Consider the following 72,089-nt stretch of genomic DNA (forward strand, 5'->3'; position numbering starts at 1 on the left):
CCTCATAAAGCACCTTCACTCCTATTTGCTATCTTAAAATTTACATAATTTTACGATGTTCTCTTCCTTATAAATAAGATTTTTAAAACATGTTAAACAGTTGTTAGCTCCTGGGGGGTAAAAAAAAATCTCCCAAATGTGACGATTCATTTGGGAGAGATGAACACCAGACCAACAACCCAGATCCTACTGTGTTGTTTATAGGTATCAGGTTAAACACATGGAAAAATTTGATCGATGTTTATGTTTGAACTTAAAGGTTAGAGCAAATGAAATTTTAAGAAATTTTTTACTATGAGGAGGAGTTAAATTTTTTCAGTGAAAAAGTCTAGTAGTTTTATATTGTTTACTATGTCCATTTATAAGAAAAACTATCAGAAAATCTAAAACCTTGCTTTATAGTTTGGTTTTCAGATATTTTTATCTTTTTATCTCATTAAAAATATTAACAATGCACTGCAGAAAGTCTGGAAAACATGAAGATAGTTAGACTATTAAAATCACAAGTAATCCAACTCTTTGGTTAAGATTATCACTAACATTGTGATTTATGATCTACAAGGATGTCTTGTATACATACATAAATTTTATATTTTTTGACTTGCTCTTAATATTACTGATGTTTATAACTTTTTTTGTAGAAATAAATCTGTGAAGGGTAATTTTTAATGGCTGCATAGAAATTATCAGAGAGATAATTTCATAGGTAATATCATTCTTTATAAATGTGCACTTTCCTTAATAATTATTACAAATAATACTTTGCTGAACATTCATGTCTGTCTATGCAGATATCTGTTTACGAAGGGGGTCCATCTATTTTGTCATTATTTGACATCACGAATGAGCTTCTCAGGTGGTGCTAGCCTTAAAGAATCCTACTGTCAACAAGAGACTTGGGCTGGATCCCTGGTCCGGAAGATCCCCTGGAGGAGGGCATGGCAACCGCCTCCAGTATTCTTGCCCAGAGAATCTCGTGGACAGAGGAGCCTGGTGAGCTACAGTCCATAGACTTGCAAAGAGTCGGTTATGACTGAAGAAATTTAGCACGTTCGCACACTATATGACAAATAGAATTGTTTCAGCCAAGTTATTAGTATGTTCGGCTTTAAATATTCTGGGCAATTAAAAAACAAAGTTATTCATACTTTAAAGCCTTTTGGTCCATAAGGTCCAATTGTCCTCCAGAATTGTTGAAATGCTTCTTGTACTCACCAGCAGAGTAACAGGAGGCAAAGCACTGAAAAATAATTTCTCTTGGCTAACAGTATTTATTAAGCACCCATTAGGAGAAGTCTAATCCCACTTGAAACATTTTTCAAAATTATTTTCTGAAGAATATTTCTTATTACTCTTACTAGGTAAAACTATTCATCATTCAAAATGGATAATGCCAAGGATTGATTTAAAATTTTCTCTTTCAAAAGTAGGGAAATAATTCTTATGCTAAATTTTAACCTATTTCTATTTCAAGTTATATTTGACCTGGGAAATAATTAAACATAATTAGATGTTATGCTTAGCAATTATAAGAGGAAGAAGAGGAGGAGGAGGAGGAGGAACAACAAAAATCTTTTTGAATTCCCATCTCTGAGAAGCAAGGTGGTTTCCTTGTCATACGTCCCTCAACTGCTTCCATTTCTGCAAAAAAGATACACATTTATGGAAATAGAAATTGCTTCTTCAGGAAAAATTGCAATTAAAAGTCTAGCAAGTTAAGTAAACACAATGCAGACTTAAGGATTATCAAGGATCATCTTGATAAGCAGCAGCTGATAGCAGTGACTAAGATATCAGTGCTGCTCTGCTTCAAAAACACTGTGAACCCACATATGCTGTTGCCTACAAGTTGTCATGTGACATAATAACAAACATCGTGAAAAAATACTGCCATGAGGCTAAGATTGGGAGACTTGACTCTTATAGTCATGCCCATTGTGTTTATATTTCCGTTTTAGGATGTTCCTCTTTGTGCTTGTGTGTGAGGGCGTATATAATTGAGGAGGACAACAACCCACTCCAGTATTCCCGCCTGGAGAATCCCATGGATGGAGGAGCCTGCTAGGCTACAATCGACTGGGTCGCAAAGAGTTAGACATGACTGAGCGACCTCACTTCACTTTGCTTCTATTAATAACGATGCCACAGATATTGTACATGGACCCTCTGGGTTTGAGGGTTTCACCACCAAAAGATTCTACCTCCAATCAAGTGAGTTTTCATGACACCTCTTAACGACCCTTAACCACAAAAGCAACCAAAAATTGTAACTGTTTGCATGTTAAATAGTGCTGGGAACATTTTTAAGTAATAGAACTCCTTGAGAGAAGTGGGTTATTGACAACATTTCTATTAGCATTTGGAAAATACCCAAATTACTAAACCAGACAGTAGTCATAGATGAGCAGATATGGACAGCAGAACATCACTTTTCATTTTCCTCAACATCACTGTTGATTGTCGTCTGTATGACTGTTTCCACCCCATCAGAGGTGGGGGTGGGGTACACGATAAGGTTGTGTTCATGACGTTTTAATTAAAGTATCAGACACTGGAAATGGAAATGGCAACCCTGTCCAGTACTCTTGCCTGGATAATCCTATGGACAGAGGAGCCGGGCAGACTGCAGTCCATGGAATCACAGAGTTGGATGTGACTGTGCGACTTTAAATTTTACTTTCAGACACTGAGGCTTTCTAATCACCTTTTTCTTCTTTTTTTTGGTCTCCTGAAACATGTAAGTAGAAGCTTCTTTTTTGGAATTTCCAGATATGGCTAGCTCTAAAAAAGAAAAGGGAGTCAAATAATCCACCTAAAAGATAAAAATCAAAAAAATATCCATTGCTGAACTTGAAAAAATGAATTTGCTGACATGTGACAAAAACAAAGAAGCGGAAAACCCTATGACCCTGGCAACAACTGCTTAAATTCTTTCACCCATGTTTCTCCAAGATTCACAGATTTTTAGACACTAAAGAAGATACATGTTGAGTGAACAGTATCAGATGTCCTTCAACACTCTCTGCGGTGCCCTGGGGTTCCATCTGTATTTCTCTGCACTCAGAGGCCAGCTGAGAGAGCTAACTGCTCATTGAATTTGTAGTTAAGGTGGTGGGAAAATAATCAGGATCCGCATAGCCTGTCTTCTGGGGCAACACTTGTTAACCAAACGTATTGCCCTTAAGAATGTAATAGTGGATCCAAATAGCATGAAAAGAAACAAATGAATGGGGTAATTCATTTCAACATTTTCTCTATAGCTTTTCTTAGAATTGCCTTAATATACATCCCAGTTCAGTTTCACTGAACTAACACGAAGTACTCTGGGTACCCTGGTTTTCCAATGCTTCTGTCCAAAAATACCAAAATCGCAATGATAAAGTGCAAAATAAATACAATAGACACAGTGAAAAATGACTGAGACTCAGATCCCAAGTCATAATTTACTCAAAGGGACCTGCTGATGTCATAAGCGGGCAAAGTAAAGCCTGAGTTATATTTAGCAGGATTTTTAGAGTCAACTATCACAATTTATCCAACCTGCAGGTATCAATTGTCTTTTCTGCATCTATCCATCTTGAAAATTGGTAACTAAGGAGAAAAAAATTGCTAGGTAACAACAACAACACACTACAAAACAGACTATTCTTTTGAAGGTTCTTATCCTTTGTGAGTGATAAGCAAAAAGTGCTGTATTATGTTCTTCTAAACTAAAATCAAGGCTGTATAAGAACAATTTAAAAAGGATCGAGGAAAGTACTTAAGATAAACATACGCTGGTTTTGTAATCACTTCACATACCATGTGTGTTTTTTATCAGATAGTTTTCTTGACGTGATAAGAAGTTTTATCTTTCATTGTTATTTCTCTAAACTGAAGAAATGTTATTAAATATTGGAGGATATTTTTTCTCCCTAGGCTCTTGTATTATGAAGTGTACAACATAGAAGAATCATCAATTAAGTGGGCTTCATGTTTCAGACCAGAATGTAGACCCTTGCTAGGAATTCCACCAGTGAGAAAGTTCCTCTGCTCTGCACCTCTGCCCCCTCCTAGTTTCAACCTACCCCTAGCCATCACCTCATTACCATGTTTGCTTATTTTGTTGTTGTTTAATCTTTTGGCCATGCCAAGAGGCATGCAAGATCTTAGTTCCTCCATTAGGAATCAAACTCACAGACCCTTCTGTGGAAGCACAGAGGCTTAACCACTGGACCACCACCAAAGACCCTCATTTGATTTTCTAGATTTATTGTCTTGGGGCTTCCCTGATGCGTTTGGATTTTAAGAAGCTGTCTCTGTGCCTTTGTCTCTCCTGCTCCATGCCCCCACCCCACCTCCACCTGCCACCCCCTCCATCCCTCCACCCCCACCAGACACACAATTCCATCTCACCAACAGAGCAGAATTGATCATTGCAATCTAAGTTGTTCTAAGGGAAGCGAGATCTCTGGGATATTTCCCCTTAGAAGATCATGAGTAACCTTTCTCATACCCATTAGTACTGACAGTGGCATTAACAACAAAATCCCTCTTGCCAAGAATGTAAATTCTAGCTCATTCCCTTATTTTGTTTCCTAATCCATAAGCCATCCAATACAAGGTTTTCCAAATACATAAAACCTCAAATACTTTTTCTTGTTGCCGAATAAATGTGGGGGTCTTTCTACTCCAGTATTTTCACAAAAAGGATGTCCTGTGGCAATTATGCTTCATCCATTGCCTTGTTTTCTTTCTGTTGATTCTTCATACATTCTAGAAATAATTCAACAAACGATAGCATTTCCCTTAGCATAAGTCACAGACTCTCAGTGTTAGAGTCTTCCTGGGTTTTTTTCTTACTTTTTTCTATTTTTATTCATTTACTTGGCTGTTCTGGGTCTTAGTTGAGGTACATGGGATCTTTGATCTTCACTGCAGCATGCAGAATCTTGTAGTTGTGGCATGCGGGATCTAATTCCCTGACCAGGAATTGAACCCAGGCCCCTGCATTGGGAATGCAAAGGCTTAGTAACTGGACTACCAGGGAAGTCTCTGAGTTCCTGATAAAAATGAAAGTTTCTCTACACACATCCAGACTACTGAGTTATGGTCACTAGTGAGTGTCTTAGAAGCAACATTTTAAATAAACACCCAAATTTCATCCTTTTGAATGATATATTTGAGACAAAATAATGAGCATATCAAGATCCATGGTTTACTGTTGCTAACACAGTAGATCTTAAAAGTCCTTACCACAAGAAAAAAAAATTTGCAACCATAGATGGTGATAGATGTCAACTGAATTTACTGGGGTAATAATTTCACAAATATACACATAGCAGATCATTATGTGTACACCTAATACACTAATACAACATTATATGTTAATTATATATATTTTTTAAGTGCCTGTTTCCACAGTAATTTCTGATGGACATGACCAACAGCTGTTTCAAAGGACAAACGGTTTAGATCAAAGACCAGAAATCAAAAGGCTATTACAGGCCAATCAATGAAGAAAGCAAATGTTTGGTGTGTCAGCAGAACTATCCTTCCAGGAGGGGAATTTTTTTTTAGAATTGAAGATGTCCTAGATGACTTTTTCTTTAAACCCAGTTGAAATCATAGTTTAAAAAGAAAAGACGTCCTTGGCTTTATTGACTTTTTTTGCAGTCATTCCTGATTCAGTGTAACGAACTAGCATGCTTTTCTCTTGTGGTCATTATTTGTATACAGTTGTGTGTTTGTGGTGGGTGGCAAAGGAAAGAATCTATTAAAGACTTGCATTAGCAGATTAATAACTTTCCATAATGAATGTCAATAAAGTGACATTATCCCCATCATTGTATGTTCCTCTATAGATACCTTGTTGTTGTTGCTGAGCTGTGTCCGACTCTTCTGCGACCCCATGGACTGTAGCCCACCAGGCTCCTCTGTCCAGGCGATTTCCCAGGCAAGAATACTGGAGTGGGTTGCCATTTCCTTCCCGGGGAATCTTCCCCACCCAGGAGTGGATCCATGTCTCTGTGTCTCCTGCATGCCAGGCAGATTCTTTACTGCTGAGCCACCAGGGAAGCCTGTGAAGTTTATGGTATTTAAATATATCATTATTTAGAAAATATAGTATTTTGAATAAAAAATAAATCAAATAAAAGTAAAACATGAAAACTACATTATATTGTAGGCTAGATAATTTGTATAATAATACATCAACAATTTAAGACTATGTGATTTTGCCATGTGTTTACTAAGGCATGATTTATAAAATGAATTTGTCAGTGGAACTAATAAGCCATTGCTTCTTAGTTAGAGTCCTGTATTCAAAACAATTTAATTTGTAATTTAAGTCAATTCCCTTCCTAATTAAAAAAAATCACTGTACATATAAAATGTATGATCTATTATCCAAAAATTTAAACTCACCAGGCAGTTATTAATGCTGAAAATTATCCCCTACTCTTTGAAAAAGTTAACTTAAAATTTCAACTCCAGTTGAGTATTATAACATTCAAGTTTAGGATCATTTGACTTATCTTAGTGACTATTTCCTTCCAAATTAGGATAGGAGTATAGCGAGCGGAAGCTGAACAATGAAGATTGTGGTAAATATTATCCAGTATTATTCTATTGTGGTAAATAGAATCCCATTAAAAAAGGGGAGTCAAGTTTGAGGGTCCATAGTCAGGAAAAATATTCAAGACTTGATGTAGTCTGCTCATATAAACTGCTTCTTCACTGAATCGACTCAGTTCATTCTATTCATTAGACCAGGTAGATTTATCACTGTAGTGATAAATAATGCTATATCCATTGTTAGTTGTAATGATGCCAACAAACTTTACTGTGCTGTCAGTGGCTTAGCACTAGCATAATTCAACTTTAGGATTTATATATATATATCTGTATACAGATGTAACTTTTGCCTCTTTCATGTTTTAAGGCTTCAGTGTATATTAATAATATACTGCCTGTGTCATTCCACAGACAACTCTAACTCAGCACCACAAACTATTTGTCGCTTTCGAAACAGTTCAGTTCATTTCAGTCTCTCAGTCGTGTCCTACTCTTTGTGACCCCATGGACCTCCCTGTCCATCACCAACTCCCAGATTTTACCCAAACTCATGTCCATTGAGTTGGTGATGCCATCCAACCATCTCATCCTCTGTCGTCCCCTTCTCCTCCTGCCTTCAATCTTTCCCAGCATCAGGGTCTTTTCAAATGAGTCAGTTCTTTGAATCAGGTGGCCAAAGTATTGAAGTTTCAGCTTCAACATCAGTCCTACCAATGAACACTCAGGACTGATTTCCCCTAGGATTGACTGGTTGGATCTCCTTGCAGTCCAAGGGACTCTCAAGAGTCTTCTCCAACATCACAGTTCAAAAGCATCAATTCTTCAGCACTCAGCTTTCTTTATGGTCCAACTCTTACATACATACATGACTACTGGAAAAACCATAGCCTTGACCAGATGGACCTTTGTTGACAAAGTAATGTCTCTGCTTTTTAATATGCTGTCCAGGTTGGTCATAGCTTTCCTTCCAAGGAGCAAGCATCTTTTAATTTCATGGCTGCAGTCACCATCTATTTACCATGAAGTGATGGGACTGGATGCCATGATCTTGGTTTTCTGAATGCTGAGCTTTAAGCCAACATTTTCACTCTCCTCTTTCACTTTCATCAAGAGGCTTTTTAGTTCTTCTTCACTTTCTGCCATAAGGGTGGTGTCATCTGCATATCTGAGGTTATTGATATTTTCCCTGGCAGTCTTGATTTCAGCTTGTACTTCCTCCAGCCCAACATTCCACATGATGTACTCTGCATATAAGTTAAATAAGCAGGGTGACAATATACAGCCTTGACGTACTCCTTTTCCTATTTGGAACCAGTCTGTTGGTCCATGTCCAATTCTTACTGTTGCTTCCTCACCTGCATATAGGTTTCTCAAGTGGCAGGTCAGGTGGTCTGGTATTCCCATCTCTTTCAGAATTTTCCACAGTTTATTGTGATCCACACAGTCAAAGGCTTTGGCATAGTCAATAAAGCAGAAATAGATGTTTTTCTGGAACTCTCTTGCTTTTTCAATGGTCCAGCGGATGTTGGCATTTTGATGTCTGGTTCCTCTCCCTTTTCTAAAACCAGCTTGAACATCTGGAAGTTCACGGTTCACGTATTACTGAAGCCTGGCTTGGAGAATTTTGAGCATTTAGTAGCATGTGAGATGAGTGCAATTATGTGGTAGTTTGGGCATTCTTCGGCAGTGCCTTTCTTTGGGATTGGAATGAAAACTGATCTTTTCCAGTCCTGTGGCCACTGAGTTTTCCAAATTTGCTGGCATATTGAGTGCAGCACTTTCACAGCATCATCTTTCAGGATTTGAAGTAGCTCAACTGAAACAAAGGGATAGCAAAGATGCTGGATCAGTGGCAATTCTGGACTAATTTTGTGTGTCAACTGATGAACTCTCAGGATTTGTTTCCTAAACTGACATGAGACCATACATGAAGCTTTTGAGTCTTGGCCATCTCTTATGTAAATTGAAACATGACATATGACTTATGATCTCAAGAGGATGTTTCAGCTTCATGGGAATATTTTGAAATGATAAAGACCCCCATGTTGACTTCAAGATTCTGCTGTTGTCATCTTAAATTTCCAGTTTTTGAGCTCTGCATTTCAGTTTTTTTTTTTTTTTTTTTGCATTTCAGTTTTTACCGGGCCCTGTAAATTATGTAGCCAGTCTGGATAAGACGTCATAAAAAGTGAACAAAACAATATCACATTCAACCATAGTGGAACCCTCAAATAGAATTTCTTGTATTGTCCTCATAAAAGCACTTAGGAAAACACTTAAACACAAGAAATAGGCAAATTATTCATCATTAAACCATATTTCAAGATCTAGCTAAAGAAAATCACCTGCATTTTAAAGTAGTTTATGATTCTTCCACTGAAGGTTGTTAGCAGTAAGCACTTTAGTTTTGAAAAACAGAATCATAATAGCAGGTTTTAGCAGAAAATGTTTTTTGTTTTCCTTTTTTTTCAACCCGTTTTCCATGTGACAATTAAGCCCTAATCTGCTAAGGCTTCTGTAGTATGTAATGGATGAAATTCCTTCCTAAGAGTGTAGAATGGTACTGTAATGACCCTCTTTGGGAGAGCTGAGAAGATAATCACTCAAATCATTTTTGCATATGATAGCTCAGTTGAGGCACCAGGTCAAGATAGTGGGTGACGTCTCTCGAGCCAGAAGTAGCCTCTTAAATAGAAGACAAGATGCGTCTGCATTGCCCCGTTGCTACTTCAGGCATAGCAGCTCCATCACGGAAGCTAAGCGCCTGGCAGCTGAGCGCGCGTGCACCGCAGCTGCTCCCCCATCACCTCGGATGGACCGAGGATCCACCCTGATGGCTGCTTTTCGGCATTCCGCTCTATAAAGACCCCGAGTCCTGTGCGGGTCTCTCTGACTGGTACGGGCTAGGTACCAGGCACAATTCTGCTTTGAGGGAAGAGAGGAGAGGGAGTTTATGACTTCTTCGTTAAGAAGGCAGGAGTCATAAAACAGGACACAGTGACCTGACATAATCATGAAAAATCTCCAGGAAAGAGGAAATCACTTTTTAATCTAGGGGATCTTCCCTGGGCATAGGTGCATCTCAGGGATGACTTGGCAATACCTGAAGACATTGTGATTGCCATCAGCAGGCGAATGGGGCGAGAGAGGGGATGTGGTACCATCGACTAGAGCATGGTGCACAGAGATGCTGCTAAGCGCCTTATGATGCCTAACTAAGCGTCCACAATGAATATCCAGCCCCAAACATCCACAGTGTGCTTCTTGAGAAATCCTGTCTGAGCCTGTCTTTCTCCATAATGACCAGGGGTCTCTCACGTCGTAATGAGATGAAGCCCAAGATTCTGTATCATTTGAAGTGCTTTGGGTGCTACTGAAGTATCTGGGTTTTATTATCTTTAAGCTCTTGGCAGTAGGGCACATCTATAGCTTTCAATCTTTTCAAAACATTTCTATTTATTTATTTATATTGATGATTGGCTGGGCCGGGTCTTCCTGGCTGCACGGGCCTTTCTCTAGTTGTGGCGAGCGGTGGCTTCTCTCTTGCTGCGGAGCGCAGGCTCTTGGCGCAAGGGCTTCAGTAGTTGTGGCACACGGGGCTTAGTGGCTCCTCCGCATGTGGGATCTTCCTGCATCAGGGGTCTCCTGCATTGGCAGGTGAATTCTCTGCCCCTGAGCTCCCAGGGAAGCCCCTAGTTTTCAATCTAAATAAAAGTTTTAAGACTTATCTCTGTTAAACTGCAAATTCTGAAGCTGATTAACATTTGCTGCTGGTTCATTGTTAAAATATCTGGTTCTTTTCACTAAAAGATATTTGTTATTCTGAGGTTGTATTATTTTATTCATAATCTATCTGGTCTATTAGTGGTACTTCCTCTGCAATAGGTTGTCTGGTTTTGTTGTCGTTGCATATACTCTATAGCTATCTTAATTTTTATCACTTGTATTTTTTTGAGTATCTATGGCCATTTCTGGTTTGGGACATCTATAGAGGTGATCAAAGCCCTAAGTACAAATTCTGGCCAGATTGGAGGTGAGAGAGTTTCTGCAGTGAGTTGGCTGTTCACATCGCGTGGCCAAAGTATTGGAGTTTGGGCTCGTAAGGACTCCTTCGTAGAGTTTCGTGATAGATTTTGAGACACACCTATGTCCTTTCTCATGCCTGTAACCATTCTCAAGAGAACTCAAGCCCCTACTCTGGGTTGGTCATGTCCTCCAGAATTGGAGTCTTTACTCACCCCTCCAATCACCTGCTTTCCTACGACCTTGGTCTCCCTTTGTGGCCTTGCCTGTTATTTCAAGAAAACTCTTTCAAATAAGTGTATTTAAGTGTTTTTCTTTGTAAATGCTGTTTTTCTCTGGGGAGGTGATAATTACATGTGATAATTGCGTTCGAAATTCTATGAGACAATTATCCCAAGGCACTCATTGTTTTATATTAAATGACAAAAACTTCATACAAAAAGATTTTTTGATAATGTGCCTTGGAAAACACTGCAGTTGGTATGAACTTCTCAGAGTACCAGGGTGGTTCACTTTTACATGCCCAGCATCTAAACCAGGTTCTAGGATGTGATATAAGATATATGTCACAATCATGTCCATTTTATCAAAAATCTGGAAAATGAAGGGGAATCGTTCTTGGTACAGGATAGAATTGGATTGAAGTCCCAGATGAAGAACTGAACCAGATGTTTGTTCTTGCTAAACTTATTAAATTGCTATAAGATAAAAGGGTAATATTGACTGTAAACATAGAATGCATTAATATACATAAAGTTCTTAGCAAATACAGTGCTTGGTGTTTAATAAATTCTCATCATCTGGTAGTTGTTACTTCTGTAATAATGAGTATTAATTTTATTTAGATGTATATCACATCTATATAAATGTATATCACATTTACAAATCTGATTGTCCATACCCTGCATGAACCCCTGGGCTGGCTTATATGATTCTAGGATCATCTAATCAATCCTGAATGCTACTGCCAACTCCTTCTTTCTTAAAACAACTTTGATCACTTCGGGTTCCTATTCAAAGGCTTTGATGGTGTCATTCCCCATTAAAACTGAACAGCGTTCCTCCGCTCAGCTTCCCTGACTCACCATGACTTGGCTTCATCCTACACATCAGCACGAGTCAAGATCCTTTGGTTACAAAATACAGAAAACACTTGAGAAATTCCAACTAAGGGTGGGAGGAGTAACTATTTTCATAATGCAATAGCCCTTGGGATGAACACAAGATCTAAACCACTGTGCTCAATAAGGACATTGCTGGAATGCAGCTGAGAACAAACCTCCTCTTGTGTTCCAGAGGGAACATGTCCTCTACACCCTGTGCTTGAGAAATCCTTTTGCTCAAGAAGGGCATTGTTCAGCCACCTGCTTCAAGTCAGCTTCCAACAACTAGCTAGTAGCCCCTGCGTCATTTCAGATAGGTCAGGTGGATTTGGACTCGGCCTAGACTTCTGATCCAGTTGGCTGGGGGATGTGGAAGAGTTGGGGAGGTGACAGGTGGAGGACACTGTGCTTCTCAGACAATGATTGCTAATAGAACTTCTACAGGTGTTGGTAAGTTCCCGGAATACGCTGCATTATTCAGCAGAACCTTCCACCATAATCAAGAACCAAACATGCTCCAACCTTCCTCATTGTGTTTGTCCCTGATACTCAAGCTTTAGCAAGCAAGTTACACCTTCCTCTTTGTTTCTGCAAGTTTGTAAGGGTCTTATGAAGAGGCAAATGGAGCACAGATGTATACGGAGTAAGTCGGAAGGTGAGCGAGTGAATAATACCACCAGAATCATGCCACTTTCCATTCACTTTTGTAAAACTTTTTATTTTATGTTGGAGTATAGTTGATGTGAATAGTTGACCCATTGGAAAATATTCTGATGCTGAGAAAGACTGAAGGCAAAAGAAGAAGTGGGTGGCAAAGGATGAGATGTTTAAACAGGGTCACCGACTCAGTGGACATGAATTTGAGCAAACTCCGGGAGAGAATGGAGGACAGAGGAGCCAGGGGTGCTGCCGTCCATGGGGTCGCAGAGAATCAGACGTGACTGAGCGACTGAATAAAAACAGAGTAGTTGATTACTGATATTGTGATGGTGAGGTGGACAGCAGCAGGACTCAGCCATACATATACGTGTACTTACTCTTTTTCAGGTTCTTTATTTTCATTTCTGTGCTTCCACGGATTTTTCTCTGTCTGCTTTACAAAATTTGGCACAAAACGATGTGCTTTATGAAAATGAGGTTCTTTAAGCTGCTCTGCCCTGGACTCCCTGCTGTTTGATGTGTGTTAATTTGCTCTTCTCTGGGCATTACATACCTGAGGGCAGAGATCATGCTTAAACTTCTATTATCTATCATAGAAGATTGTAGTTTATATATAATACACACTTGCTGAACAAATTCAAGCCAAACTAATTTAGAAAAACTTTGTTTTTTCATTTTACACAGAAATAGTGATACAAAAATCATTGGTGAAATCATATTTAAAAAAAAATATTCTCAGTGCTCATAATACAAAAACATTACTCACTGCTCACAAAATAACAACTCAAAAGTATTGTTAGTTTTTTTTTTTTTTTTTTTCTTTTTCTTTTAAAATTTTCTTGGAATTCCCTTGCCATCCAAGGGTTAGGGCTCCACGCTTCCTAATGCAGGGGGCATGAGTTCCATCCCTGGTCAGGGAACTAAGATCCCACAAGCCGTGTCTTGTGGTCAAAAAGAAAAAAAAAAATCTTAATAAAGTGAAACAAGAGAATGGTAATATACAGGGTTAATACAATTACCCTGATGATAACTTCAGTGTTAGTCAAGGCACAAAATGTGAAATTAGGAAGTGACTGAGCTCCTTTTGCTATATCAGCATTAGAACATTTGATAATATGTGTCGTAGTCTTAAATGGCAGCTGTCAATGAAGAAAGAACTCAAGTTACTCTTGTTTACAAATATCTTAACTGTGATTGAAGACAGGGTTTTGAGGTAAGCATTTATCCATCTATAACAGCAGCAGCTCTGTTCTGTGATTTTGTTTTTAGCCACACAGCTAGCTTCCTGATCAGGGGTCAAATCCAAGTCCTTGGCTAAAAGCATGGAATCCCAATCACTGGACCGCCAGGGAGGTCTTCAACACTAGCTTTACTTGTTAACAATTTACTATTTGTTAGGCATCACATTAATTGATCTATTAATAGACCAGCCATAACTATGGAAAGCTTTGAAGGGAAGTGGAAGTGTTAGTTGGCCAGTCATGTCCAACATTTTGCAACCCCATGGACTAGCCTGCTAGACTCCTCTGTCCATGGAATTCTCCAGGAGAGCTTCCCAAACCAGGGATTGAATCCAGGACTCCTGCATTGCAGGCAGATTCTCTACCATCTGAACCACCAGGAAAGCCCCTACTATAAAACTTTACTAATGTTTTACTCCCTGAAACTGAGGCTGAAGTAGTTTGGGTAATTTTCCAAAGGACACAGGCAATCAGTGTGAATTTGCAACTTAATGGTGTTCTAACTCCATGATCTGTGTTAGCTTCAAGCAAAGCAGATGACTGAGGATTCATGATGAAACCAGATAGGTTTTTTTGGTAAAACATAGCTGATTTTGAGTACATTTATCTTTCAGAGCATGAAAGTGAAAATAAAATTATTATGTTGAACCCTTACTAATTTTGAATACAATTTATGGAGAAGATAATAAAGCAAGAATCATTATTTCTTTGACAAATATCAAATGTGGGAAGAAGCTATTTTAAAATTAAGTTCTCCCCTCCTTCTTCTTTTATTGTTCAAAATTTTTATTGAACTTAATGGTTCATAAGACCAGAGATTCTGGATCTTTAGGCGCTTATTATATAATTTTCCTGTAGTTTCTGAGGAATTTTTCATGCAAAAATATGTTTTGAATTTTAACTTTAAATAATTGCAGTGTGCCACATCAAAAATGAGTCATAGCCCATGCTGAGCTCTGTGAAGCAAAGACTCGCCTGCATTGGAGGAAAGCTATATGGTTTTATGATATTATGCTGTCTTCCTTCCCTTTTAATAACTTATGAAGTTAAAAAGTCTACTTTGGCAGGCTGAAAATATTCTTTAATTCATCCCATTTACCTCTGGCCAGTAAGGTATTTCCAGTTTGATTTTTTTTTTGCTTAATCTAAATTTTTTCTCTCTCTACTTGAAGTGGAAAAGAGAAAGTAAGGTCTATGGCTTCAGGGAGGACACGAAACTAAGAGAATAAAGAGGAAAATAGGAGGATATAGCTATCCCCCTATTCTCCTAAGCTTCTCAACTTTGTGGGATTACAAACTTTGTTGAGCATGTCTATGTAGATATTACTAAATACCTAAAAGAAACTTAAATCAACAAGGAAAGAAAAGTCAAAGGTACAGATGCATGGGGGAACATGTAAATTAGATAGTACTTCTCAAATATTAACGTGCAAAAAACCCATCACTCATTACAAGTGTATTTAAAAATCACCGATTTTTCTCTAAGACTCAATGTTTTAAAATCCAGGTACCTTGCTACACTTCTATCATGTTCAACTATCTACTAAGTTTCTATAATCTCAAATGCATCCATGAGCTAGGCAGGTGACATGGAAGTGTGAGGCTGATGTAGGAAGGGAAATCCTACACAGTTTGTATTGTCTAATAGATGGAAGTCTCAGAGAACTGTGGACGTAGCATGCCCTTGCTTTGTCTTTGAGTCTGGGCACGGGCCTTATTTTGATTCTAAGAAAATAGGGCAATGACGGGGAGAGAGGTCTCCCATGGTTATAATACTTGTATGACAGAGATGAGGGCATTCTGCAGCTCTAACGAAGGTCCTTACTCAGTGGTTAATTGAAGGGAGATTATCCTAGGTGTCTCTGACTTAATCAGGTGAGTCCTTCAAAAGTGGGCAAGGGGTCAGAGGCCAAAGAAATGAGACCCACTCTCCTTTCAGCCTCAAAAAAAATCACACTGCATGGTCTAGAGAAAGTCACAGGGCAGACCACGGTGGAGTCTCCAGAAGCTGAGGATCATAGTCCCACAGCCACAAGAAACTCAATTTTGCCAACAGTGAGAAAGAGGACCCCAAGCCTCAGAGGAGACTGCAGCCACAAATGACACCTTGATTGCAGCCTCCTGAAACCAGAGGCTGTAAGCCAACTGAACCACACCCAGACACTGACATGCAGAAATGAGATAATAAATGTTTGCTGTTATAACCACTCAGTTTGTGGTCACTTGTTATTCAGCAGTAGAAAATGAACACAAAAATCATAATATCTGTTTAAGTCGCGTTTTTAAAGCCAAATACGAACCACAGGAACTGTCAAGAAAATGCACACGTATGCATTTTCTGTACCTGTAGATACGGCCTGAGTCTGCACTCTGCAACACTCCTCAAGACCTTGGACTTTGCTATCCATAGGCACGGATTGTTCATAGGTGGGTCAGGGAGAAACCATGGTTTATGTCTTGTAAAACTGTAGCTTTCTCATCTGCCAAATGGAGACCAATCTATTCTGCAGGCTTGTGACGAGTTAAGTGTGTGGGGCAGAGCCCCACGAGCTGAGGATGAGAAGGCTCATCCTAGATCCTGCACCACCGCTGGCCAACAGAGGAGACAGACTGGGGATCGAAGTGGTCCTGGTAACGCCTTCAACTCCCCTTTCCCTCCTCCTCCATCAGCTGCTTCACCAGCATCTGCTGGTGTAAATATATCATGGAAGTGAAGTGAAGTGAAAATGGCTCAGTCATGTCTGACTCTTTGCCAATGGACTATACAATCCATGGAATTCTTCAGGCCGGAATATTGGAGTGGGTAGCCTCTCCTTTCTCCAAGGGATCATCCCAACCCAGGGACTGAACCCAGATCTCCTGCCTTACAGGCGGATTCTTTACCAGCTGAGCCACCAGAGACGCCCAAGAATATTGAAGTGGGTAGCCTATCCCTTCTCCAGCGGATCTTCCTGACCCAGGAAATTGAACCAGGGTCTCCTGCATTGCAGGAGGATTCTTTATGAACTGAGCTATCAGGGAAGCCCCAATATATCATGTATTCAGGGATACATCACCTCAGTGCATCATTTGATGTTCACCCTCCCAGCTTAGACTGCAAGAGGTCAGGGTCGTCTCTTGCACCTTTGGTTCTAATCACCGAAGAATTGTGGTCCAAGGGGAAGTCTTCTCCAAGCACTTTATCCCTCTCCTCTCCTCTGCATCTTCCCACCCCAACTCACTTTCTCTTCATTCTATTTACTCTCTTTTTTCTCGCCTTCTTCTACATATATACATATATACATATAATTTTTAGAGCTGTGTGCTTTCTTTGGCCATGTGGCATGTGGGATCTTAGCTCCCTGACCAGAGATGAAACACACACCCCCTGCATTGGAAGCACAGTCTTAAGGACTGTCAGGGAAGTCCTTAGAACAGGGTGCTTGCCCTTATATTGTAATCAATAAAGGTGGTTTTCCTTTAATTCATTGCTCATGGGGAGTAGTGAGAATTAAACTAAATAATATACATGATGGCTAATTATTACATAGAAAACTCAAATTTTCTTTTCTTCTTTTAACTTTCTATCTAAATGATATATGTTAACTGGTGAAATTAAGAGATAGTCATTAAGGTTTTGTTTTGACAAGGTGCTATAAAGGATCCCTTTTTGGATAGAGACACTTGCTTGGCCTTGTCTGCCATCAAGATCAAAGTTCACTTTTGAACTTTGAAAGTACATTTTTTTTTCCCCAGACTGCATATATTTATGTAGCTGAAAAGTCTAAAACTCGGTTGAAATTAAGAAATGGTTTGTGACTATACAATTATTCTTGTCTTCTTAGAACTATCCTTCATATACATGACTAGATTAACATAAGCCTGGAAAGGCAAGTCATTAGAATCCTACATTATACATTTCTTAGGGTTATAAGAGTTATGGGACTTCTCTGGTGGCTCAGTGGTAAAGAATCCACCTGCATTGCAGGAGACACAGGAAACTCAAGTTCGATTTCTGGATTGGGCAGATCCGCTGGAGAAGGAAGTGGAAACCCATCCCCGTATTCTTGCTTAGGAAATCCCATGGACAGCCTGGTGAGCTGCAGTCCATGGGGTTCTAAAGAGTAGGGTGTGACCGAGGCAACTGAACACATAAGGGTAGTGTCATTATCATAACTTTCCCAAATTATTTCCAAGAGATCTTCAGCCTTTCCATTGCCATCAACATGGACCAGTAGCTTTTTCGTTGCTTTGTTAATATACAAAGTTAGGTATCCATTCTGTAACAAACCTTGCCTGAGCAGCTGTATGTGTCAGACGCTATTCCAGGCGCTAGAGGCGTGGCGCAGGATAAGCTAGTGCCTGGGTCCTTGTGAATAAGCCAAGCCTGTGGAGAGGACTTTCACTATAGGAAATGATTTAAACAACAAGACCCAAGGTATAAATGGCGGCATCTTTATTACCAGGTGGAGAAGCCAGCATGCTAAAGAAAAAGATGGATCAGTATTTTGCATGTGTACTACTTAAGTTTTAAATACGCTGTGCTTCCCTTAGTCGCTCAGGCATGTATAACTCTTTGCGGCCCCATGGTCTGTAGCCTACCAGGTTCCTCTATCCATGGGGATTCTCTAGGCAAGAATATTGGAGTGGATTGCTATGCCCTCCTCCAGGGTATCTTCCCAACCCAGGGATCAAACCCAGGTCTCCCGCATTGCAGACAGATTCTTAACCATCTGAGCCACCAGGGAAGTTTTAAATATTTAGCAATAAACATTGCTAAACATTTTGCACAACTTTGAGACACACATACAATTATATTGTTACTAATAAGTAAAAAGTTCCTATTTAAATTCACCAACTATCTTAGGCAAAGCATCTCTCCCCCCCAGAATAAATTATTTCAAAATGATAGCATGCGATTTTCTGTGTGCCTTAATGGATTTTCTCCAAAAAACTGTCAAGCTAAAGCAACTGTCAGTAGGGTCTTGTGGTTTTCAGGAGAGATCAAAGGAGGCTTTCGTAATGCATAAAACATGTATGTTTATAATATATCATAAACATCCAAATGGTTGTGACTACAACACATTCAGTTCCTTAATAAGGCTATATAGTAGACTTTAAGTTAAACCATTTGCTTTAGTTTTCACTTTTGATTTGAAACATTCTCACTCGGGTTTTGCCAAGCTGAACATTGTTTTTAATCTAACCGGATCCCTTGATTTGTTTCATCCTAATGCCCTTTTCATACCATATTTTGACCTACAGCAAGCCCTCCCTGAATGCCTGAGTACTAAAGAGATTGAAAGATTCTCAATCAATTGACAGGATGCCATCAGCTTCATGGTAATTTTCAATTCTTATGCATGAATCTCATGGCAGACCATAAATATATTTATTAGAAAGATGCAATATACCTTTTTCTTTTTTTTCCCAAAGTAAAATGCATGAATAAATGTAAAGCATATGAGGTCTTGCAGTCAGGAAATTAATGTTCTTTTGTTCTATCAAAACCACACACACAATCCTGACAGAAATTTCTTATGAATTACTAATGGGGGTTTAATCCTGACAAGGCTTTATTTGTTCAAGAGTCGGATCCCAGGTCTGGTTGCTCAAAAAGCCAATTATCAGAAAATACCCTCTGTGGCTGCTGTCATTAGGAGACAGATACTGATGACGGTTTAACTTGGTTTCAGAGGAGCTCTCTGGCCGCAGCTGTTTGCCAGGCAGGCTGAGGACCCTGGAGACGCCCGCTTGCTTACTGACCCTGTGGTAATTGAGGCTATGAAAAGGCTGTTGTTCTCAGACCTCCTGAATGAACGCGTCTCCCAGAGGGACCCGGTAGGACCTTTTGAGAAGGGCAGACCCCCTACACTACTGAACTGCTCAGAACCTCAGCCCTGGGCTGGGCGAGGTCAGGTCAAGAAACAAATGTTAAAGATAGGACCTAGGGAATGCCAGAGAGTAACACATCGGCCCGGAGTCTTGGGCTCTTTGCAGTGTTTTCCGTGCCCTCTCTCACGTACTCTGCACCAAAAATAAGCACCGGGACCGAAATCTGTTAGCGCTTTAACCTGGAAGTCACGTGGAAACCTTCCCTTGCTGACTTTCGGCCACCCCGACGTGAAAAGCAAAGGTGGTGTTTACTGGTTTGGATTCCCCCTGTGCAACAAACTGAACCATCTGCTAGAAGTGTCGGTATTCTAAAAGCTGAGTCAGGCACAAGATCCACATGCCAAGCCATTCCTTTCTCACTAGCAGTGGTCATTACTCTCAGACAAGAATTAACATGGAAGTGGTCAAGGAAAATAAGGATAATTAACCCAATCAAATAAATTGAACCACTTTTGGAAAAGCATCTCCCATCAATTAGTTGTGCTATTACCTGTGATTGAAGCAATAAAACATTTTTTTGAAATTAGTAACAACAATTACAGGAAGGGAGAACTCTTGATAGTGCAGTGGGTCTTAAAGGTCAAGATTCAATAAATATCAATATGTTTGGTGTTTGCTGTTGCTGTTTCAGTTGCTAAGTTGTGTCTGACTCTTTTGCAACCCCGTGGGCTGTAGCCCACCAGGCTCCTCTGTCCCTGGAATTTCCCAGGCAAGAATCCTGAAGTGTGTAGAGAACTTCCTTCTCCAGGAGATCTTACAGGATCAGGGATGGAACCTGAGTCTTCTGCATTGGCAGGCAGATCTTTACCACTGAGCCACCAGCGAGGCCCACGTTTGGCCTTAAGTATGATACAAATGGGGGCGTCCATGATGACTCAGCAGTAAAGAATCCTTCTGCAATGCTAGAGACATGGGTTCGATCCCCGGATGGGGAAGATCCTCTTAGAGAAAGAAGTGGCAACCCACTCCAGTATTCTTGCCTAGAAAACCTCATGGACAGAGGAGCCTGGCAGGCTACAGTCCATGGGGTTGTAAAATAGTCTGCCATGACTTACCGACTAAACCACCATCACCACCACCTGTATATAAATGATGCATATCTAGAGTATGGATAATATTTTTTATTTATTTTTATGCAAGTTAAGAGTAAAAACTTTGTAATCATTATCTGGCAGGTAATTGCTTTATTTTTTAAATTAAAATGTAATTATGTGTCTGTACAGGAAAAAGAGAGAAATAATACTTTTAATAATTCATTGAACATATATGGTGCTTCTATCTTGTCCTAGACAGACTGGTAAGGGCGAAAGATACAGTGACTAGGGAAGACCAGAAAAAGTCAGTGTCATTATGGTACAGTACAAACACTATGAATTTTCTAATTGAACTTAAATATAATGAAATATTAAAAATTAGTTTGTAGTCTTTCATGAGCAAAGTTGATACCAACAATGAATCATTTTTATATAATAAGATGAGTAGCAGACTGTTTTCCAATTCCCTCTTGAAAGAGTTTTTAATCTCTCTGAAAAATTCCCCAACCTATCTGTGGGATTTTTTTTTTAAAAGTAGAAGTCCTAGTCATTACACAAATTTCTAGATTCTCAATGTCTCTTGACACTTCTGAGGTTAAGGAACACATACATTAACTCAGTCACTTTGATCATTTTTATATGTGGCTCACTCAAAAAACTGAATACAATCTAAGAAGGCAAAAATACCATCCCAGACTGTCAGTTCTAACATTTTGAAAATAAGTAAATGTTTATGTGTGTGAGTAGGTGGAGAGGGTAGGTGATGGGTAGGTAGGTAGATAACACTTAATTTCTTGTAATATTGCTTAGAAAAATGTAAGATAGTATAAATCACTATCTTATGTTGTGACTTTTAAATAATATCATGTTCAATATATTTGGACATTTAAAATGTTTTAAGAAAACTAAATATTGTATAGAAACTGTGAAGGGATTACAAACAGTTAATCTAAATTATCATTATTTTTACTGTCTCTCATTCTTGTTTTGTGAAGGTAATTTTAGCCGGCAAATAGATGGGGAAACAGTGGAAACAGTGGCTGACTTTATTTTTCTGGGCTCCAAAATCACTGCAGATGATGACTGCAGGCATGAAATTAAAAGACGCTTACTCCTTGGCAGGAAAGTTATGACCAACCTGGACAGCATATTAAAAAACAGAGACATTACTCTGCCAACAAAGGTCCGTCTAGTCAAGGCTATGGTTTTTCCAGTGGTCATGTATGGATGTGAGAGTTGGACTATAAAGAAAGCTGAGTGCTGAAGAATTGATGCTTTTGAACTGTGGTGTTGGAGAAGACTGTTGAGAGTCCCTTGGACTGCAAGGAGATCCAACAAGTCCATCCTCAAGGAGATCAGTTCTGGGTGTTCATTGGAAGGACTGATGTTGAAGCTGAAACTCCAGTACTTTGGCCACCTGATGCGAAGAGCTGACTCATCTGAAAAGACCTTGATGCTAGGGAAGATTGAAGGCAAGAGGAGAAGGGGATGACAGAGGATGAGATGGTTGGATGGCATCACCGACTCATTGGACATGGGTTTGGGTGGACTCCAAGAGTTGGCGATGGACAGGGAGGCCTGGCGTGCTGCAATTCATGGGATCACAAAGAGTCGGACACGACTGAGCGGCTGAACTGACTGAGCTGAGTTAAGGGATGACTCATTTGCTATTATTTATTATGAAATATTTTCCTATATTTTCATTTGATCATGATTAATATTAAAATTATTAAAATGAAGTACCAACTGAATGATTGTCAATTTAAATGTCAGATCTATAGGAGACTGGAAGACATTTTACTTTTTAAGGAAAAGCGGAAAGTATAATCTTAGGAAGAAGATATTCAAGGGAAACTGTGTTTAAGTTCTCTCTACCAGGTTAATCATCTGAACTTATTAAGATTGCTTATGTAACTCTCTCTTACCTCTGTAAGAAATGGTAACCTTGGATACCATCTTACTTAAAAAGAAAACAAGTAGTTTTAGTATCACAAGTCTTATACAGAGGTCCTTGGAGACTAAATCTTAAATCCGTAGGAATAATGTATTTCACACAATGTCACCCATGGATTACAGATTGAGATGGAGGTGTTAAAACTGACAACTTGATGCTCTTTGCTCCTTTTCTTCAAGACTGCTTTGGCAATTTGGGGTATTTTATAGTTCCATATTCATTGGAAGGACTGATGCCAAAGCTGAAACTCCAATACTTTGACCACCTGATTCGAAGAACCGACTCATTGGAAAAGACCCTGATGCTGGGAAAGATTGAAGGCGGGAGGAGAAGGGGACGGATGGCATCACCGACTCAATGGACATGAGTTTGAGTCAGCTCTGGGAGTTGATGATGGACAGGGAAGCCTGGCGTGCTGCAGCCCATGGGGTCGCAGAGAGTCGGACACAACTGAGCGACTGAACTGAACTGATGGTTCCGTATGAATTGGGGATGACTTGTTCCAGTTTTGTGAGAAATATCATGGATATTTTGTTAGGGATTGTTTTAAATCTGTAGATTGCTCTGTGTAGGATGGCCATTTTAATAATATTAATTCTTTCAATGCAAGAGCACAAGATATATTTCTGTTTCTTGGCATAAGCTTCAATTTCCTTCGTCAATTTTTTATAGTTTACAGAGAATAGGTTTTTCACCTCCTTAAGTCTATTCCTAGATCTTTTATTCTTTTTGGTACAATTTCAAATGCAACTGTTTCCTTGCTTGCTCTTTCTGATAGTTCGTTAAAGTGCATTGAAAAGCAACAGATTTCCATATATTAATCTTGTGCAAATTTACTGAATTCACATATTGGTTTTAATAGCTTTCTGGTGAAGAATTCTGGGTTTTCTACGCTTAGTATCATGTCATCTGCAAAATAATGACAATTTTGCTTCCCCCCATACAATTTGGATGCCTTTTATTTCTTTTCCCTTTTTGATTGCTGTGGCTAAGACTTCTAATATTATGTCAAATAGAAGTGTTAAATGTGAGGCTTCTTGTCTTGTTTCTGATTTTAGAGCCAAGGCTTTCAGCTTTTCACCATTAAGCATGATGTTAGCTGTGGGTTTGTCATAAATGGTCTTTATTATGTTGAAATCTTTTACTTCTATACCAACTTTGATGAAGATTTTTAGCATGAATGGATGTTAAATTTTGTCAAATGAGATAATCATGTGATTTCTATGTCTTGTTACTTGTAGGGTGTATCACACTGATTAATTTGCAGAAACTGAATCATCTTTACATCCCTGGAATAAATTAAAATCCCACTTGATCTTGATGTACAATCCTTTTTATATATTATTGGATTTGGGTTGCTAATGTTTTGTTGAGGATATTTGCATCTATATTTATTAGAAACATTGGCCAAAACATTTTTTAAGTGTCTCTGTCTGGTTTTGGTATGGCTATGGTGACCTCACAGAGTGAATTTAGGGTACTTGCATCCTCTTCCATAATTATAGAGTAGTTTGAGAATGGTAGGTGACAGCTCTACTTGCCATGTTTGACAGAATTCCCCTGTGAAATCCTCTCGTCCTCCACTTTCACTTGCTGGGAAGTTTATTTTTTTTATTCTGCTTTTACAAATTCAATTTCACTGCTAGTGATCATTTTCTGTCCAGACAGCTCCTTTCTGATTCAGTCTCGGGAGGTTACATGTTTCTTAAAATCTGTCCATTTCTTCTAGGTTGTCCAATTTGCTGACTGTTGGACTGCAACTGTATATAGGCTGTGTATACGCTGTCCATGTAACTCTTCATAGAATTCTCTTACGATCTTATTGCATCTGTTATATCGGTTGTTATTTCTCCCCTTTCATTTCTTATTTTACTTGTGCCCCGTCTTTTTTCCTCTTTCTTGATGAACCTGGCTAAAGTTTTATCAGCTCTGTTTATCTTTTTCTTTGTCGAATTCCTTTCATAGCTGTTTCACCTCTTCCAAGCGAGCGGGCTCCCTACTTCTAGCACCGGTACCGGCAGCGCAGACGGGAGCCGCTCCGGGGCAGGAAGGCCGGTGCAGGCCCCGGGTGGGCCTGGGCTCAGACTGCAGAGGTGCACGCTGCTGCTGCTCCGCCCGGGCCGCCGCAGTGACTCAGACGCCGCCCTGGGGCCCAGCCGCCACCGTCGCCCTCCGCCCCGGCGGCCTCCTCCCGTGTGTACCCGCATCCGGAGGCAAGGCGAAGGGCGCACTTGGCTCAGGCTGGGCTGTCTGCCTGGGCGACTGTGCGGAGGGGCCGAGTGTCTGGCGCAGCTCGAACCTACACTCTCTGCCCTGCTTCTGCACAAGCAAGCCTGGGCACACTCATCAGGGGAGTCTAAACTCCTCACCGTCCTCCTGTTGACCCCACCTATCCTCTGACCAGCCAAGAGGGTTTGTTTGGGGCGTCAAGGCCGAGGTACCCAGGACAAGTCTGAAACTGCTCACTTCTTCTGGGGGGAGGGGGGTCTCCGTTTGTGCGTCGTCCTCCTTTTCTAGGTGTCTTTCCACCGCACAAGTACGGACTTGATCTCTTTTCTTCCCTTCCCCTCTGATTCCATGGGGGTTTCTCTTAGAGGTTTGGTGGTACAAGTCTTTCTGCCAATCTGCAGTGAGTTTTCAGTGGGGTTTAAGATTCGGACATGAGTTAGTGTCAACAGCATCAATTGGGGAAAAATGCTTTTATCCCTCACTCAGTAATATCAAACACTGTTCAGTTGTCTTTATAAAATACAGCTTAAATGAAATACTTTAGGTAAAATTACAGAGTGCTACCTATTAACTAAGCACTTTGTATATACTCTAAATAAAGGGAACAGAAGACAATATGGATAAATAATCACTTATTTTTATAATATTTCTTCCTTTTGTTTCTTTTTTTCTATTTCAAAGGCTTCATAAAGACTTGTTTTTAACAAAAGGAAAAACAAATATATATATATATATATATATATATATATATATATATATATATATATATATATGTTTATCTATGTACATCACTCCAGTACTCTTGCCTGGAGAATCCCCATGGGCAGAGAAGCCTGAAAGGCTACAGTCCAGGGGTCACAAAGAGTTGGACAAGACTAAGTGACTAAGCACCCGTGTAATATAATATACAAGCATATAATGTTTATTAAAATATCAAAGAGCGAGAGAGAGAGAAAAAGGAAGTGAAGGGAGAATGAGAGATGCAGAATCACTGGCAGCTTTTAGATCATCTTCAGAAATAACTGCAAACATATTATCTTCATCTTCGTTAAACAGAGAAAACAAAAAAACCCACAAATCTCTGTTTTTCTTCTCCTGCTTGATATCAGTTTATCTTTAAAAGGCATTGCAGGAAATTATGAATGAAAAGATAAAACAGTGGCTTTCAACTGTTTCAGTAAAACATGCATACTGCCAACATTTTTGTCACCAATAATTCTCCCATAAACATGGGGCTCTCCTCTCATTATGCAGACTGTCATGCTTTATTGAACCACATAATTTCAACTAATTAAAATAAGCAGTATGTATTTTCCTCCCCCAGATCCTTTTTTCTGTAGCTGGACAAATGCCAGCAATTATATTTAGAGTACCCTAAGTGGACTCCACATTAAATATTCATTTTGATGCTCCTTTGAACAATCAAATATAACTCCTGCTGCTCTTTCTAATATTAATATTCATTTTATTTATAACATCTAAAAAACTGGATACTTTAAAAAAACCAAAATGAGTTAGCTTCATGGAGGTGTTTGCTAGGCCAGCAAAGTGGCTGTAAGTTAGTGGAGGTCAGTCAGGTTTGTGGAATGACTCTCAGCGAAGACCTCGTAAGTCATTAGATTCTAAATGGTTTAATTTATTTAAACTAATACAACTTTTATTTAGGCAGCCTGTCAGATATGTGAACATTTTTCCTCTCTTTTTTTTTCTTCTCTACAAATAAAAAGGCTGGGTCTTTAACCTTACCAGTTTCTGTTCTAGAATCACATAGCAACTACCTGAGATAGTTTTGAAAGAGATCCTCTAATCTAATTCAACAGAAGTGGTGGTAAACACATAGCTGAAATTAAACTCAACTACATCAAGTCTAACTTAAGATACATGCTAAGAAATTGCAACCAAATGCAGGGAGCTGCTTTCTGTGCTTGATACCAAGGCGATTTGATGTGTTCCTTAAGTAGAAAAAGGCAGAGATATGTAGCCTAACACCCACTAAGCATTCTGTCACCTTGTCTGTGACCTGAAGTGCATCTGGTTTTGCATAAGGTCTTAGCAGTTTCCAGATTCACAGGTACACTGGTGATGGGGAATCACCTGTTATATGAGAGTTTTTGCAGCCATAGGTTAATTTCATTTTAAAATGAGCTATTGGTGTGAAGTCAACTTTTAATTTACCATATCAACACCTTTTTATTCCACTTGCTCACTTCTATTCACAGTTCTTACCTTGCAACTGAATTTCATTTTCAGACAGATTTAAAATCACACTGAATCCCATTTGCACAGATGGATGGGCAGACCGAGGAAGGAGGCCCCTTATGAATGCCAGAAGGCTGAACGGAGACACAGCCATCACCCTTGGCGAGAGAGTCGGGCAAAGGTGGCCCACAGACCCAGCTTCCTTACCTGGGGCCAGGACACTCCCCTCCCCTTTGGAGTGCTGGGTTAGGGGGACTGTTCCTTTTGATTCTTCCCTATGAGCTTAACGCTGATTGGCAATTTTACCTGAAACATAACTTCTGCAGGGTTCCCTGGTGGCTCAGATGGTAAAAAATAAAAAATAAAAAAAGTCTACCTACAATGTAAGAGACCTGGGTTTGATCAATGGGTCAGGAAAATCCCCTGGGGAAGGAAATGGCAACCCACTCCAGGATTCTTGCCTGGAAAGTCCCATGACCAGGGGAGCCTGGTGGGCTACAGTCCATGGAGTCACAGAGTCAAACCCAACTGAGCAACTAACCCATTTAATTTCTGCAGTGAGACCTACTCAAACCTTTCTCTGAGCTTTAAAATGTTTTCTATAAACCTCTTCAAATCAACATGTTGTAACAATCTGACCCTTTTATTTGCTTTTCTTTCCTGTGAATTCTTTCCTACTAAATGCTGCTGAGGACGCAGATAACATTTCCCAAAGCTCTACTGTGCATGGTAGGTCTACTTTCTTTAAGTCTGTATATATTTTATGTGGACCATTTTTTAAAAGTTTTATTGGAGTTGTTACACTGTTGTTTCTGTTTTATGTTTTGATTTTCTGGCCTCTAGGCATGTGGGATGTTAGCTCCCTGACCAGGGATTGAACCCACAGCCCCTGCGTTGGAAGACAAAGTCTTAACCACTGGTTCACCAAGAAAGTCTCTGTATATATTTTAATTACAACAAAATAGAAGAACGTTTGGCATGGCAGAAGCAACTGTGAAAAGCCTTGAAGGAACCCAGTATACAAAGACAATGTCAGTTTTTATAACAGAAATAAATCCACACTCACCCTCCAATTTTTTTTTTTTTTTTTTTGCGTAGGATAACATGCCTACTGTTTTCACACTCTAATGCAAAGCTGTCTTTAATGGCACTTTTGAATCATCCCCAAAGTATTAGCTATTCAGACACTTTCTGTTGTGTCTGCTTCTGAAACTGCCAATGGCAGGATGCTGAGATTGTTTCCTGCTTCATCTGTTCCATAAAACAGCAAGAAACATGTTTCCTCACTGACAAAAATCACTTGAATTTATGACAGGTCGTTTGCACTACAACTTATATCTTTTTAACAATGATAAAGCTCATTTGTTCAAGGCTAGGTAATGTTTTTTAAACGTGTATTTGTAATTTTATTTGATTTTCCATCTTAAACCTGATTTAATGTAGTTTTAGTTACTTTTATAATTGTTTCATGCTTCTGAGCAGAGCCGGCCTTCCCTAGTGGCTGAGTGGTAAAGAACCCGCCTGCAATCCAGGAGCCCAGGTTTGATCCCTGGGTCCTGGGTTGGGAAGATCCCCTGGAGGGGAGCATGGTCAGCCCAGTCCAGTGTTCTTGCCTGGAGAATCCCAAAGACAGAGGAGCCTGGAGGGCCACAGTCTATAGTACAGCACGGAGTCAGACACGACCGAATCAAATTAGCACTCATGCGCCCAAGTATACACCTGTCTCCTGGAGTTTGCTCAGACTCATGTCCATTGAGTCGATGAAGTTATCCGTATATATATATATGTTTATTACTTCCTTCATCAAAGAAAAGGCATGCTCTTTAAAGTCCCTGTTTTATTTTGTGTTGCATTCCAGTAATTATAAATCTTGTGTAAATTATTAATCAAGATCTGACATGAAATAAAGCTACATTTTGTTGGGCCAAAAGGAAACTAGTCTTTTGAGAACACATGGTGGGGAATAGAGGTTATGCTACTACAGCTGTGAACAGCATATGTTCTATTTGGGGTGTGCATTTCTGGAGAAAAAATGCATTATCTGTCTATGTTAACTCTAGCAGGTTCTGTTTTTCCCTTATCTCCACAAAAGCCTCAATCTAGATTTTGCTCTCTAGCATTTGTCTAAGATCCCAGACAGAAGTTGCCCGTAGTGTGAGAGTACAGAGAATTACAGCTTATGAATAAGTACCCTGGGTTTGCTTTTGGCGGTAGCGATAGCTTTGTCACAGTAAACACGGCTAAAGGGAACATAGCGACTAGTCGTATACTGACTTTATGCAATCGAACATTTCTCAAAGCAATTTGAGGACTGAGTGAGGAAAAGCAAAATGTTACTTTCCCCACCGATTATATGACTAAAAACTGAAGAACAAGCACATTAATATTCTGTGTTAAATTGTGTAAAATTACCACTTTTGTATGTTAAAAACAGCAAAGTATTGGCATTTTCACGTGGCTCAGCTTAAAGTAAACATGATTAATGTGTAGTTTCCCTGAAGGAATTGTTTTGCATCTCCTGCCTTGGCAGGTGGGTTCTTTACCACTACGGCCACCCTAGATCCCACTGTCGTGAGGAGAGCCTCCTTATTAAACTAGATCTCAAATTCACACACATTTACCTTTTACCCTCCTGTTCCAACACCGCATCAGAGCTCTGTTGAGACAATGTTTTTCCTTCAGGAATCAGTAAGTTCACCTCTGTCTTATGAGTGTGTTGCTTAGTCATTTCAGAAAACTGTCATTTGCCCAGCGTGTACCTGTTGTTCTAATTCTAGCAGAATGGTTGAATTTCAGAAGCAAGCAAGACTTGGTCTAAATAAAGAAAGTAGAGTTTGAAATTAGCAAGTTTCTGCTGAAAGGAAAAATTAAAAACAGAACAGATAAACTGTTCAAGACCACTGAATGAGTAAGAGATTTCAAGAGAAAAGAAATTTCTCCAATCCTTATATTCACTGGATAGGAATAAAAGAAAAAAAAAAATTCTAGTATTAAGTTCAACAGGAGAATTTTGCCCACCATTTTCATGAGAGCCTTTACATTAGACCTACTATGTGCTAGCGGTTTTAATGATTTTCAGGCATTAACCCATGAATCTTCACAGCAACCCTGCAGGAGGCTCTGTGATTATTTCCTCTTTGCGCCTGCATGCATGCATGCTCAGACGCTTCAGTCATGTCAGACTCTTTGTGACCCCACGGACTGTGGCCTGCCAGACTTCTCTGTCCATGGGCTCTCCAGGCAAGAGTACCGGAGTGGGTTGCCACGCCGTCCTCTAGGGGATCTTCCTAACCCAGGGATCGAACTCGAGTCTCCTGCATTGCCTGCATCACAGGAAGATTCCTAACCACTGAAATACCAGGGAAGCCCTATTGCCACTTTACATCACAAAGGATGTAAAGCCTGCCCAAGATTTCTTGGCTACTATGGGGTGGTTGTTGTTGCTGTTATTTAGTCTCTAAGTTGTGTATGATTCTTTGGCAATCACAGGGACTGTGGTCCACCAGGCTCCTCTGTCCATGGGATTTCCCAGGCAAGAATGCTGGAGTGGGTTGCCATTTCTTGGAGCAGGATTTATTAATAATTAGACATTCTGTATCTCAAGTGCGGTTGATCCTATGGTTTCCCTGACAATACCATGAATATCCACTGATGGTTGGCTTCGGTCGTAAAGAACTATTTGTGCTCCTCTGGGGTGCATCAATCACCTCAAGCCCCTACTTCTTCGACATACCTTTTCTACATTTACCCATTTGGAACTTAATTACCATCTTTCAAGCCTGAATCAAGCATTACCTCTTTTAGAAGACTCTTCTGGCTCATGGCATAGAAATACAGAATTGGACAGTCTCCTCCTTGGGCTACCAGTGTGCCTTACAAGGATTCAATTTAGTGATATTTTAAAAAAATTTCTTCCCATACAATAATAAACTTCTTGTATTTTCTATCTCAGGTACATGCATAAATGAAAGTTGAATAGAAATGACCATCAGTTTCTCTAGGTGATTCTTTATTCAGGAAATTTGAGAACTTAAGAGAAAAATGCATCCAGGTACACTGCAGTGTGATAAAGCCATGGACATTTCCTTCCCTGAAGATGATGCTACCGCACTGGCCCCTCCCAAAAGTCTCTGAGTGAGTGCTCCTGCTTCTTCCATCCCTCCTCGCTCTTTTCTTCCAGGCTTCTGTCCTTGCTCTTGCAATTTAATTCTGAAACATGTTTCCCAACATATGTTCTATTTGTTTTATCTGTCTCAGTCCAGATTCTGAACTTTTTGCTAAAGAATCTGGCCTGATGATTCTGATTGTTCCTTTTATCAGCCAGGTTGGGCCAATGGTCTTCCTGTCAATGGACTTTGATCTCAATTAATTTTGTCAAAGTGCCATAGCAGAAAGAGCCTGGGAATCAACCATTGACAGAAATTAGCAATGCAAATATAAAGGTCATATCAGATGTTCCTTTGAGCAGAATAAACAAAACAATGAACTCATTAGAAAGGCCTTGTGAAAAATTCAAGTTTTGAGAACTTTGACATGGAAAGGTTTAAATATGTGGTAGAACTAATTCCTTTATTCTGCTGGAAGACATGTTAAAGAAAATATTCCAATATTCAAAGGCATTCTAAATGACTATTGTGATCAATTTAGCATTCTTTCCAGCATCTCTATCCAGCTCGTATATCCTACAGACATGGAATAATTTTGCATGACACAGGAAAATTCCTATATGCCATAATCTTAATCCAAAAATTTCTGGCCAACAGATGTTGGGAAAATGATTCGGTATAGGGGCATTTAGTTTTATGTTCTATTCTATCCTGCCTCTGAGAGAAGTTGTTAACATTTTTCAGTGTCAATTTCCTAATCACTAACTATATATATATATATATATATATATATATATATATATATATGTATGTATGTATATATATGTAAGTGAAAGTGTTAGTCGCTCAGTCGTGTCCAACTCTCTGTGACCTCATGGACTGCAGCCCACCAGGCTCCTCTGTCCATGGAATTCTCCAGGTAAGAATACTGAAGTTGGTGGCCATTCTCTTCTTGAGGAGATCTTCCCAACCTAGGGGCTGAACCCAGGCCTCCTGTGTTATAGGCAGATTCTTTACCATCATATATATATGCATTTATCTTATATATATGTGTGTGTATTCATGGGGGAGTATGTCTCATTCCCAGTATATGCTACTTTTTAAAATATTTACAATGACAAGGAGATAAATTACTTTCTCATTGTAAACATTAAAAAAATTGCAAATGCTTGCAATAAGATAACTCTCAAAGACTCCCATGTATTATCACATGACATAACTTAAAGAAACATGGAAACGCTTGCTTATAGAACACCATGACGTGAGTCAGAATTTATCTCCTTGTTTAGATTGTTCTATGCAAATGAACTCTTGAATCTAAATTCATTGTGCACTCTTTCAGATTGTAAACAACCTTATCTTCTCTACCTGGCGTGTATCAGCAAAACTGATGCTTCTTCATCAAAATTTTTATCCAGAGGGAATTCCCTGGTGGTCAAGTGGTTACTATTCCACCTTCCAATGCAGGGGGTATGGGTTCTATCCCTGGTTGGGCAACTTAAATCCCACATGCCTCAGGGCCAGAAGCCAAAACTTAAATCAGAAGCAATACTGTAACAAATTCGATAAAGACTTTAAAAATGATCCACATCAAAAAAATTTTTTTTTTCCAAAATTAATTGTCAAGAAAGTGACAAGAAAGAAAAGTAAGTTTCCTTGGTGACTCAGACAGTAAAGAATCCACCTGCGGATTCAGGAGACATGGGTTTCATCCCTGGTTCAGGAAGATCCCCTTGGAGAAGGAATGGAACCCACTCCAGTATTCTTGCCTGGAGAATTCCATGGGCAGAGGAGGCTGGTGGGCTATAGTCCATTGGGTCACAAAGAGTTAGACATGACTGAGCAACTAACACTTCCATTTTTCAAGCTTGTATTAAGCAACTTGTGAACACATGGTCTATTTTACAACAAATATAAAACCTTCTAATCTTGAAAGTATAGTTTACAAAAAGTTTCATAGCATGAAAATATTTCTACAGATAATTAGCATAATGAAATCCACCAAATACTTAGTGTTTTTTGTTTTTTAAATCTTATCTATATTACAGCCATGTTGTAGGAGTCAATATCGTTTATGAAGATTCTGGTATGACTTTCAGAAAGATTGTGAGTCACAGGATATCCAAGCATTAATTTTAAATTTATTATTTAAATCTATTGCCTGTTCTTTGGCTTATATAAATTAAAATGACAGATTTTTAAACCAGTTTTACTTCCATAAATACAGAAGCAAAAATATCAAGTTATAAATTCCTTGAATCTACCTGCTATAATGCAAAATACCTATTGAAGGAATTTAGGCAAAAGATGCAATTCAGTAGCCTCATGGACTTCCCATGTGGTTCAGCGGCTAAAGAATCTACCTGACAATACAAGAGACTTAAAAGATGTGGCTTAGATTCCTGAGTGGGGAAGATCCCCTGGAGGAGGAAATGGCAACCCTCTCCAGTATTCGTGCCTGGGAAATCCCATGGACAGCGGCTATAGTCCATGGGGTTGCAAAGCAGTTGGACATGACTGAAGTGACCCAGCACGCACACACAGTAAGTTCATGATGTACATACAGTTAACTTTTTTCACATACAGTTAATTTTTTTCACTTCTTTTGTGGAGGAAATGAAAGAAGTCATTAAAAAAAAACACACATTTATTTAAACAGAAATATAACTTCTGCTACTTAGCAGCAGTTTCAACTCAAGAGATTTCTGTGTCAAAGTCCCCCTCCTCCATAATATTATAATTTCGAGCGCTAACTCGGGGAGGTAAGCTAGGTCATCTGTATGAGTCCTCTGGGCATATAGGCAGCATTCAGGTCCTATTTAGGAATTTTTAGCATCAATTAGAAGAAAGACAATACCTTGGTGAGTATTTGGTCTGTTAGCTTATTTAGACATGGCTAAAATTGTATTCTGAAATTTTATAGCCTTGAAAACACCATTGTCATTTTCCTTAGATTACACTTTGTGTATATACATATTTTATCCTCATCCAAACTCAACTTGCTAAATGCTGAGATGTTTGTGCAAGCACAGAGTTGGGTGCACTATATTTAATGGAAAATATACAAATGAACTTGTAAGTTGATTTATTTTATAAATACGCATTTCTGGCCATGTGTGTCCATCTACAATGGAAAATGTGTACATTCTCCAGTAGCTCAGCTGGTGAAGAATCCACCTGCAATGCAGGAGACCCTGGTTTGATTCCTAGGTCGACAAGATCCCCTGGAGAAGGGATAGGCTACCCATTCCAGTATTCTTGGGCTTCCCTGGTAGTTCAGACAGTGAAGAGTCCTCCTGCAATGCAGGAGACCTGGGTTCATTCCATGGGTTGGGAAGACCCCCTGGAGGAGGGCCTGGCAACCCCCTCCAGTATTCTTGCCTGCAGAATCCCCATGAACAGAGGAGCCTGGCGGGCTACAGTCCACGAGGTTGCAAAGAGCCGGGCACGACTGAGCGACTAACAGTGGCACAGCACTTCCTAGCTAGCGATGACCTTCAACACACGTTCGCCTTGCCGTCCCTTGAAATTCCCTCATCTCTTAACTAGATAATGAATGACAAGTTTGAAGCTTTATTGTGACATTTAAATGAGATTATATACCTAAAGTGACTAGTACGTTGCATGAAAAATATTTGGCAAGAAATATATATTAATTCTCTGGCTGGTTTCTTCTTTCATTTTAAATGATATTTCCACACCACTCTCTGAAATAGGAGATATCTTGATATCTTGAATATCCTGATATTCTTGAATGCTTGATATCTTGAATGCCAAACTTTTTTCTCAGCTTTCAGTCTCCTCAATGTATTCTCAGTTTGTTTTTGATTTGACAACCACTGACCACTCATTCCCATCTAATAGTTTTTCCTACAAATAAAAATATAATTTAACATTGCACAACATAGAGTGTAGTCTTTTCGGTAGATCGTCTTGCTTGCAGTGTACCAGCTGAGTGATGTAAGATGTGTTGTTTAACCTTCCAGAACCTCATTTTTTTTTTTTATTCTAGAAAGTGGGAATAAATCAGACAGGTTTGTAGAGTAAATTAGACAAAGATCCTGGCATGTCAGCACAACATATGTGTTTAATTTAATTTTTTATAATAGGTAAAATAATGAAATTGGTGATAAAATCTGCCATTTACTAATACCTTCTTTCTGCCCATATTCTCAGGTTAGTACTTTTTTAAATGATCTGAATAAAATGTACTTAATGAATATTGAATATCTAGCTGATTTATCAGACAGACTTTGACAACCTTTTTAAATATTAGCTAACAATGAGAATATACGGTCTGAAGTTCCTTTGATAGGTCTTTAACCTCAAATTCTGCTCACTGGAGTGTTTCACTGATTAAAAAGAAGAAGAAAAAGCATCTCATTGGATGAAGAATTCATTCTCTTTCTCTGTGAGATAATAAATAAAGATACCACCGGGGATGTCTGAGGCATGAATTTTACCTTGCTGGTGAATAGAAAGTACCTAGACTGTGTGCTGGATCCTATAAGTTCATCGCGGCGCCTCTTGTGAGACCTTTAACCCAGTCAGTGCATTTCTCTGTGACTCTGTTCTGTATCCTCCCGCCCCCATTTCCTCACTAAGCCCGCAGAGCTTGTGCTGTCCAGGTGGGTCAATGAAGTAATGGAAAAACTTTCAGAGAATGTCTACAGAAAGCTCCACGGAGAACCCGGAGGGTAATTAAAATATTTAGAACCTGGCCGTGGCTCAGTGGTAAAGAATCCGCCTGCCAATGCAGGAGACGCAGGAGGCAGGGGTTCAATCCCTGGGTCAGGAAGGTCCCCTCGAGTAATGATAACTCGCTCCAGGATTCTTGCCTGGGAAATTCAGTGGACAGAGGAGCCGGGCAGGCTACAGTTCATGGGGTCGCAAAGAGTTGAACCCAACTGGGTGCCTGAGCACAGACACATGCCCATATCCTAGATAAAATACCATTCTTTCTAAGTGCTAGGACTTATAGGAAGTCAGAAGCAGCCAGGGTGTAAGACTGAAGGAAGAAGCATTGAGCTGGGGAGGATGTAAAGCTGAAAGGTAGGGTAAAAGCCTGTTTTACTCAACAGTCTATATGCATCTTAATCTTTCATGGTGTGTATTGTTGGTACGACTTTGAACTATTCTTATAGTTCATTGAGCGATATCCATTTAGGAAGACATTATGCATTTTGAGAGGAGAAGAGAATACTTCCCGAATGTTCTTTGTTAACTGCAGAAAAGGGTCAACTTAAAGAACTGAGACAGCATATGCCGCTGCTCTTTTAGAAGTTCTTCCCCTGCAGAAGCATCTCCGACTGACAGAGATGATTCAGCAACTTTGATTTGGGTATAAAAAAGCCTTCATAAAATAAATAAAGATAATGTTTTCTCACTGAAGCTTTCTTATTAAAAACAACAACAACAACCAAAAAATACTCTTATTTTTCCAAGAACTGTTTCTACCAATATATGTGTACATGTATGTAGATGTGTGTATATATATATATATATATATATATGTATGTATGTATGTATGTATGTATAGTGTTTAGATGTAGATGGATAGATATGTGTGTGCTCAGTTGCTAGAGTCATGTCTAATTCTTTGTGGCCTATAGACTGTAGCCCACCAGGCTCCTCTGTCCATGGGATTTTCCAGGTAAGAATACTGGAGTGAGTTACCGTTTCCAACTCTGGGGGATCTTCCAGACCCAAGGATGGAACTCCTGCCTCTTGTTTCTCCTGCACTGGCAGGCAGATTCTTTACCACTGTGCCACCTGGGAGGATAGATAGATAGATATTGAGTTGGCTGAAAAGTTTGTTTCAGATTTTGGTAAGGTGTTATGGAAAACTTCAAATGAATTTTACAGCCAGCCCTTACAGATAGTCACTCAGACGTGTCTGGCCTTAGAGACCCCCATGAACTGTAGCCCACCAGGCTCTTTATTCCATGGGATTCTCTAGGCAAGAATACTGGAGTGGGTTGCCATTCCCTTTTCCAGAAAATGTATATAATTTTTGTGTTGTTTTATTTTGTTTTGAAAACAGCACCCAAAAGTTTTCTAGGTCAGTATGCTTTTAATGTCATATAAAAGGTAAGGTATTTCTAGAAGTATAGAGAGAGGAAAAAATCCAAACTGGAAAATTCCATTTAGGCCAGCCCCAAGTGGGAAGGTTGGGTTGCTAAGATGGGTATTGCGATATACCCTGGGGACAGCACCCTGCTGCCAATTAGGGAGCAGCTTCCCTGCAGTGCCAGGCACTTCCTGCACCCACGGCTGCCGTCACATGGCACAGTCTGGCCTCGCTCTTGAGAAGGTGCTCCACCAACAACACGTTGACAAAGACTCTGTGGACGGACGTCGCACAGGTTTCCCTGGATGATAAGCATTGCATTCCCGTCCTGGAGTTCGTTCAGAGAGAGGAGGCTGGGGAGAAAAGCAGGAAGCCACGGCACCCCAGCCGTGCTTCCAGCTCAGCCTGTGTACAGAGAGGCATCGACCAGAGAAATGTGAAGCAGACAGTCCCACCCAGACGAGTGCCATGATGCTCTTGGAATCCCTCTCCACTGTGCACTAATCCCACAGGAATCGCACTGTAACTTTGACAATCGCTACAGCTTGGGCACGAAAGTGTTTTAGCATGCTTTGAAGACTTGATATTCTCATGGTACCTGGCACTTAGACAACCTTTCGGCAAAATATAAAATAATAAGACCCTGGGGTTAAATAAGTGAAAGGACTTCTCTTAAAAAATCCAGATTTTCATACCTTATTGACATTTGAGAAAAGGGACCGAAAGATTGGCCAGCTTTCAGGAAAAGGCCCCCGCCCCCCCAAATACGATCTTCTGAGATGATTTCTTAATTTTTTATGAGAAATAGATTTACAAAACATGTAAGATATGTTTCTCAAAAACCCATTTACACATCATGATGCACAGAAATCCACCCCAGTCTCCCAATTCATCCCTCGCCCACCGCCACCACGGTGTCAAGATGTTTCCCTATCTCTGCGTCTCTATTCACGCCCGGCAGATGGGCTGTGAGGCTCGTGGGCAGCCGCTATATGGCACAAGGAGGTCAGCCTGGCGCTCTGTGACGACCTGGAGGGGCGGGAGGGAGGTCCAGGAAGGAGCGGACGCATGCATGCACGAAACTGCTTCGCTTTGCTTTGCTGCAGAAACCAGCATTGTACAGTAACTATGCCCCAAGTTTTAAAAACAGCTCATTCAGATATATACATGCCTATGTATACACATAACGCATATTTGTGTATTTATAGAATGTTTGTCTCTAGTATTAAATACCAGTGACAAAATTTGAAAAACGGTTTAAAAAGCAAAATAAGGAAAAAGAAAAGTTATCTTTTTAACAGGCTTTATGTACTTCCAAAAGAATACATTGGTACTTTACAGTAATTATATGTTAATACTAAATAGGGTGTTACAAGTTTGCAACTGCCTGTTTGGCTGAGATGAGTCTTAACATTATACCCAGTAATGTTGATTAAGCAAAAACTATAGATTCACTTCAGATAGAAAATGCATATGATTTCTGGTAGCTCTGCATAGACCTTTTATATAACCATTGGCCTGCTGGCAAATCTAACAAGTCTACGTCTATAAAACAATTCAGAGTAATGGAAACATGCATTGGCATACCTGGGCACCCTTGGAACACTATATGCGTGCAAGTGCAAATCAGCTTTGTAGCACTTATTATGCAATAATCAATAAGTATCTTCCCAACAAATGTATGTTCATACTAACTATTAACAAGAAATATTGTTTATTTCGTGAACTCAGGCAACGTTTGGCTTTATAAAGCATGAGATAGTTAGAAGCAAAAGCAGGGAAAACAAAAACAAAACTATGATCCCCTGTATATAGCAGGCACAGCCCTTAGTTATGCCTTAAAATCTACCATGATATTCCTCCGTGTATAACAACAGGGAAAAGGGAAAAATGCTTTTCGGAAAGTCCCCTTTCCCATACAGGACTGAGTTTTCTTTCTCTTAGTAAGTGGACAGGTGTGTGCACACCCAGCGTGAAGATAGCTTTACGAAATGGGGCTCCCATGAACCTCTTCCAAAAGAAAACACCCCAGTTAAGCCCCAGTGTGTTGGGCAGAGTGTTTTGAAATGTCTCTGCTTGATTCTCTACCTGCAAAGCTGTGCTCACCTGTATCCCTCTCACAACATCTGGTGATTTCTGTGCAAAGCCTTCGGCACTGGTAGGCAGGTTTATGGGGACGGTGTTCTGGAGTAACCACACGGAGTGATCCCTGGCTGACTTATTTCAACCCCTCCTGTGATTCTCCTTCAGCAAGTATAACTTTATGCTAGAATAACTTCATGCAAATAAGATTCATTCTTCATTAGGAGAATTCTATAGGTAGAAGGAATGGAAGAAAAGGAGAGTTTGAATGCACATCCCCCCCACTCCATGTTTTAAAAAAAAATCTTTAATTAAAGGTTGTTCAGCAATGCAAATGAAAAGGGGTCTTTTATATACATATATATGTTCATATATACTAAAATCTCACTGAAAAAAAGTGAGAGAAAAAATGTAAAAATAGCAGGGAGTGTAACTATTCCACAAGGTTTATATTGTATGGTACTGGTCAATGACATTTCCAAGCATCATTCCTTTCATCTTAAGGAATAATATAATTCTTGACAACAGTCTTTCTCCTTATCCCTTGTTCCTTTACCCCATCTTAGTCTATGGAACCAACCAGCTGGAATTGATGGGCAAACAAAAAGGAAACCAACACGGCTGGATGTCCCTGTGTAGATTCCAGTGACTCCATTCACATAATCCCCCTGGTAGATGCGGCCTCATTATGAATATAAATGCACTTGTCGAAGAATGAAAGTTACACGTTAGTGGAATAATTTTCATTGGTATGCATTCGCCAAGATTATGATATTTGAAAGCACAATAATCACCTTCACTGCCTTCTTGTCCTCGTAAAGCGAGAAAAGTGGATAAAGAAAAAGACGTTTTGCTTCCTTAGACAGTTGAACTCTTTGCTCATACAGTTTGAAAGTTTGGAAATGTTTTGTAGCCATATTCAAGTACTGTGATATCACTCGGACACTGCAACATTTTACACTCAGACACACACACCCATGTCTTTTTTTATAGGATGCGCCATATATCATACCATTTCCAGAGAGATCCACAGTGGGAACATCCCTGTTAAGAATTAAATGATATAGAATTGAACCCCAATTTTTTTCAGCCCATTGCTTATTGCTCAAAAGTTTAACTATTTAGAGGAACACAAATCAGCCTTGTGTAATAGCTTGTTCTTATTGCTCCTCTTTTAACAAAAGCATGTTCAGAAACAGGAAAAGGGGGGGAAAACTTTAATGAAGAAAATCTGTGCTGAGAAAAGACCATAGAGCCAATAAAAAGCCTCACTTAATTGACAAGCAGCTGCCTTAGCTTTGAAAGCATTTATTCAAGAATTTTTTTTTTGGCTTTCCGAGTTAAGCTGGAGAGGAGCTCTACAGACTCATATTTTCTGTGGTAAATCAAGGTGCAGAGACATTAACCATGAGAACGATTTTAAATCATCCATTTCATGAATTAAATATGGGAAATAATACTCCATTGTTGAAAAGGTTCCAAAAAAAGAAAACAGAGTCTGCAGCTTCGTTTGAATTGAAAAGGAAGTTCTGGAATTGACCTTGTAATTTGCTTTTGTGAATGTGGAGTTTATGCTGCTCTCTCATTTGAGATATTAACCCGCCTTGCTACCAAAGACAAGCCTTGAAGCTTTTAGAATTTAAATTCAGGAAAGTAATGGAACCATCGAAGTTTCTTAAAGATTGTTGCTAAGACAAAAAACCAAAAAGCTGAATTGTTATAAAAATTATATATTTTTGTTCAATACAAAGTTATCATTGTTTTTGTTGAACACTTGGGATTTAAGATACAGAAATTTTCTTATTTTAATTGCAATCACATATGCTTCTTAAGGACATCTATTTCTCAATTGTTTTCAGAAAGTTGTTCATTAAAGCAAAATTTAATCATAATGTTTCAGAAATAGCAAGTGTGATTCTTTGGAAAATGATATTAAAATCAACTTTTTCCATAATATTGTTTAGCAGTATATTGTAAAAATGATGGATGACACTTCTCGGCTCTTAAAGGCATCAGCTAATAAATGCAGGAAAAATATTTTTTTATGGTGTGTTTGTATATACATAGATATAGAAACTATATAACATAGATGACATATATTTGCATGTGATAATTTGAAAAGAAAGCTCATTTTTTTACTTTTTGGTGGCATTGAGTCACAATTAATTAGTCAAATCATTTAAGTATAAAAAAACTAGGTTTGGTTGATTTAGGCTTGGTTAGAGATTAACATATAAGTGATAAAATTGTAAGAAAGACAAAAAAACTAATTCATGCTTTATGTATCTATTTGAATTAATCTAGTTGAAGAACACTAAAAAATCTCACCAGTGCTAGGTTCAAGCCAAATATTCTGTATGTGGATGAATAGGTTAGTTTTCTTTAAATGATGTTCTATAAGGCAACTTATGTCCCTTCCAAAAAAAGCAGAGCCTTATAAATATTTGCATAGTTATTGAAATGGAAAAATAAACTGTAAGAAGTGACATGTATCACATGTATTTTCTTAAACTTCAACATCGTGTCTTCATTTTGAAATACATAAACATGTAAGAAGAAGAAGTAAAATAACAGAACCTAGAGATCTGCTTCTAAATTAAAACAGGAAGTAGCTGTTTGATAATAAATCCATGGCCTAGAGCATTTTGTTTAATGTGACTGCAGCAATCTCTATGGGAACAAAAGAGAGGTGCCTCTGAATCAGATAATTTAATCTGTTTTAGAAAGGGTATGAGAAGTATTCAGTTATTTAGGGAAATGCCAGGGTCCTTTGTCCTCTCACTCTGGGCTGCTGACATCATCGTTTTATCAATTTAATTACCCCTAACTGCACTCAATAATGCCCCTTCCTCTGCTCAGTAAGCAACCGATGTATGCCATCTGTCTACCCAAAGGAATAACAGTCGTGTGATTACTTAACTGGGCTAGGCCTATTTCCTTAGTTAAAATGGTGGCATTTCTCGACTACTGTACCTACTTTCTCCCAGGCCAAAGAAAGAGGTGGAAAGTGAATCAAAGCTGGACATGAATTTGAGCAAACTTGGGGAGACAGTGAAAGTCGGGGAAGCCTGTCGTGCTGCAGTCCATGGGGTCACAAAGAGTCAGACACGACTCAGCCACTGAACAACGAACCACAATCAGAGTTTTGCTCAGTTTTGGATGCCAAGTATGTTTTCACCTGTGGATCTCAAGATGCTCTTGAAGAAGTCGTATCTATAGTCGAACTCATATCTGCACCCCTGTGTGAGGCTACCTGGTGCCTGTGTGTGCACGTGTGTTTGAGCTCGTGTGAGTGTACAAAGGTCTGGAGCACAATGAAAGAGTGATGGAGTGAAAGAGAAAGAGCACGTGGTGGAGAAAGAATAACAAACCAAGGGGGAGAGGACGAAATAGAGAAAACTGTCAGACAAGGGCACGGAGTGAGCGGGCGACAGAGACAGACACCTGCCTTTCACAGGCACACACACACACACACACACACACACACACACTCATACACACTCACACATCAGCAAAGAAAATCACGCTGCATTCCTGGGTTAGAATTATGTGCAATGACACGCCTAAGGTATAGTTTCAGAAAATGTTAATCTTACAATTAGCTGTGGAATGCTAAGGATTAATCCCTCACAAGTGAGGCCATTCCTAAGTCATATTATTAATACAATGACTGCTGCTGCTGCTAAGTCGCTTCAGTGGCATCCGACTCTGTGCAACCCCATAGACGGCAGCCCACCAGGCGCCCCCGTCCCTGGGATTCTCCAGGCAAGAGCACTGGAGTGGGCTGCCATTTCCTTCTCCAGTGCATGCATGCATGCTAAGTCGCTTCAGTTGTGTCCGACTCTGTGTGACCCCAGGGGCAGCAGCCCTCCAGGCTCCTCCATCCACAGGATTCTTCAGGCAAGAGTACTGGAGTGGGCTGCCATTTCCTTCTCCAAATACAAAGACAGGCGTTGGTTTTTTAAGACGGGAAGCACTGTACCACCTCAGCACAGAGGGGTGGACCCATCCTTCTCCGTCTGGGCCGCTCACTGGTGCCTGGGGCTTACACTGGAGACCTGCTCCGATTGTCCACCGGCAGCCCTTCTCTGGAGCGGCACACCCAGACAGAGCCTGTCCCCCTCCCTCCCACCCAGTGCTGCGGGCACCCAGGACCCCAGCGTTCCCTGACAGGGGGTCCAAGCCCTTCCAGACCCAGAGTCCCCGTCCTAGATCCATCCTCTCAAGGGCAAGCCAAGTCAGGTCTGCTCTTCACAGCCCTATCGTCCCAAGAGGTCCACACAGCGCTGGGGTGGGGAGAGTCACGGTGCAGAGGAGAGCGGCGGGTGGGAGGGGAGGGTGTGGGGAGGCTCTCCGGATGGGCCAGGCTGACTCAGGGCCCTGTTGCTGTCCTGCTCCTGGGAGAGCTCCCAGGAGTCTCCGCGTGCAACTTGCTAACCAAGCCTCTGGATCCTCACAAGGACTTCCCTGTCAAGGTGGGATGGTGGAGCACCTCTTACAGAGTGGGAGCACTTAGTGAAGACCTTAGAACATGTGGACACGTGAAGGGCGGGCTTGCTTGGCTGACAAATGTGGGTGGTGGGTCTGATCTAGGGAGCTCAACAAAATGCACACCAAACATCACCCCAGATCAATGACTTCAGAATATTTTGGGGTAGGAGGATTCTTCTTGGCAGCTTAGTGTAGAAAGACTGATTTAAAAAGCTGGAAGCTGGCAAAGTCATTCCTTGCAACTACCCACACACTGAGGAGGGAAAAAAAAAATCGTAACTCATACCTACTTTAGTCCCCTGACATGAGAACCTGAAGAACAGATTAATAAACTTACATTTTTTTTAAATAAGAGATCCACTGACCAACATAAACCAGATATTTTTTCACACTGTGGTAAATTTGAACCTATTAGGAAAAGGGAAATAGCATTAATATTGAACATGGCTTGCTTAATTGAATTTCACAATAGAAGACAGCACTTTAAAACAAAAGACACCCACACTGAACCAGCCCTCGCATTGTTCTGTAAAAGCCACCACTCCATTTGGGAAAAAAAAAAATCAGTTCACACTATTTCTCAGCAAGTGAGACTCCTAAGGAGAGAAAAAAAGGATCATCATCTCAATGACTAATTAATTTTCAAAAATATTGTTATGCAGACAACTGCTCCTCTCTAATGCTATGCTCAGCCTCAAATTGGGAAATTTCCTGGCAATAGAAAAGTTAGCAATTGCAGTAAATGGGGAGAAAAATGTAAACTATTCAATTTAAGAAGTAGTATCTTTAACACAATGCTCATTGGTGGCTATGTCAATGAAAAGGACAAACTTACTTTTTAGCACTTTCAAAACACTGGTATAGGAAAATGAATATTTTTGGTAACTAACTTATAAATCGCAACCATATTATTTTTCTTGGAATCGTTTCTTCCCTAATTGAGTTATTTGCATTTGGAAGTCACTTTGAATCATCATATGCTCTGTGATCATTTGCAAAGAAGATAGCAAACAATCTATTTGGAACATATTTAGTCATCCCCATTAGGAGAAGCCAAGAACTTCCTCAGAAAACATGAGGCCAGGTGACTTTGTTGAAAAGCTTCTCTTGCTCTGGCCTGTGGAAAATAAACTTGATGATCTAATCATACTTCTTCCTTTTAAATATCAATTAGGTCACCATGAATAATTATTTTTCCTGAATAATGATCTCATGAGCTAATATCCATGTTAAGGTTTTAATCTGTGTTGGCAAAATGATGGGTTTCACTGCCTCCTTTCCTGGAGATATTATAAGATGGATTTCATGAAAGTCTTGGTTCATTACTTCTTACATCAAGCAGATTATCCCCCAGATGTAGAAATGAGGAATCCCCGTGATGTCATTCTCAGTGAATTTTGGTCATATAGGAGTCTTGAATTTCCCGTGTGTGTGTGTGTGTGTGTGTGTGTGTGTGTGTGTATGTGTGTGTGGTTAGTCGCTCTGTCTTGTCCAGTTTTTTGTGATCCCATTGACTGTAGCCCGCCAGGGTCCTCTGTCCAGGGAATTCTCCAGGCAAGAATACTGGAGCAGGTTGCCATTTCCTCCTCCAGGGGATTTTCCTAACCCAGGGATCGGATCCAGGGATCAAACCCAGGTCTCCTGCATTGCAGGGAGATATTTTACCATCAGAGCTACCTGGGAAACCCTGAATTTCCCATAACTGATTGATATTTCACTTGCTTAATTTTTCTATGACTATGTTGAACTTGGAACTTTTATTTCCTAATCCCTTGGACAGGCACATAGTTCTGTCTTTATTTAAAGTTGGTGTTCAATTCACTAATTTTGTCATTAAAATCGTTGGTTCTTTATCTCCTAAATATGGGCTTCCTAGCGGCTCAGTGGTGAAGAATTCACCTGCAGGAGGCACAGGAGACTCGGGTTCTACCCCTCGGTCGGGAAGATCTCCCGGAGAAGGAAGGAAATGGCAACCCACTCCAGGATTTTTGCCTGGAGAGTCTCATGGACAAAGGATCCTGGTGGGCTACAGTCCATGGGGCCACAAAGAGTTAGAGACCACTTGAAGGACTGAGCAGACAGTTCCCAATTAGGCCAGTTAAATGTTACAGATGTTATAATTGTCTGCAGAGCCCTTTCACTGTTGAACCTCTTTTTAAATTTTCTTTTTCCTCTTGTTCAGTTATTTCTCCCTCCCTCCCCTGCTTCTTTCTTTCCTGTCAACCTTTCATTTTCATTCATCTTACTTGCTTTATGATATGTTTCCTTTCTCTACTGAAACACCTAGAAAAAGACAGCTTTTCTATATTGTTCACAAGTGTATCATCACCATCTATAATTGTGCTTGGTACAAAAAATAAAAATTTTAAAATGCTGTTTGTACAAATAATTGAAAGAAAATTTATAGATTACCTCTCTTCATCCAATGATCTTATGATCTGCTAAGTGCAGATCATAAAGACTAATGTTACATATGACAATAAATGTAAAAAACATAAAATATTCGTATTTCTTACTAGGTAAATCTATTTCGGGCAAACAAAAAATAATCTGAAAATATCACAGAAACCTGTAAGCATAGGGACATTCCTCAAATATTGGGTATAAAGCTGAGTTTTTAGAAAATATTGCTAAACAATTGTTAATTGTTAAACTACATCAGTATATCAACTTTGGTAAAGAATGTTTTTGCATTCATCAAAATTACACTTATAGAGGAGTTACAATAATGTAGAAAGGGGCCTGCTTTTCTGGTTATGTGAAGAAAACAGAGCATATGCATTTATTTACTAAAAGACAGAAAATATTAGCAAAAATTTGCAAGAGAAAGAGGTTTGATAGCATTAAAGAAAAAGTAGATGGAAGATTTTCGTGTGTATGTGTTTTTGTCATTTTTTAAGAGACCACAGAATTTTTGAGTAGCTTTTCCATGTATTTTATATATATATTAATTTTCAAGTCTAAAAGTTAAGTGAAAAAAATTTATTTTAAAAGCGGAATGGAATCAGTGACCATTCTAGTGATGTGTGTGTGTGCTCAGTCATGTCCAACTCATGGACTGCAGCCCGCCAGGCTCCTCTGTCCATGGGATTCTCCAGGCAAGAATGCTGGAGTGGGTTGCCATTTCCTATTCCAAGAGATCTTCCCAACCCAGAGATCCAATCCCCGTCTCCTGCATCTCTTGCATTGGCAGGCAGATTCTTTACCACTGGGCCACCTGGGAATACCTTAAAAGAATAGTTCAAATTCAAGGAGAAGTTGGATCTTCCATGCATTGGAGGAAAGTTAAATGAAGATCACTAAATTTGAACATAGCCTCTTAGTCACTTTGGATTGAAAAGTGAGAAGAAAGTCATATCTATAAAGCTAAAATCCTAAAACTTTAGACCAGCGGTCTCCACGCTTTAAATGTTTTGCTTGTTTAGTTATATATTTTTTTAAAGCACAAATACCATTTCAGTTTCTCAGATAAGAATTTGGAGGCCTTAAAAGGCTATGTTTGCAATGTTTCCAAATTTAGTAGGTGTAAAGCAGAAAATTAATTCTACATGTTAATTAAACCGAAGTGTAGGTTCTTGACCACTGTTGTCTAATATCCTTTGCCTTAATCCACATGTAACAGGGGAAAGGATTGGGTCAGGTATGTGTGAACAGAGGAGCAATGTCATCACTCTATTCCAGTGTCTCAGAGGTTAGTGGGAGAGGCTGCTTTTACTAAAGAAGGACTTGAAAACTCACCTGCCATGACTTGGCACCAAGATCAGAGGGACTCCTCACTCCTCCAGAATAGGCAATGAACTTTCATTATTCATACACTGCTTCTCATCAAATCCTGATAAGAATATAAACTTTCATGTTCCTGTTGAAAGTAACCACAAAGAATCCATCTCCAACTACTTTTTGTTTTAACAATGACTTGGCTTTATCCGTGCCCTATGTCCCCCTAAATCATTGTGGTTTTGCTGTAGCCCTTCGACAAGAATATATCGAGAAGAAAAATGGCAAGAGATGAGATTGGAAAAAGAAAAGATCAGAGGCTCATTCATAAAGAACTATAAATGCCCTTTCAAAGCAGTTGGTCTTAATCGTGGAGAAATCAAGAAAAACCAATGACTCATAGGCAGTGGGAGGTGAGAGAGGCAATACCCATGTGTCATGAGACCTTCTGCGGCCACATTAGGAAACACAGGGCGGGTAGGAGGGGTCCAAAGGGAGAGCCAAGGAGGAAGAAACACCTCAGTGTTCTAGCAACAGAATAAACCGTGACAGGCTGCTCACACACCGTGTGTCCCAGAATCCCCCCCCCCGCCCCGAATCATCAATTGCATGACTTTCTTAGGGACAGTACCTACTTTCTTTTAAAGCCATCCTCATTTTTCTCTCACGTGTATATAAGACCAGAAGAAAGTCACTAGATAAATAACTAAATAAATTCTACAGTTCTAGAATTTTAAACAAGTTCCCTGGCACGCCAGCGGTTAAGACTCTGTTCTCAGTGAACGGTCGTGGGTTCAATCCCTGGTCGGGGAACTAAGATACTGCAAGCTGCTCAGTGTGGCCTAAAGTATTAAAAAAATAATAACTAAAATTCTAGAATTGTATACTTTTTAGAATGCTGCTTTTTTAAGCAAAGGAGATGAAGCTATCTTAAGATATGCCTAAGGCTGTTTGCATTAGATACTAAGGTAATAACAAATATATGATGGAACATTGATGCATATCTGTCTGTTCTCTATCTATCTATATTTCCACTAGAGGTTTTCAGATTTTATCACAGATTGAATCACTGTGGTTTTCTTTTCAAATACACATAAAGAATTTCAATTACCTGTGAAATTAAAGTTTTACCTTAGCACTTAAAAACCATTGTATGCCACTGCCCCATAATACAAATCCCTCTATGAAAGCACACCAACCTCACTGAGTTTACTAAAAACACTCATTCATTTTTCCCCTTTCCTGTCTCTCCATGTGTACACATTTCAGTCTAATCCCTCACTTCTAAAGCATTCTTCATTCGAGTGTTTTATTTTATGTTTCTGGTAGCACATATTCTGGCCCCCGTGGAGAAACGCGCCCAGTATTCTGCACACGTTGGCGTCATGGGAAGCTATCACAAAGCACTTGTATTGTGTTTCTTATCATGCTTTTAAAGTTTGCAATATGGAAATTTCTGTCCCTGGATGGAAACTCAGGTTGATGGCTTTCCAACCCTTATTTGGCAAAAGTTCCTTTGATCACTGTAAGAAACATTTACAAGTATCCGAGGCTTCCCTGGTGACTTGGTGAAGAATCTGCCTTTCAATGCAGGAGACATGGGTTCGATTCCTGACCTGGAAGGATCCCACATGCCGTGCAGCAACTAACCTCATGTGCCACTACTGAGTCTGTGCTCTGGGGCCCATGTGCTCTGCAACAGGAGAAGCCACTGCAATGAGAGGCCTGGACCTGCAACTGGAGAGGAGCTCCCACCCCCTGCAACTAGAGAAAAGCCCTCTCTGCGATGAAGACGCAGTGCAACCAAAAATAAAGAAGATAAATAAAATTGTATTAAAAAAAATCTCAAATTAGCTCTTAGAATGTTCGCTCCCATGAACTAGTGAGTTTTTAACATTTCTTTCCCTGTTGAAGATACTGCCCTTCTCCCACTCCAGCTTTCTCTGGGCCGGCTCCCTGAAGCCTGGGGTAGAGCAGATGACTGATGTGTGAAGAGCTGGGCAGTTCTATGCAAGATGGGTGGGAAGAAAGAACAGAGAAGGATAAAAATATTGAAAGGACAACCCACTAGCTAGAATTCTGTTGTAAAAATCTAGCTATGAGTAAAGGTTGACACCAACAGCAGGGAACTGCAGCAGATAGGACATTAAAGCTGAAAGATACTCAATGGACTGAGGATTGCAACTCCTCATGTTATTCTTATAAGGTTATGATGTGGCCTGTCTATGGAACAGAGTGGGTAGTGTCAGTCTGGGGCTGCACCCAGTTTTGCAGATTCCCAGACATATTACTTACCCATGGTTTTAATTAAAATGTGTCCAATTGGAATTTCCCTGGTGGCTCAGGGGTGAAGAATCTGCCTACAATGCAGGAGACCCTGGTTCCATCCCTGGGTCGGGAAAATCCCCCGGAGAAGGGCATGGCAGCCCACTCCAGTATTCTTGCCTGGAGAATCCCATGGACAGAGGAGCCTGGTGGGCCACAGTCCATGGGGTCGCCAAGAGTCGGACAGGACTGAGCAAATAACACACGCACACAATTGGAACTAGGGCTTCTCTGGTGGCTCAGTCGGTTAAGAATCTGCCTGCAACGCAGGAGACTGCCTACAACACAGGGGACCTGGGTTCGATCCCTGGGTTGCGACATTCCCTGGAAAAGAAAACGGTAACCCACTCTGACACTCTTGCCTAGAAAAGCCCATGGACAGAGGAGCCTAGCAGGCTGTAGTCCAAAGGGTCACAAAGAGTCGGACAAGGCTGAGAGACTGAACCACCACCATTTGAAACAGCTTAGAAGCAATTTTACTTCTAACATTACTCTCCCAAGCATCATCAAAACAAGTTGATGCACAGTTATCAAACAAGAAATGCTAGAGGCCCATCTACATGATACAATGTGGTAATATAAAATAGGTATATTTATTTACCTATGGCAAGTGGGAGGCATTTAGCTTCCAGTTCAGTTTCCTTCTTGTCTGTGGGTTAACTAAAACAATATATTGTCACCATGAAAAAAAGAAAGTAAACCGCAGTACTTGGATATAACCCTGGGAGGTAGTTCTGTTTTTTATTTTTTTCCCTTTTTTTCCCAATTTTCTCAGCAGTCTGTTTCCACCCTTTGTGAAATTTTGGCAGTTGGAATACAAAGTTCTGAGCAAGAAGGATGAGTGGGTACTTTGCTTTGAGCAGGGCTTTTGAAATGGGTATTTAAGGTTTTTGAGAAGTTATTTACAGGAATAGATTGGATAAAATAGCAACATGCAACCCAGAAGTGGCAGCCACAGAGGCTTCCTTTCTCACTCTCGGTGGTGGGGAAACACTTAGGATAATTGCTAGACAAGTGCTGAGCTTGGTGGGAGGCCAAAGATTGACTTCCACTCCACCCCACTCTCTGTATTTTATATTTTGGTAATTATACCACATTTTTAATATTTCTTTGGAGCACATTTTTTTCCCTTGAAATAGTGTTTTTTTAAGATTCCTAAGACTTAAAAAAGTTATAAACTCGGTGTATGTTGAGTCAGAATCTGAACATAACAAACTTACTTACTCAACAAATATGCTTAATGAACTTGAATGCTTTTTATGTAAAAATGAATTCATTGCATGGTGTAATTGGATATTAGATATTTGTTGAATAAATAAATAAAGATTTACAATAATGCATCAGCTAATTAAAAGATATCTCTTGATTTTACAAGTAAAAACATTTGTTCTTAGAAAAACATGCTTATACTTATAAAGGAAAATATCTGTTTAAGATTCTACATTTTTTCACTTCAACTATGGTTTAGTTTGCTTGATAGTATTGCACACCTTTTCCACCATTCAAGGACAATATAAGAACTGATTTGAATCTCATGCTTATATTCTGACACTGCTAATAATATCAAAATCACATCAGTGTGAGGTAACATGGGATTTTTGTAAGCTGTAGTTTAGAAGGCAAGGCAAGTTTGGTTCTAATACCAAAACTATGGCAGTTGTAAGTTGTGGAACTGTTGGAACTGGAAGCAATCCAACATCTGGAATTGGAACAGAAAGTTGGAATGGTTTGCCAATGGTGTTTCATTCAACATGTTTGAATGTAGAGACAAGGACACACATTATCATACGTATTATTTTAGTCCAGCTGGGATCAGAGGCTCACAATGTACAACTCCTTTGGCAGAAGTGAATTTAGTTCATAAATTCCTTCTTCATTCACTCATATCATGTTGAACAGTGCACCTCCCCGTGTGGGACATGCTTCAGCTCTCTCAATTGCAGCAGCCTTGAACAATCTCCCATCCTTCCTCCAAGACCCCCAACTGGAAAGGCTGTAGCATTTTTACCAAATATGTTAGAGAGACAGCTCTTAGAAGACCCCGTCCCCATTGAGAGCAACTGAGAAAGCTGGATCTAAAGCAAGCAACAAAATAAAATGGGAAAGATTAGCCAGCTGCTGATGAAATTAGGTGGGCCTCCCACATCCTGTGCAAGTGGATAAGATTACTCCTGCCAATGCAGGAGATAGAAGAGATGCAGGTTTGATCCCTGGGTAGGGAGGATTCCCGGTAGCAGGAAATGGCAAACCACTTCAGTATCTTGCCTGGGAAATTCCATGGACAGAGAAGCCTGGCAGGCAATGGTCTTCAATACTTTTGCCTGGAAACTTCCAGGAACAGGGAGGCTGATGGGCTGTAGTTCACGGGGTCGTAAAGAGCCAGACATGACTGAGCACAAGCACAGTTAAATCAAGGATAAATCTTGGTGGGGGAGGGCACGGTTTCAGAGAAGTTGGACCTTCTTTAAACTGATTTCTCCTAAGGTCATATATAATTTTTTGGCAAAGAATGAGAAACCTAGATGAGAAACCATCAGGCAGAGATGAGAAACCTTCAGGCAAAGGGTTGTGTTCCAGTTCAGAGAATACAGAAGAGCTTTTGATCATCTAAGATTGATGGAGCAACAAAAATTGTAGCATGGGGAGATCAAGGTAGCTAGGAATTAAGAGGCTGATATCTTTGTGAGTAAAGGTGGTTTAGTAGATAAGGCATGCCTTACCCTTGCAACACTATGGACTGCAGTTCTCCAGGTTCCTCTCTCCATAGGATTTTCCAAGTAAGAATGCTGGAGTGGGTTGCCATTTCCTTCTCCAAGGGATCTTCCTGACTCAGGGATCAAACCCAGGTCTCCTGCACTACCGGCAGATTCTTCACCAACTGAGCTACCAAGGAAGCCCCAGGTAAGTAAGGAATAAATAAAGGAAGTGCACAAAAGTAAGTTTCAGATTCTGCAGGTTCCTACACAATGTGTTTATTAAATTGTTAACCTCAGTTGGGCAAGAAGCTAAGTGTTTTTGTTCTGTTGGCCACACTGCCATATCATGTGGGATCTTAGTTCCCCAACCAGGGATGGAACCCTGTCTCCTGCAGTGGAAGGGGAAAGCCTTAACCACTGGACCACCAAGGAAGTCCCAGAGATAAAAAAAAAAAAAAAAAAAAAGGAAAGCAAAACATCAATTAAAATGACCCAGTAGTCTGTAAAACAGGTTACCAGGAGCAACTGAAGGTGGTAGAGGTGACCTGATTCAGCACTTCTATTGTTAGTCATGTCCAGCAGAAGGGTGAACATATATAGAGAGAGGTGGAGATACTAGTATCAGAAGTTACTATTAATGGTGCTCATGGCAGCAACATTCATAACTGCTAAATCTGACAACTGCAAATGTCTATGAGTCAGATATGACTTAAGTCACTGAGCACACATGCACGCAAATGTCCATGAATTACGAAAATTGGATAAATAAGTTATATGATGTATATTTACAGTGATAACGATTACAGTGAATGAATAATGAAATGAAGGCATCTCAGAGGTTGACTCAGAAAAAAACATTTGACACATATAGGTTCAAAACTAACATAATTTAGAGTGTCAGTAAATATAATGATAATTTCTGGAGCCAACATTGCCAGGGGGAAAGGATAAGGCAGGGAGTGATGAGCATCTCCTCTTCCTCGGTCTGGGTGAAAATTACAGGAAGACACTCTGTTGACTTTTCCACTTACTCTTTGTAAACTTTACTGTATTTAAGTTTTATTTCAGTAAAACTTTTCTTAAAAACTATTGGTGAAAATTTCTCTTAAACGATAGAGACAGATGATACAAAATATCATTCCTAACATACATCTCTGCGGTGTGTATGCTGGTTTTCAACTACCAGCCTCTCATCTCTTATTGTTCAGGTTTTAACCTAGGCTGCCTGTGATTGCTCCTTTAGAGTTGGCAAATACAGGAGATATTCGGTGAACCTGCTCAGCCTGCAGCGTAACGAAGGAGAAACAAATTGCAGGGACGAAAACAAACGGTGACAAGTTAGGTGCACTCCAGAGCAGCATAATAAAGACAACACCAGAGAGGGGATGGGGAAACCGCTGGATTGGGAACGGTGTCGATGTGGAAATGGAGCTTGAGATAAAAACAGAACAACAGTTATTAAAGGAGAGTCTCTGCACATAGAGACTGAAATACCCCAAGAGTTAAAAGGAGTAACAGTAGTATCAGTCAGTAAAGAAACTGCTTGCAATGCAGGAGACCGGGCTTCAATCCCTGGGTCGGGAAGATCCCCTGGAGAAGGGAATGGCAATCTGCTCCAGTATTCTTGCCTGGAGAATCCCATGGACAGAGGAGCCTGGTGGGCTACAGAACACGGGGTTGCAAACGGTCAGACACAAGTGAGCAACCACCACACACAACAGCAGCAGCATCATGAGACATTGAAAATCCAGAATCCAGAGGACCTTGAGATTAGGACAAAAGTTTGCAATGACCAATACTGTCTATATCATGTGTCCAGGTAGAAATGCAGACTTCTCTTTGGATATCATTATTGATGAGAGAATTACCTAGTGATTGATGTTAGAATGTAACCAAATGACCACCACTAAAGCGAATATTTCACCAACATTCTTGCCATTATATCAGACCCTAACATCTGGATGAAGTGACAGGGAGGAAAAAAAAAACCCTTATATAGAAAATCTGAGATGATTGAACTTCATTTGATTGATTAGATGATGCTTTCTACTCTATGGTGGAATGGAGCTGTCAACAGAGAAATAATCTTGAAATAAAAAACAACAGAAGCCTTACCTGGTGGCTCAGTGGTAAAGAATCTGCCTTCCAATTCAGGAGACGGAACTTTGATCCCTGGGTCAGGAAGATCCTCTGGAGAAGGGAATGGCAAGCCACTCCAGTATTCGTCCCTGGAGAATCCCATGGACAGAGGAGTCTAGTGGGCTAGAGTTCATGGGGTTGCAAAAGAGCTGGGCATGACTGAGCGACTAACAACAACAGATCAATGTCTTATACGCTGAATCTTACAGAATTTCATATGAAGGAAGAATATGTTCCTGGATGGTAGACAAGTCTAGGTGTGTGAAAAGCAAGGAGTAGAATATGTGGACTTAGGAATTAAAAAAAGAGGCTAGAAAAGTATATGGTGACAATTATGAAAAGATTATTCTAAGATTCAGAGATGCAAAGCAAATCTCCTCCCTAATGTTCCTAGCAGTGCACACACTGGCTAAAGTTAAATAAGCAACAACAACAACAAAACATTGTGCACCAAGCTGAGAAAGACCAATAAGTAAAGATGTATCTCAGATACACAAAATGTATGTTTAGACTAATTGGGAAGAAAATATGTAGATACAGATCACCATAATGCAGAGTAGTAGGTAAGTGATACATGAGTTATACCACACAGACATTGAAAACAAAACAAGCCATAGAGGGCTTCAAAAATTAGGGAACTTTCTTGTGAACTCAGCTTTGTATTTCTACTTGAGGAATATATAACATTTTCATGAAAAGGCTGGAATTTGCTTTTGCATATATAATAAGTTACAGATGCAGACAAATAGTTATGGTTGCATCCTAGTGTGGTCAGAAAGCCACAGCTTGTATCTGGGAACAGAGATTTCAGGAAGGGTAAATTTATAACATAACGCATATACAAAATATTACATAATACAGAAATCTTAATTTCCATCTTGGAGTGATTTATCTACATGCTATTGGTAATAAGAAGTCAGCTGAAGCTCAGTCAGTCAGTCAATAATTTATTGAGGAGCTACTATGTACACTTAGAAGGAAAGTGGCAAGATGACTTTTTGAAATTAATTTAGCAAGTGTATTTTTTAATTCAAGTAGGACTAGAATAAAGATATTGTGACATTCTGGCAAAGTGATAGAGTCTAGAATATGGTGAGGATGATTGTCATGGGGAAAAAGTGAAAGATGGAAAAGGCCTTACGAACAGAAAATGAGTCCTGGTCCTTGTTTGATTGGATGCTTATGGTGAGTATGAGAGAAATGGGGATTAAACCATAAGTATTGAACAGTGATGACCAAGATAACTAGGACATCATCAACAGAAACTGAGAATCCATGAAAGGAAGCAGATGGTTAGCAGAGAATTCAGTATCACGTTGAGCAATTTGAGCATGGATCTCTAAAGAAGAACTAAAATTCGGAAGAATGGCATTGATGTGGATCATCTAGCAATAAGTAGAGGGGAAACCATGGTAATATAAAAAGATAAAAGGTTGTAGAAATAAACATGCAGAATGCTTTTATTTAGGGAGCTTCAGGTCCTAGCTCCGAGGACCAACTGGATAAGTAGACAGAAGACAAGCTAGGGTCCTGAGTAGCACAGGAGGACCACAGTAGTATAAAAAGCAGGTGCTGCTGTTATGAGTTCTCAATGTCAAGCAGAACTGAAACTCAGGAAAAAAACTTTGAATTTAATACATTTGGTTTTATTTATTTTCTTCTAACATGTGAAAAGCATTAAAAGAAAACTGTGTGGAGAAGAAATAGTGATTTTGCACATTTTTGGTGCATATTTTCTCTTGTGATCTGACTAAAAGGAAGAGGCAGAAAACTTGCTTTTCTGAATTAACAGAAATTTTACTGTGGGAAAGCTTAAAAACTCTTTCATATGTAATAGTTGTTTTCCATAAAAGAAAGGGATTGATTTGCTCTTAAGTAGAGTTCATTGTTTTACACTATAAGACACACACACACAGTAAGAGAACAATTATTGTATACTTCATGTGAGCACTTTAAACTTTAAGACGAGCAGTGCTGGCCGAACTCACCGAAAAGGCTATAAATTCAACTGTGCCTTGCTTCTTTGCAAATTTCACTACGGGTGAAGTTAAACCGGTCTTTGTACAAAGAACAATCTTGATTATTCCCTTTGGGGAGGTCATCCAGAAGAGAAAGAGGCAAAGAAGCAAAGGAATTTTGATAATGTGCAGCTTCATTAAGAAAGAGGCAGCACCCTGGATTTCACAGGAATTGCAGCACAAAACCACGGTCATCAAAGAATTATTGTTGGTGAAATACCTTACAGGAGGAGGATGACATTCAAAGGCAAATCCACACACATAAGGAATTTTATTAAATGAGAAATAAAATTTTTCATAGCATGAAGGGACTGATGCAGGGGTTCCTAAAATGGAGCTGGAAACACTGGTTCTTCTTAAGGAAAAAGTAAGGGTATGTTCCTTTGTTAATCTCACACACTGTGAATTTCAGCTAAATGATACCAATTTTAAATATCTATCTATCCATTTGAGATTTACTTGTCAAATTTCAGGTTAGAATGTGTAAGCATTATACAAAACCCATAGGACATAAATGAAAATGTTAAACTAGAAATAATTATTAATCTAAGAAAAACTGTGCCACAAAACAGCATAAACTTAAGAGAAATACCCATTCAGGAAAAGTGTTCACAACACAAATTACAAATAGTTTGCACATAGCATATATTAAAAAACAGAATTACTGAGAAAAAATGCATATAAGCAAATAGAATATAGAAAAAATATATGAATACTTAAATCACAAAAAAGTCATGAAAATGACTTCTAAATATCTGAAAATGTATTAAACAAAGTTGGTACAGGTTGGTCTCATTCAGATTGGAAAAAATTTATATTATCATGCTGTATGATGTTATTGAGAATGCGAGAATTTTGATGTTCTCATCTACAACAGAAATGAATATTATATAGAAGTAAATCTTGGAAAAAACAATGAGTAATATCTATTTGTTTTTTTCTTTTTTTAATACATATACACGGTGATCTGGCAATTCTACTTTAAAAAATCTATCCCACAAAAATATTCGTGTGAGTGCAAAGTTATTTGTATGAGAATCTTTTGTGATAGTATCCTAAAAAATAATAGAATAATAATAATATAATAATGGTGTAATGATACATAGAAACACCAAGAATTTAGAGGAGCATATAGTTCCAAATTAACAAGACCAAAGATATACTTCTAAACAAAACTAGCAAAAAAACTCTTTGGCAGTTTAGAATAATGTTGAGTATAAAGGAGAATAGTACTAGGGGAGAGAGTGGGTGGTATTAGAGGAGGTTGGGATTTTAGACCACGTGGCCAGGAACGACCTGCTTTAGAAGTGATCAGGTCAAACGACTGTAAGTGCTGTGTGGATAAATGAAAAGAAAGGGCATTGGGAGCGTATAAGGGAAGAAATTAAATTTAACTAAGACAGTAGTGAGATACTGGGGCAAATACTAGCAGCAGTTGATTCTCAAGCCATGTGGATGGATGTTGGAGGGACTGACCACTTCAGGTGAGGGAAGGGCAAGGTCAGAGCCCAGACCAGTTTAGGGGGAGCGAGGGGTCAGTGTGGCCCCCACTGTGAGTACCAGGGGCGGAGCTGTTAGGAGGGCCAGAGTGATGGGAACTGGCCCAGACTGAGCTGGTCTTGTAGACAATGGGAAGAACTTCCCGAGGCACACACGAAGCTGATAGAGAATTTTTAAATTGTTGCTTAGTCGCTCAGTTGTGTCTGATTCTTTTTGTGACCCCATGGACTGTAGCCCACCAGGCTCCTCTGTTCGTTGGATTCTCCAGGCAAGAATACTGGAGGGGACCATCATTTCCTTCTCCAGGGGATCTTCCCAACCCAGGGATTGAACCCACGTCTCTGGCATTGGCAAGCAGATTCTTTACTGCTGATTTGACTTTTATTCCTGTGTTGAAATAAAGCTTTAGGGAAGCGAGAGGCTCCTGTACTAATCAAGGTAAGAAATGAAAGTGAGAGAAGGGTTAGGGTGAGAGAAGTGATCAGATTCTGGACATCAACGGGGAGGCAAAGCCAAGAGAATATTTTGATGGCTGGGCGGTGGAAGTGAAATCAAGAAGTCAGCTAGCAGTTGACATATGAAAACAAAGGAATCACCACTTATTGATAGAGAAGGGTTTAAGGGCAGAGTAAGGCATGGTTTACAGACGATGTTTTTCCTGCCAAAACAGTGAAAGTGAAAGCTGCTCAGTCATGTCTGACTCTTTGACGCCCCATGACCTATACAGTCCACGGAATTCTCCAGGCCAGAACACCGGACTGGGTAGCCTTTCCCTTCCCCAGGGGATCTTCCCAAACCAGAGGATTGAACTGGGGTCTCCTGCATTGCAGGTGAATTCTCTACCAACTGAGCTATCAGGGAATCCCACCAAAGCAGTGAGTGATGAATAAAGTATAGGTCCCTTTCTCTCTAAATCATGCATTTTGCTGCAAATTATTTTTGCTGGAGTGCCTTATATATATATATATTCCGCCCCCCATGGTAATGCAGTATGCACTTGGTCTATATGCAGCCAAAATTTTGGTTTGCATCCAAGCAAAGAATGTTTGTAATTCACAAACAGACATAGATACTTGAGTGATGTCCTTGAGTGAAGGTTTACCGGGGAAAATCAGGAGTTTAGCTTTGACACAGGAAATTTGAGCTATCGATTAGATATGTATGTCGAACTGTCCACTAGGCCCTGGGACTCACTCCCATGAGATTAAAATAAATTATAGAAATTTAAGGCTTCTCAGAATAAAGTCTTAGGATGGTATGAGATTACCAAGAGACTGAAAGACGATCATGGTTAATCTCTGTGACTCTCAAATTTTAGAATTTAGGAAATGAGGAAAGAACAAAGGATATTGAGAAAGAAGGGTCACTGAGCATACAAAACATAAGCTCGCATGAAGAAATTCTGCAAGAGAGCATGGGCTCTCATTTAAGTGGTACTTAAAAGTGTTAATCTTAAAATAAATCAGTTGAGCTCTGAATGGATTTTGACCTTTGGCAAAATCACTTTATGAGACTTACCTTGAGAACCAAGTCACGTGAAAACTTATCTGTATATTACCTGAATTTTTGTATATTTACAAGACACAGGCTATACGTTTCTAATGTAGAATCAGAATAAAAAATATTAGGACAAATATTAATATTTTCAACTTTGTAATATGAATGAGTATCAGATAGGTTCTTTTTGATCAGATTATATGCTTATGTATATGTTTGTGTACATACATAGAGATACACATTTTCTTTGAAACAATAGGTTGTGCCATTCTAATGTTGACAATCTACACAACATATTGAAGTAAAGTTAGTGATGCCTTGTGATCTAAAGTAAGCATGGAGATTTGATGTAAGAATATATAACCAGAAATTTCTGTACAAAATGTTGTGCTAAACAGATCTTTTCATTTCTCTAAAGAACCAGAGTCAACATTATGTACAAAATACAGGAGAAATCATTCCATTGAGAGAGACTTTGAAACCTAAATAATTCTTGAGGAAAATTACAATCAAAATTAAAAAGAAAAAGGAAATTAATCCTGTCCATAGTTATCTCCCCAGAAGAAAAGGTTTATTCAGAGTGATTCTAGTAAACACTAATTTATCATCATTGCTAATACTTTTGTAACCTCCCTCCCAATAACTACATGAAGAATGTTTTAGACACATAAATATATATTAAGGGAGTGTTTATTTTTCCTGACAGAATGGTTATAAATCTCATATCTATACTTATGGAAAGTAGTTTATCCATAAATCATGGCTACCAAGACCCAAGATATATTAAGTAAGAAAAAGTGGAGTTCCACCACTTACAGAAAATACAGAAGGAAGGATATTTTCTGTTTAAAATATGCATTGATGAAGGAAGTACATATTGCGGGTGGGTGTTTTAATTTTAGTAACTATAGAGACCTAAATTAAACTTTTATTTATCCTTTAATTACATATTTTTAGAAAACATGTATTTCATGTCACCTTGAGTTGTCAGCTTAGAAGAGGCAAATGTCAAAAATGTCCCCTGCTGCCAACGGTATTTGGGCTTCTCTGGTGACCCAGTGGCAAAGAGGAGATCCAGGTTGGATCCCTGGGTGGAGAAGTTGCCCTGGAGAAGGAAATAGCAACCCACTCCAGTATTTTTGTTTGAGAAATCCCATGGACAGAAGAGCCTGGTGGACTACAGTCCATGGGGTCGCAGGAGTTGGACATGACTTAGAAACTAAGACAGCAGCGCCACCCAAGGCATTTACAAAGACCCTGTCTGCAGTAGAAACAAGAGCGCTAACTTCATCAGTTTCTGACCGCAAGCTCTTTGAGGAAAGGGAAGTTATTAATATTACTATAGGCTAAGGGCTTTCTTTCCCTCCTGGCTCAGACAGTAAAGGGTCTGCCTACAATGCGGGAGACCCGGGTTCGATCCCTGGGTGGGGAAGATCCTCTGGAGGAGGAAATGGCAACCCACTCCAGTTCTCTTGCCTGGAAAATCCCATGGGAGGAGCCTGGTGGGCTGCAGTTCATGGGGTCGCAAAGAGTCGGACACGACTGAGCGACTTCACTACAAGGGATTTCCAGTGGCGCTAGTGGTAAAGAACCCTCCTCCTCCAATGCAGGAGAGGCGGGTTCGATCCCTGGGCCGGGAAGATCCTCTGGAGGAGGGCATGGCAACTCACCCCAGTATTCTTGCCTGGAGAGCCCCATGGACAGAGAAGCCTGCTCGGTACAGTCCATGGCATCACAAAGAGTTGAACGGACATGGCTGAGGTGACCAGTACTTAGTGCAAGGGGATAAAACAGGGTTCAAATATCTTAAGGGATTCTCTGAGATTTTCAACCCTTGACACAGGTGTCACAACCAGGTCCCTTGGCTCCGGGTAGAATTATTGCCATTATATTATACATCTTGTGATATTTCGCTGAAGCATTGCTGGGGTATATATTTTAATCACAGACTTAAACCTTGTTGCTGGCTTTGAGTGGCATTTGTCTAATTTCTAAACTCAATCTCATCTCCCCCAAATTAAGACTTCTCACCAATGATACTATTTTAAAATCTGAAAAAACAAAACAAAACAGAAAACAATTAGCTAGAAAGAGACTTGGAGTTATTTGGACAAATAGAAGCAGGGCAGAATAAAATATTGATGTTCGAAGCTGAAATATGGCGAGGACCACAAACTTGCGACCTTGTGTGTTCTTATACATTTGCTTAAAGAAAAATCACTAAAAACGTGCAGTTGCCTCTTGTAATGGTCCATGTTTACTATGCAGTTCCCTACACTTTGCAGAATAAAGCATTACCCTAAATGATGCTCAAGTGACCCTGTAGACTTAATTTATCTACATTAGTGACGAACTTACAACCAGGAAGTGATTTAGAGTTTGACAAGAATAAAGACCGGGAGGCACTCTATATATCAAGCCGCTAAAGCTCTAAATAATGCAATTTCCCATTCTTTGAGAAACTATGTAGCCACTACTCTTTTTGATCATATAAGTAACATGAAAATCCCCAGACTGTAATAAATATATATTAATCTCCTAGATTAACACTACACAGATATACTCATAATTAGCATTTTAGTGTGCTTGTCTTTTAGAATCTTGTTATTTGAATGGTTCCCAGTTCACATCAAAGTCCCTTGATCCTAATACGTTGCTCATTTCCTTTGCTTCTCTGCGTATATTTGTTTCTGTTTACCAATCATGTTATCTGGAAATAACAATTTTTAAATGTCCAATTGCTCTAACTGTTTCCTTAGTGAAACCCTATTTGGGGCTCTTCACGAGTCATTTATATTCACACAGTAAAACTACTGGACAAATTTACATGCAAAGTTATGCTAAAAAGCTAAATAATGAAGGATTTTTTATTTTTTTAGTAATTAATGAAAGACATTTGGAATGATGCAGTATTGATACATACAGTCACAGTTTTTTTTTCTTTGAAAACAATGTTTAAGGAAAAGGAAAAGAAAATGTTTGTTTCAATAGGCCATTTTTAATACCTAAAATATTACTTTCAAATAATCCTTTGTTATACTTGAAATAAACAACATACAAGATATTCTGTCAAATGGACTTCTTTATGAAAGTGCTTTTTTTTGCAAATCAAGTTTATTAGGTGTCATGTGATTTTCATGGCAGGGTTATTTTTTATTCTTTAAGACATAATTAAAAGCCCCAATAAGTTGTTAGCACATAAGTTAAATTCATTTTAGATTGCCAGACAATCTAAGGTCCTTGAATTCTCTTCATGCATTCTCTTATATTTCTTATATCTAACTAAGAACTTAGTCACAAAAAAGACAGTAAAATTAAAGACATTTCACCTTAAATGATAAAGATAATTATAAATTAAATGCAAGTTATACATTAATAAATAAGTTCCAAGTTAAAATATATATAAAAAAATAGATCTTCCCATTTGTAAATGTACATTTAAAAGTCCTGAAGAAAAAATAAGTATTGCAAATGTTTCCCATATTTAGTGTAGTTATAGCTATAACTGCACAGCATTATTTTGTGTTTATTGGGTTAAAAGATAGTGTATAGTGATAATTAAAGAGTACTTATGAAGCCTGAATAATTGAACATCCAGCTGTTGTGTTTGGCTTTTGATATGGGTGGAGGGAAAGGGGAGATGGTGTAGTTGCAAAATTACAAAGGAGTCTTTACAGATGGCAGAAACCCAGCCTCCGCCCTTTGGGCATTTCTAGGACATCTGGCGAGCCATATGAATCTAGACAAGATTACGGGGAAGATGTGAGATGCTCAAACACCAGTGCCTTCTGGTGCAGCCAGACTTCTAAACATTGGCTAGAATTTAGACAAGGGCGTTCTTCTCTACTTGGAAGGAGAAGATCATTTATGACAAACTAGGGGATCTCTGAGGGCAAGGACTGGTCTTATTTCACATTTTATCAAAAGCCCTGAGAGCTACAATTATACTGAGACATTGTGGTCATTTATCTTCTCCCATTAAATTTACTTTGAATGACCAGCATGGTGCCTGAGACATACAAAAAAAAAAATGTTCAAATATTTCATTTAAATGATTAAATCATTTTAATATAGAAACTATCCTATCTAAAGGTGATTCTGATACAACTAACTTATGATTTCATACAAATGTTGATGCTAAGAATGGTTTTCCATACTCATTTGTTTATCCAAGAAAGAGGCAAAAAGTGAGAGGGACCTGAATATTGGAAGAATCGATGTATAGGACAGAAGACTCCAGGCGAAAGCAAAATGATGATAATGATGAAGGGAGATTTTGCTTTCTTCATTCTTTACAATGTGTGTGTTAGTCGCTCAGTCGTGTCTGACCCTTTGAGACCCCGTGGACGGTAGCCTGCCAGCCCCCTGTGTCCCGGTAGCCTGCCAGCCCCCTGTGTCCATGGAATTCTCTAAGCAAGAACACTGGAGTGGGTCGCCGCGTCCTTCTCCAGGGGATCTTCTCAACCCAGGGATGGAACTCACATCTCCTATGGTTCCCACATCAGCAGGTGGATTCTCTACCACTGTGTCACTTGGAAAGCCCGTTCTTTACATTAAGGTTGCCAAATTCCCTTGGGGGAGGAGCTTTATCTCAAAGTAACTTCAAATCTAGGGAAGTCAAGTATCCTCCTGTTTTCTGAGCTTGTCTTCCTCTAGGTGAACTGCAGTTATCCCATCCTTGAGGAGTGAGCCGACAGTGGACAGAGTACAGCATTTGTGGCGAGGAGAATTTTAAGCCAGTATTTCCACATATTGGCTCTAAAACGACCAGCATTTTTGTCTGCCAACCACTGTGACCCTGTAGGTACTTTAGTTCTCTCAGTCTTAGTTATTGTTATTGTTTTTCATTGGCTTGTTTATTGTTATTATAATGAAATGCCTCTCATAGTGATACTTTGAGGATTACACATTTTAAAGCACTTTTATAATGTAAAAGGTAAAACAAGCTTTAGAAGTAGTTTTAACTTCAGAGTGAAACTGGAGCTTTAAAAAGGAGACTATTAAGTCTGTTTTGCTAGTTGGACATTCAAACTTGCTCTGAGTCTCTTATCATAGGATCTGTGTTTGTAGAATTTCTATCCTGAAAATATCCCTTAATTCATCTCTGAGCATAGGAAGAGTGCCCTTCTTATGATAGGAAGGAGGCAGAGAATCTATCAGAGTGGCAAAAAGAAAAAGACAAAACGAAACCTTAAAATGCCGATGGCCAAATTAAAGAAGATGGTGTGATACTTTACAATGATTACTTAGATCAGTATGCGTCTGTGCTGGGTCACTTAAGTCATGTTTGACTGCAACCTCATGGCCTGTAGCCCACCAGGCTCCTCTATCCATGGATTTCTCCAGGCAAGAATACTGGAGTGGGTTACCATATCCTTCTCCAGGGGACCTTCCCAACCCAGGGATACAACCTGCATCCCCTACATTGCAGCCAGACTCTTTACTAACATCTGGGAAGCCCTAGATTAATCATGTGTATGTGTGTATGCTTAGTCGCTTCAGCTGTGTCCAATTCTTTGCAAACCCATGGACTGTAGCCCACCAGATTCCTCTGTCCATGGAATTCTCCAAGCAGGATTACTGGAGTGGGCTGCCATTTCCTTTTCTAGGGGATCTTTCCAACCTGAGGATCAAATGAGCATCTCCTGTATTGGCAGGCAATTTCTTCACTACTAGCGCCACTTGGGAAGTCCTAGATTAAGTTCAGTTCAGTTCAGTACCTCAGTCGTGTTTGAGTCTCTGTGACCCCATGGACTGCAGCACACCAGCCTTCCCTGTCCATCACCAGCTCCTGAAGCCTGCTCAAACTCATGTCCATCGAGTTGGTGATGCCATCCAACCATCCCATCCTTTGTCATCCCCTTCTCCTCCCACCTTCAATCTTTCCCAGCATCAAGGTCTTTTCCAGTGAGTCAGTTCTTCACATCAGGTGGCCAAAGCATTGGAGTTTCAGTTTCAGCATCAGTCCTTCCAGTGACTATTCAGGACTGATTTCTTTTAGAATTGACTGGTTGGATCTCCTTGCAGTCCAAGGGACTCTCAAGAGTCTTCTCCAACACCACAGTTCAAAAGCATCAATTCTTCGGTGCTCAGCTTTCTTCATAGTCCAACTCTCACATCCATACATGACCACTGGAAAGCCATAGCTTTGACTAGATGGACCTTTGTTGGCAAAGTACTGTCTGTGTTTTTTAATATGCTGACTACTTTGGCCATAGCTTTTCTTCCAAGGAACAAGTGTCTTTTAATTTCATGGCTGCAGTCACCATCTGCAGTGATTTTGGAGCCCAAAAATATAAAGTCTGCCACTGTTTCCATTGTTTCCCCATCTATTTGCCATGAAGTGATGGGACTGGATGCCACAATCTTAGTTTTCTGACTGTTGAGTTTTAAACCAACTTTTTCACTTTCTTCTTTAACTTTCATCAAGTGGCTCTTTAGTTCTTCTTTGCTTTCTTCCATAAAGATGATGTCATCTGTATATCTGAGGTTATTGATCTTTCTCCCAGAAATCTTGATTCCAGCTTGTACTTCACCCAGCCTGGCATTTTGTATGATTGAGTACACCTCCCGTCTATTAGGTCCTTACTATCTGCCAGGCTCTATAAGTAGTGTCTTGAATGCATTATTTGGGTTAATACTGGCAAACCCTGTGAAGCAGGAAATCTTTGCTTCCATTTCTTTCACATGAGGAAAACAAGTTTTAGTGAGGTTAAAAGTCATGCATTTAGTTATTAAATATGTCAATATCACTAAACTCCACCATCAGTCACTCAGCTCTTTCAGCCAAAAGATGTGGAGCCAACCATGACTCTTTTTTTTTTTTTTTAAATAAGAAAAATTGAATCCAAGCCTTATAAACTCTATCCTCAAAGTTTATCGCAAATCAACTCCTGGCTCATCACTCCCCTAGTTCACTCAGATCCCAACCATCATCATCTCTAGCATGGATCAGAAGAACTCTCCAAATCTTCCCGTTACTTATATATAAATATCCTCATTCCTACCATGCATCCACAGGGGTCTTTCAAAATAAACCAGAGCAAGTTTTTACCTTACTTGAAGGCTCCCATGACTTTACACTACCCTAAGAATAAAACATGCATGTGCGCCAAGTCTCTTCAGTCATGTCTGACTCTGTGCCCCCATGGACTGTAGCCTGCCAGGCTCCTCTGTCCATGGGATTCTCCAGATGAGAATATTGGAGTGGGTTTCCATATTTTCCTCCAGGGGATCTTCCCAAAGCAGAGGTCGAACCCGTTTCTCTCACTGTCTCCTGCACTGGCAGCAGGTTCTTTTGCGTTGGAGCCACGTGGAACGCCCAGGAATAAAGCAGCAAGCCTGATTCTAACCTTGGTGTTGTTCAGCTGATAAGTTGCGCCCAACTCTTTGTGACCCCACGGACTGCAGAACACCAGGCTTCCTCGGCTTTCACTGCCTCACGGAGTTTGCTCAAACTCGTGTCCACTGAGTTGGCGATGCTGTCTGACCATCTCATCTTATTCTCGCCTATGAGAGTAAAGGCCAGATCCTTACTAACCTCTTACTCCTGCTCTCTCCTCTCTCTCTGCCCTTTGAGTCACACTGACTTCCTTGCACTTTGGACATGGCAGACACGCTTAGACTTGGGGACCGTGGGAGGTACAAGACCCTCTAGCTTTAACACTAGTCTCTCAGATGGGTGTGTCATTTCCTTCAAGACTCCATTTTGTTCTTTTAAATCTCTTTAATCAGGCCTGAGTATCCTAAAGTGAAAGCAGAAATCTGGGCACTTCTTTAACCCCCCTCCTTATATTTCTATCCTCTCTGCTCTCGGTGGTAGGAGGAGGAAAGCAGGTATGCAAATCTCTAGAGTCCTCTGCTTGACTCAGCAAGGCCCTGGGGAAGCTGGTCCAGACACCGTGACACCATGAATCCTGGGTCTTTACCTGCAAAGTTCTAGCCCCAGGCTTGACCCAGGTAAATGCCACACCATGTATGACAGAATACTTCCCTGGGGACCCTTGGAAATCCAGAGAACCTAGACCCCTTGGCAGAAGAGCTAGCTTTCTGACGTTTCATCCAAACCCTTCCAGAAACTTCCCTCTCAGCTTCTTTCTTCCAACCCCTCAGCTTTTATTCCTGCCATCACCCTCCTTTCTCCAGAGTCTTTAGAACCCAGAGAGGGCTCCTGGAGACCTCCACACACCCTCCTACCTGAATGCTAATTTCCCCCTAGTCTGGGATTCTGTGTCCCTCTCTGTATCTGAGTGCTTTTTTCCCGAAGGGATTATTCTGGCTCCTCATCTTTCAACTCAACAGCCTACCATCCTCCCCTTACACTCTGCCTCTCCCCTGGATGTTCCAAAGTCTATGCCCTGCTGAAGCCTAAGCTCCAAGTCTCTCCCAGCTGTCTCATCTGTTCCTTTGTCTAGCACCTACACGTCTCTTTCCCCATGGACCCCTGGAGCCACCTGCACCCTCTCTCAGCCCCTTGCCATCTCCAACCAACTCTTCCCGTATCTTGAATTATTTTAAGCACAATTATTCAGTTTGCTGAAGTACTAAATATATTAAGTGATCAACTGTGCAGAACTTTGTTGAATGTAACTAGGTTGCCTTGGCACACTCTCTCATGAAAAGCCTTTTTACATACTAATTTTTCCAGACAGAAAAATACTTCTTTCAGTTCATGTATGCTCAAAGGGCAGCTAGAAGCAGGTAGGGGCAGGGGGAGAGATGATTGTTTATCAGTACACTTGCATATATATGGAGATATCTACTTAAACAGACCATTAAAGATTGCACTTCCCAATCAATATAGGCCATGAAATCTTACTGCTAGTAGCTGCTGGGTCCAATTAAAAAATGCAGTTTCCTTTGTCATTATTGATCTTGAGACCTGTTATTTTGGTTCAGGATCAGTGACTATATTTGAAACAGGAACTAGGGCATCGTGCCTTCTTGCTTGAATGATACAGTTTGTCCATAGGAAATGTGCTTGTTACTTCCTAGAGATAATCACAATGAAATCTGGAATGTGTATAGTACTTACATGAAAAGTTGGTCAATATGCCAGCGCCCATTTCACTTAGAAACAGGTTAGGTTACAAAAGAGTTTATCTCTTTCACCAATTCCTAAATGACAATAACTAAAAACAGCTTAAGCATGGGCTCCTGGGGTTTGTCTTCAAAATAGGCATGGCTGCCTGTCCTTCAGAACCTTGAAACCAAGAATATTATTTTCACATTTCCATTAGGCATCTTTAATCAGTATAAACCTTTGATCAGTTTGAACTGCATTAAAAACCTTAGAGAAGGAAGCCATCAACAAAATGAAAACAGAATCTCCTGAACTGGAAAAGATATTTGCAAATGATCTGTCTGATAAGGAGCTGAAATATCCAAAATATATAAAGAGCTTATGCAACTCAATGTCAAAAAAAAAAAAAAAAAAACAATCCAGATAAAAATGGGCAGAGGATCTTAATAGAGATTTTTCCAAAGACAAAAAGATGATGTTCAACACCTCTAGTCATCAGGGTAATGCAAAGAACCAATGAGATAGTACCTCACAACTATCAGAATGACTGTAGTCAAGTAAAAAGAAGTAACACGTGTTGGGGAGGATGTCAAGAAAAGGGAACCCATACACTGTTGGTCGGAATGTAAACTGATGAAGCCACTATGGAAAACAGTATGGAGGTTCCTAAAAAAAAAATAAAAGAATAGAATGACCATACAGTCAAGCAATTCCACTCCTGGTATTTATCCAAAGAAAACAGAAACACTGATTTGAAAAGATTTATGCACCCCAGTGTTCATAGCAGCATAATTTACAACTACCAGAACATGGAAGAAACCAAAGATGGGGTATATATACACAATGGAATATTACTCATCTATAAAAGGGAATGAACCATTGTCATTTGTGACAACATGGATAAGCCTGGAGGATATTAAACTTAGTGAAATAAGTCAGAAATACAAAATCTGTAATGTTTCTATTTATGTGTGGAATCTAAAAACAAAACAAATGGATAAATATAACGAAACAGAAAGAGACTCACAGATAGAGAACTAGTGTTTACTAGAGAGAGAAAGGAGCAAAATAAGTGAAGAGGATTAAGAGGTGCAAACTCTAGCTATAAAATAAATGCCACAGAAATATGGTGTACAGCACAGAGAATATAGTCAGTATTTTATAATAACTTTGTGTAATCTATAAAAAATATTGAATCACTATGCTATACCCCTGAATCAAATACTAAAAGTCAACACTGCCTTTTTTTAAAAAAATAAAATTTATTTAGAAAACAATCAAGCTTGTACAATGTTTGACATTTTAGTGTAGATTTTGATTATATCCATAGATCCCTTAAATAGCAAACTGTGTATATAAAATGAACAAAAACAATCCATCTGCTCTTTGGTTTCTCAAATGGGTTAGCTAACTTTCCTTGGTTTGACTGAAGTATTTTCAATTGTATCACATAATTAAAATCCTAAAATAAATGGAAAATAAGAGAAAAGTTCTAAAAGGTTATTTTTCCTTTTTTCTGTTGCTCAAATAACTTAAATATTGCAAAATGAAAATTACTTAACTATTTGGAAGAAACAAACCTCCTAAAAATAGAGAGAACACTTTACCCAGAGATTTTTGTGTATTAAATTTTGTTTTATATTCCCAGACTTTTTAAAAAGCAAATTTGACTGATGGTGCTGAAATTATATTAAAGGTACTAATTGAATAATGCATTTTTCCTCTTTGAGTCATAACACTGTATAGAAATTTTGATGTGTTCCTCACATGAGTCTCATTTTTTCTGTGCTAGCTATTTAAACCTATACGATTTAGTACTATAAATCACCACCTACTGGAATAAAATTATCCTGAAAACATTTGCTGATACATCATTGAAAATGGCATTTTAATGGATAAGAATGGATTTATAATGAAATATGCACTATATTTGGTGCTGAGGAAACAGCTTCAAATAGGTCTCATCATATTTTGATTATTGTGTATATGTGTGACTTCATCACTAACAGACTATAAGAAATCATAAAGCAAACACGCCCGCTATTTCAGATAGAAAAGGTCACAGCTGAGCGTTGATCAAATTACTCCCTTGAGATTTGCCAGTGATAACTCCTGTCTCTGATGCTTTAATACAGAAAATGAAGCAGGCTTGTCTGTCTCTCCTCTGTCTTTGCAATTTACGCTTTACACTCTGCAGTTTCGCTCTTAACAGTATCTGTTTTCACTTGGAAAGCTGTCCATTATGGTCCTCTTAAGGTTGTGTCATGAAGCTTCCAGTAGCAGAACCTCCTGCTAAAGGGAATTCTTTCCCTTAGCAATATGTTCAGTCCTCTGCCTTTCACAATATGCTCAATCCCCTTCACAGAATAAATTTAAAAAAAAATGATTATGTGTTAAACTGAACACACTTTATATTTAACATTGATGATCACTAACAAAATGCCACAAATTGCAGCCCCTGAAGATACACATGACAGTGCAGCCCAGTTATTCCTGGAAAGCATCACTATTAGCGAATGTCATAGCATTGTAGTAACGGTTGCCAGCCACATTCAAGGCTTTCTTTGGGTGATGCATTTACATGTCTTTATTTTATGGACCAGGGACAGATTGCTGGCTGTCCCCTTCAGGCCTCTCTCTCTGCATTTTGATAGATCTATATATATAAGAACCTGAACACACAAATGCCTGGAATTGCATTTATATTTCTTAACTTCTTTATTTTTTTTTATACTTTCAATAGCTGTTTATTGATTACTATATGCCAGCTACTGTGGTTTCTAGGGCTGCAAATACAAATAAGAAACTCTCCCTGAATCAAAGGCTGAAAGCCCACTTGAGAAGATGCAAACAAAGGATGGGGCTTTCCCGGTGGTGCAGTCGTAAAGAATCTGCCCGCCAATGCAGGAGAGAAAAGAGATGTGGGTTCAGCCCTGGGTAGAGAAGATCCCCTGGAGGAGGAAATGGCGATGCACTCCAGCAGTCTTGCCTGGAGAATTCTATGGACAGAGGAGTCTGGCGGGCTGCAGTCCATGGGATCACAAAGAGTCGGACATGACTGAGCAGCTGAGGTTGCAGGCACAGTCATTGAAAAGATTTAAGAGAGCTGTTGTGAGTTGAGTGTGTTCCCCTAAATGATGTTGAAGTTCTAATGTGAAGTGAGAAAGTGAGCTAATTTGGAAATGGGGTCTTCTATGATGATGAGTTAAAATGGGGTCGTTTGGGTGGGCTAGTGTCTTCATAAAAATGGGAAAGGTTTTATTGAAATATAGTTGACATACAGTATTGCGTTCCTCTCAAGTGCATGGCACAGTTACTTGACATTTGAACACAATATGAAATGCTCACCACGATAAGTCTGATAGCCGTCTGTCCCCATGCAAATTTGGTACAATGTTATTGGCTATGTTCCTCATGCTGTATATTATGCCCCTGTGACTCATTCATTTATAGCTGGAGGTTTGCATCTCCTAATCCAAATAAAAGGAAACTTGGCCACAAAGACAGACAGGCACACAGGGAGAATGCTAGCTACATGGAGATGGAGGCAAAGA

This window comes from Muntiacus reevesi, chromosome 11 (genome assembly GCF_963930625.1).
Source record: "Muntiacus reevesi chromosome 11, mMunRee1.1, whole genome shotgun sequence".
Lineage (NCBI taxonomy): Eukaryota > Metazoa > Chordata > Mammalia > Artiodactyla > Cervidae > Muntiacus > Muntiacus reevesi.